This window comes from Triturus cristatus, chromosome 3_1 (genome assembly GCF_964204655.1).
Source record: "Triturus cristatus chromosome 3_1, aTriCri1.1, whole genome shotgun sequence".
NCBI classification, from domain to species: domain Eukaryota; kingdom Metazoa; phylum Chordata; class Amphibia; order Caudata; family Salamandridae; genus Triturus; species Triturus cristatus.
In genome coordinates, this window is record NC_140583.1 from 313,332,796 (window position 1) to 313,404,884 (window position 72,089).

Here is a 72,089-nt window from a genome sequence, read left to right on the forward strand (position 1 = left end):
ATTACGTGATTGATTTGCCCAGAATCACAGGGTGCTGAGCTGAAGCCGAGGGTCGAACTTGCATAACCAGCTCCAAGATCTGCAGCTCTGGCCGTTAGTCCACATCCTCTCCCCTCTCCTCGCATTAATGTCAATTTCTTACCAGTGTCTTGATTACCATGCTTCCAGCTACTTTCTGAATCAGAGGTGAAAGGCACACACTGAAACAATCTCTTATATTATAAGTGTATTTCGTCGACTTTCAATCAGTGTATTTCCTTTGCTTTACCACTGCTGAATAAGCCTCCTGCTATGAACTGACAAGGCCAATAAGCAAAGGTAATTTATCGCAATGGAGACTAAAGCACAGGAAAACCAATCTAGACAAGGCATCTTTATTTTATTGACCATTAAAGGTCATGTGTGTGACCACTAGCCGCTCACGGAGCAGAGCTCGGCATTTACGTTAGCACGCCGCTGCCCGGGTCACGGGAGGTCAAGTACAGGGGAGGCAGCACAGTGTGCCTGCAGCCCTGTAGTAAAACTAGCGGATTTGAGCCTGGAACGCTGAAGCCTCCCAGGTTTCACTTTTATGTGCAAGACCACAAAGGTACGCTGCCAGCAAGAAAGCTGAACTGATTAGCCTTCCTCTTGATCAATGGTATGGCTAATGTTCAGAGCCACCTCCACTGCTGCTTGGGAAATGATAACTGTGGAGCAAAACACGCGCTCATTAAAAAGAAAAGTAAAGGTTAGGACTGTAATGTAATGGAGCTGGCAGGTTCCCAAAACCCACTCTCCACCCGGAGGTAGTAGGGGAAAAATGCAGATTTACCAAACTGGATATATTTTTATTTTAACCGTGAAATTGCTAAATTTCACAGACCACACACACAACCACAACCACAACCACACACACAACCACACACACACACACAACCACACACAACCACACACAACCACACACACAACCACACATACACACACAACCACACACACACAACCACACACAACCACACACACAACCACACAAAACCATACACAACCACATGCACACCCACACATACAACCACACATACAACCACACACACAACCACACACACACAACCACACACCACACACACAACCACACAACCGCCACACAACCACCCACACAACCACACCATACACACCACACACACACACACACAACCACACACACACACCCACAACCGCACCCGCACCCACAACCACACCCACACACACACACACACACACACATACACACAACCACACACACAACCACCACACACACAACCACACACACACACAACCACACACACACACAACCACACACACACAACCACACACCACACACACAACCACACAACCACCACACAACCACCCACACACACACAACCACACACAACCACACACACACAACCACACACACAACCACACACACACACCCACAACCGCACCCGCACCCACAACCACACCCACACCCACACACACACACAACCACCCACACAACCACCACACACAACCACAAAACCGCACACACACACAGCCACACACACACAACCACACGCACAACCACACAACCACCCACACAACCACATGCAACCACACACACAACCACACACAACCACACACACACCCACATACACACCCACAACCGCACCCACAACCACACCCACCCACACACACCCACACACACCCACACAACCACACACACACACACACAACCACACACACACACACACAACCACACATACACAACCACACACACAACCACACCAAGCATTGGCATAGCCAATAGGTCTCGCCTTTGGGACCTTATAAGTGTTTAGCCACGCAACTGTTGATGTGGTTGCACCAAGGATATTGTGCTGCATAACTAAATACTTAGAAGGTCCCAAAAGCGAGACCTATTGGCTATGCCAATGCTTGTTTAAAGTCGTGGGACGTAATTCTCACGAAGAATTGCAGTGAGGGTGCTGGGGGGCAGGGGAGAAAGGGTTTCCTACGAAGAAAATTTTGAAAAAATGGGACGAGATAGTGGATTTTAAAACACAGTTTCGCATTTGATAGGAAATGACATGCACTGAATAAGCATTGATTAAATATTCAGGGGCAGATTTACAAGCCCGTTGCACCGTCGGGGTATCATGTTGCGTGAAGTACCGGCGGCGCAACCTGCTGAGTGATATTTAAAGCACACATAAAGCCAACCTGCGTGACTTTACCTGAGCTTGTAAATATCTCCCCTTTTCAAGCAACACTTTGCGTGTTAGGGGTGTGACATGGGTGTTGCTGTGGATGTTCCCACGCAACACCCATGTCCATTGATGCATTTCCAGATTTACGAATAATCGTAAATCTGGAAATGCATTAGAATGCTACGCCAACCTAGGGGTGACGTAGCGAGGTGCAACGAGGAGAAATGTTTTCATTTCTCCTCTTTTTTTTTCCTTTTGCAATGCGTTCTGCATTTTGAAGCCAGCTTTGGAAGAGGAAATCACCTCAGTTGATTGTTTTTGTGCAGTAAGGTGCACCTTCCTGCACAAAAAGAATCTCCCAACAATGCAGGAATCCTTGCACCATAGTGCAAGGGTACCATCGCCGGTGCATGGCAACAGTTTGTGCACCAGCGCTTGGGGAAGCACAGAGATGCGACATATTGTTGTAAATATGTCGCATACCTGTGCTTTGAAACTAATGCAGCGCGGCGCAGCGCAGCAAAATTACTTGCGCCACAGCGCTGCGTTAGTTTCTTGTAAATTTGCTCCTCAATTCCTTTATCGTGTGCCAGGCCAATTTAACCTGACACTCCCCAAGAGATGACTCAATTTTTTCTATAATGTGCTAACAGTGCCCCCATATGTCAAAAAGCACTTACATTTTCCCAGGTCCAGCATATTGTCGTGGGTGCCCCTTCAGTCTCAAAATAACATACAATATGCCACTGCTAGAATTTTGCCATTAGTGCTGTCCATAAACCATAGGTGACCCCTATTAAAAAAATGATCTCATGTGTTAGGGCTAGCATTTTGTCATGTTTGTTCTCTCCTGTATACCACGGTTATCATCCTTTATGCCAAGAACGACATTCAATGTGCCAGCAGCAGTATTTTGCTATGGGTGCCTCCATGCCAAGTATTTCCTCCAGTATGCCAGCGCTAGCGGTTTCTACAGCTGCCCCTATGCAAAGAAGTACATTCAGGATGCCAGTATCAGCAGTTTGTTATGGATTTCCCTATATGCCCAGTATAACCTCTAGTGTGTCTCCGTTCGCTAGCATTTTGTCATATGTGCCTGTAATGCAAAGAACTGCCTCCAGTATACAAGTGCCAGAATTTTGCCATGGGTACTTCTTCAAGGTAAGAATTACCAACAGTATGCCAGGGTCAAGGGCACACTCGCAAGCATAACACCACATTCTCACTCATGCTCACTTATATTTACTCATTCCCACCCACATACTCACTTATTCAATTCAATTCAATTCAAAAATACTTTATTGCGGTCAATACACCTTTAAAGTGCAAGTGCAATAAACTAACACTTAATAAAAACATTCTCTGGTACATGAACTCGAATCCCCAGAGTCCGAAGTTACAATTACAAATTATTACTATTATCCCACACCCCAATATATGGATACATAGCAGCGCATACAAAAGACCAGATTAATAAAAGATGTACAGTTATTGGGCAGAGATAGAGCTGATACATTTCATAAGAGTAAAATACTAAAAAAGCACTCTATAAAATCAAATATAAAAGGATTGGTTTAAAAATGGTACCAGCCCAGTTAAAAAATAAAAGAGGTTTTTGTCAGCTTTGCCCTGTATAATGATTGATTGCAGGTTGTATCTCATCCAGGGCAGACTCTAGGCTGTACTGATCTTTCATTCTCAAAAACGCAACTGTTAATGAACCTGTTGCTGAGCACCTCTTTATATGGGAGAATTTGTCCCTCCTGTAACTCTGAACCAGTTCCTTTCTGGCAACTGTATCGCAAGCTTCTTCGGGATAGTTCCATAGACTCGCTCTGCCCATGTTAAAAAATGACTACCTAACATATGCTAGCCACTGTAATTTCCCAACACCATGCAGGCCCAAGATCTCCTTTAGCTCGTCCCTATACACAGCCAATTCTGGGGTTACCCATAGTCATGGCCAGAAGATTAGGGGTCTAAGAGAAATTTTGTCAGCAATTCGCCTTACCCCCAGATCCAAGCGAAGCGGTGTGTTGAGAGAGCTGAGGGGAAGACCAAATGGCTGCCCAACAAAAGAGTTCTCAGACTTGATAATGTTTCTCAGAGAACTATACCCCCAAAGTTCAGCATCATACATTACAGTACCCCTTGTTTGCATTTTATAGATTTCCACTATTGGTCCAATAGGTATATAAGAGGTGTTCCTAAATAGCTTGATCAACCCTCATGTGATCTCTGCTACCTTCAAACAAATTTTATTAATTTGGGCCCCCCAGTCCATTTTTTCAGTTAAAGTGACCCCAAGATATTAAAATACAGATACCCTCTCCAGTGGAATACCGTGCAGGCTGGGAATAGGGTGAGTAGTGCTGATTGGGTTAAAGACCATATATTTGGTCTTTAAACAATTAATCTTGAGGCCCCTACTGTCACAGAAGACCTCAAAGTTGTTGAGGATCCTCTATATGCCCATCGGTGACTTTGAGAGCAACAGAGTGGCAAACATCATTGTCGGTATTTTCCTGCTTGCTAACTTGGGTGCATCGTTACCCTTCCCCGCATTCAATGCGTCTATGAGTGCATTTATAAATAGGCAAAAAAGGGTGGGTGCGAGCACACAGCCCTGTCTTACCCCTCTATTTATAGCTATAGGTAAAGTGAGATCACCACGTTTGACGAACCTGATTTGGGCATAGTTGCCTTTGTGCAAACGTCTAAGCATATGACAGAGATAGAATGGCACCCCCAGATCACCTAGAACAGCCCACAGTTTATCTCTTGGATTTTAAATCCACGAAGATCAAATTGAGGCTGCCACCCCCTACAGTCACTGTTTTCCAGTACAAGAGTTGAAGCCTGAATATTTGGTCTATGGTGGACGTATATTTCCTGAAGCCAGCTTGTAATGGGCTCAATATTTAAAATTCGTCCATCCAGGTTTGAAGACAGACCAACAATACCCTGGCAAAGATTTTCTGGCAAACATCAATTAAGCTTATGGGTCTGTAGTTGGAGGGGAGAAGCGGTGAACCCTTTTTATGGACTGGCAGAATGTCCGCGCCTGTCCACGTTGCTGGGATAGCAATTCCCTGCAGTATGGCAAAAAACAGGATCCACAAATAAGGGAACCAGGTGGTTGGCTCAGTGATAAAAGAGGTCCCCTGGAATCTTGTCAAGTCCTGGTGCTTTAGAATGGGTAATTTTACTTAAGGCACTTCTTATTTCTGTGAGAGCTATCTAAGGAGCCTCAGAGCAGATAATCTGCAGTGGAGCGATATCTTTAGCTGTGTTGTTGCCCTCATCCTACGACCTTAAGTACAGGGCCTCAAAATGTTCTTTCCGTTTATCGGCTGCAATGTTTGGTTCAATGGCCTGATTCCCTTCCCTACTACCTATGTTAACTATACATCAGAAAGTCTTCATGTCATGAGCGGATAGGGCCTGCTTCAAGGAAGCCCACTTGTCCAGCTCCCACACCTTTTTAGCTTCGGTGATGCTAGCTTTATATAGGGCCCTTTTTGCTCTAATAATGGGTCTATCCTTATATTTGATTGCCTCTATCAGGGCTAACTTGGCGCTCTGACAACTATCCTTAAACTAAAGGTGTTTGTTTTTTTCGTACCCACTTGAATGTAACGGTGGAAAAAATATACCAGTCATAGTAGATGTCAGCAACTCATGGGTCTCTGCGACTTGCGCAAGGAAGGTAAAAGTACCATCACTAGAAATGGACTGTTCTGCTGCCACTAAGTATTATTGCTGTATAGCTGACCACCGGACTCTTCTTCTGTTATTGGTCAGTACTAATCTATCATCTAGTGATATATTTAAACCAGACACTTCTTCACTTATCGCAGTTCTACCGCAACAATCAGAGCATTATGATCACTATTGTGTCGGGTGGAGACAACAAAGTCCACCATCCGGTGCCACATTCTGATATCAACCAGGATGTAGTCTATGATGGAGGAGTGTCCTGGTCGATTAAAAGTATGTTTCCCTGGTGTATCTAATTTGGTTCGGCCATTACATGCCTTTAGGGAGTGGTTCAAGGTGAAGGATTTAATCTGGAACACCAACAGCGTCCAGGCCCTGGTTGGTGGAATGATTACCTCTGGAACAGCCCGGTGTAGATCTTCTTCACTAGGATTTCCTCAATTAAAATCATCCAGGGGCTCAAACTGGCAATTAACGTCACCATCAATAACCATCTAATGGTTATTGGGAATGGTAGATATAGAAGCAGCCAGTTACTCAAAGGTCGTTGATTTAAGGCTGTTGCTAACAGGCCTGGGGTAGACATTGACCAGTGCAATTTTGACCTTAAATGTAAATGTCAGGAGGATGCACTGGACGTCATTAGAAAAAAACTCCAACTGCTTAACTAAACAGCCCAGATGGGACCCGACCCACATACAAAGACCGCCCGAGGGCCTACCCTTACCCCTGGTGGTAGCGGCTATACTAAAAAATGCAAAACCCAACCACTGTGCTTACTCCCTTTCCCAGGCTTCTTGGAACATATAGATGTCGTATTGGTCCACAGAGGCCCCCCAGTCAGAATTATCCAGTTTATTTCTAAGGGCCGCAACATTCCAGGATAAGACCCTTAACTTTATTAGGTCTGTATGATTAACAGGCATTGGTAACCTAAGATTAACATTGAGTGGCCTGTTTTCTCTCTGTTGGTCCCTTGGTCTAATCGCCAAGAGTTCTGTTAGGGACCTTGATGCTATCAGCTACGAGCACTGGAGGGTTGGAGTCTAGTGAGAATACAATGGCTTTGGCCTGAGGCATGGTTTTTGACGATCCTGTGGTTGGTCTTATAAAAGTGTCATTGAGCGACAGCCCCACAGCAGTTTAGGCTGCACAACTTGCCTGCCTGTCCCAACCTGGAAGGGTTAAGATAGGGCACTCCTTCATACCACCTACCCCTAGCCCAGACTTGGTGCTTGGGTAATAAAATACCCTATTTAAAATGGCCCTCTCCCTGTTTATCTCCTAGCATTTAGTTGCCTGTTCTGGGTACTGCATAGCTTTGAGTCAATCAACCTCTTCAAAGACCCCATATCTATTTGCTGTGGGTATATTATATATAGAGGTCTGGGGGGTTGATACCACTGTCTTGTATGCTGGTGATTCTGCTTCCACAGCCACTGTTCATGACTTATGTGCACACTGGTTGCTGGTACTTGGTGTGGGAAATAGAAGTACCCAAGCACTAGAGACCTAATTCCCTCATCTTGGGCCCGATTCACAGAATTAACTTAAGACAAAATCCTAAACTTACTACTTTTGGTATTCACAGAATGCACTTACTACTTTTGGTATTCACAGAATGCACTTACTACTTTTGGTATTCCCAGAATGGATTTACGACTACTAACTTTACGACGTAAAGTTAGTAGACGTAAATCTATTCTGTGAATAGCAAAAGTAGTAAGTTTATTCTGTGAAACGCAAAAGTAGTAAGTTCATTCTGTGAATACCAGAAGTAGTAAGTGCATTCTGTGAATACCAAAATGGTACTAAGTTTAGGATTTTGTCTTAAGTTTGTTCTGTGAATCGGGACCCTTGACTATAAAGGTTTAAACATAGAAGGCTTTGAACAATCATTGGGTTTTTAAAATTGCAATCCCCTTGGACATCTTTTGGTCTGTTTCCCACTCTACGAGTCATGAGAATCTCTCTAGCATTCTCATAGGAAAATTGCCTCCGCCTTGCCAACCAAAACATGCATTTGTTCTATAATTCAAGATACGTTTCCCTCTGCCCTTGTTTGTGCTCAGGTACACCTACTAAAACAATAACATACGGGGATAAGGAAGGGGGTAGGTTAGTGGAAGGCAGATCACTACTCTCTTCCCTAGCCCCATTACTGGGCTCTTTTCTGGCCCACTCCCCTCTGTGCCTTGGCCCGAGCTGGTTCGCATAATTTTGCTTGGCTACTGTACTAAGATGTACCGTATCTCTACTCCTAAACTCGCATATAGCCCTGTTAAGGTCAGAGGTAGAGATAGAATTTTGGGCACATGGGGGTTCTGACCTGGTTCCGGGTGCTTGGGCATAACATAAGCCTGGCAGCTAACATCTGTTCCTTTCCCTGTGGTTGAGACGGACATTTCCACCAAGGATTCAAATGATTCTGCTAGTTTATCTACCCGTGCTACTAAGGAACTAAGCTCTTCTTTTACAATAGATCTAAATTGAACCTGTAGGTCCACTACCAAGTTCTTTACCCATAGTGGGTAATCCAGAGACACTTGTGCATTGTCTATAATGCACATATTGATATCCGGGTCATCCAGGTTCCCTCCAATATCGGGAGTCCCATCATTGAGCTTCTTTCTTTTTGCCCTCATTCTGCTTGTTTGTTTAGGTTTCCCATTTTTGGCAGGTACAGGGTCAATAACCCCTTTGAGCGAATGGACTGTTGGTAGTTCTCTCACCTTTGTATTGTCGACATCTACCAAGATATGGCACTGCTGCTGTCTTCCCCAGCCCTGCTGTACAAACAGGTTGCCAAGCACCACAGACACATTCCTTTGCCCCATTCTGAAAAGGTGTGCGCATGATATCTTGCACAGATTTTGAACTTGAAGGCTAGCCTTCCAGTACAGAATACTCTGCCTAAACTAACTTTGAAACTTTTCACATGTTGGATGTGTATTGAATAGTTCAGCACAAAAATAATGTGAAAAAAGTGAGTAAAAATTAAAACAATTCACCAACTTAGCTCTTTTCTCAAGAAGGTGCTATTTTTTGGTGCATAACTCGGTGTAACATTTGCAGCAAAAAAAGTGAGGTGTAGCATGGGAGTGCCCATATAACAGACATGGCATGCTCCTGTGACGCAAAATAGTGCAAAGGAGCACGAAGCATTCTTTGTGCTACTTTTTAATTTTGTATTCTGCAGTTTTATTTAGAACGAACTCAACCTGAAGGAATTGGAGCACTTTACATGAGCACCAGTTATATTACACAAGGACACATTCATTTTTGGTTGGCACGGGGAGATACAGGGGCATGTTAACAAGGGCTTTCTCCTTGCTTTTTTGCCTTAAAAAGTCAAAAAAGCGGAGATAAAAATATCGCCCTATTTACAAGAGGGTGCTAACATGCATAGCACCCTTTTTCCCAATTCCTCCCTTTGCATCTCTAATGAGATGCACAGTGGGTGTCACTGGGCGTTTCCCGGATGGACTACCTTGCAAATATCGCTGATGTTCACATCGCGATATTTACAAGGCAGCCCACAGGATTTTAACACACGTTAGATTTTGGCGAAAACGGCAGTTTTCGCTAAAAACGAACGTCTGCTAAAATCCAGACTTACCTATGCTTAACAAAGGGGGTGGATTATGCTGATATGACCACAGGGTCGTATCAGCAAGATTATCGCCGTTTTGCAGGGAACATCACTGGAAAACCAGCGATGTTCCCTGCAAAACGGAGATAACTTAGCTATCTCTGGAATTTTTATCACCCTGGAGAAACGCGTTGTTAATAACGCGCTACCAGGGCGATACATTCCAGAGATAGCCTGCGATAAAAAAATTTGCGCTAAGCACGGCCAGCGATAATTATCGCTGGCCATTGATAATATGCCCCTACGTGATTTGCCCAGAATCATAGGATTTTGAGCAGACGCCGATGCTTGAACCTGGTTTCCCAGCTCCAAACTCCACAACTTTGGGCATTAGACCACATCCTCTTAGGCTTTTAGGCTACTTTCCAGTGTTAAAAAATATTTTGTACTGAAAAGTAAATTTATCAAGATTTTGCCCCAGTTTTCGTCACTTTGTGTGACTGAGCACAAAGTCGTAATAAATCTGTCTTTTAATCTTAGTCATTCTCACTACCTGTCACTCACTTTCACACACACATATATATATACAAGCACACGCTCACACATACATACAATATTGCACACAGACTCTCACCCACATGTACACAATATATATAAAGAAGCAGTTTTTCAGTTAACATAGCTGCCAAGGATGGTCCTGTTCCAGCTCCCGCTGGTCCATTTTTTACTAAGCTAATAGTGAATAAAACACTATTATTCACTATTGGCATAGTAAAAAACATGGTCCAAAAAGTAGGATGGAACCGGACAGCTATAAGGGTGGGGCTCCCCAGTGTTCTTGACACTGGTTTTGCCACCTTTGATGCTGGGGGTCGCAAAAGAAAAGGCCGTTGGCTTTCAACTTATGCTCCTGAGCACTCTTTAGCAAAAATGATTATTCTGGCGACCCCAGGTGACAAAATATGAAAATGTCAAGTATTCTACTTCTTTCCCCTTAACACAGCGGTGCCCAATGTAGGTACATGAGAGCCGGATCCAAGGTGGACTTTCAGGATAACCATAAACCATATAAATGTCTTCCTTTTTGATCTTATGTGGATATTGTTAAAATCTGACATGGATCCTGCATTAAGATGAAGAGGACAAAAACAAGGTGAGTTTGACCATTGTACATATAATTCAAAAGCTAACACGGAGTAACTACTAGTGTCAAAGCACTTGATAAAGTCTTGCCTAGATTTTACAAGATACTCTCTGGAGCATATTCATCAGAGACTATCTGTAGATTAACAATTAACAAATCCAGATTACTTTTAACCACGATTATGCCTCTCAGCAGTTCTCTTAAAACATGAAATAAAGTAGGTGATACTTACAAATCTGTGGCCTAAAGAAGTGCATAGTTTATTGTGAAAGAAGAAGATGGAATGATTGCTTCTAATTCTCCATTGAAATCATTAGCAGTAAATAGTTCATCCCATGTGTGGATCTCACATTCGCCTTTCTTTATAAAGGCCATGTCTTCATGTTTGAAATACAATAAGTTTGCAGCATATAAAAACAGGCTCTACTTGTCTACTGCATTTATTTACTCAAAAAAAGAAAAAGAAACTCATTTATAATATGTAAATGTCTGCAGAGATGTAGTTGACAAGGGGAAAACGTCTTTCACTTACCCATTTATGAAGGGGAAACTAAGGACAATGTAGCCAAACAGGCTGCACCAATGGAAGGCCGAAATGCAGACATTGCAGTTTTAAGGGATCCCAATCCTTCAGCATTCAATTATGCTCTCCAAGTGACAGTTATAAAATACTATTACAGAAAAATATTAACTTTCTTTAGCCCTTTCATTGGGACAAGGGTGGGTTACTTATGATTTCAAAGAAGTGTCAATGGAAGGAGAACTAGCATTACAAGTAAGCAAACATCCCTTCTAACTTGGGGATCTCCATCGAAAACCATAAGCTCTGAATAGAAGAGCAAACCCAGCGCTAAAAAAGCAATGGCAGCAAAGATGAAAAATTGATGAACTACGCAAAGAGTTTTCTCAATGCATGCGCTGTAGAGTCTGAATCAATACAATAGCGTCTTGTAAAAGTATGCCCAGACCTGCCTGATTAGAATATTTCTCAGTAAAGCAGCTGTAATCGCTTCATCTCTCGTAGAGTGAGCTTTGGGTTCGCCAGTGAGGTTCTTATTTCATTTTTTAAATAACATAAGAAGCAAGAGACTATTATTCTCTTGGAGAGAGACTGCTTGGAAGTGGCCAGTCATGTAACAGACCATAGTGCACAAATAATTGATTAGTTTTCCTTATATCTTTTGTTTTGCCCAGCAAAATGTAAGTACTTTAATGATGTCTAACGCTTGGAGAGATATTTCACCTGGGAAAATAGAATTCTGAAAGAAAGTAGGCAAAGCAATAGTTTGGCTTATGTGAAATCCGAGATCACCTTTGGGAGAAATTTCAGATGCGTTGACATGACCACTTTGTTCTTATGCAACACTGTGTAGAATTCAAAGGAGCACAATACCTGAATCTCACTAACCCTGCAAGCAGATGTTATAGATACAAGTAGGCTGAAGGGAAGCTTTGTGAATTGTCTCAAAGTATTTTTTAACACTCTTCAGGTCACAAAATGCAGCCATAGAACTAACTACAAGGAGTCTCCACGCTCCAGTTGAAAAGCATACAGCCCCAGCTTGGAGTGCTTTAAAAATATGGTAATGTCTACTAGGGTCATGTATTAAATGACCCAGGCTTATTGTGCCTTTGTTTTTATATGTTCTAAGGAATTGCAGCACCCCGTAATATAAAAGAAAAAACTAGTGGTGCGCCTGCACATTTTAGAGGCACCAGGAGGATATACATGTTCAAATCTAAACCCCTTGCAGGCCTTTATGGTATGCCCCTTGACGAATGCAGTGAAAGTGAAATGAGCACTTACTCCACTCATTTCACAGGTTTCTTGTCTTTTTTCTTAATGACAAATTTTTATATTTGGTTGCCTCGGCCCTCCTGGGGCACCCTATAACTTGAAAATGTTGGGGACCCCACGGAGATGCCACACCGGCTCCTCTGCCAGGACTCATCCTGAGAGCTAGCAATTCTTTTTCTGTTCATCGGTACCCTGGTCCCACCCTGGGCAGCCACAACATTTCCAGCCCTAGAGGGATGCGTAGAAAGGCCCATGGCTGTGGCGGCCCCGGCAGCTCACCACCTAGTACCCATCCTGTGGACTGGTTTGCTCCTGTCCGGATGGGAATAGCTTTTCTTTCTGCTACCACCAGCTGGAAGCAATCTAGTGCTTTGCCCTTGCCCGGCTGGGTGCAGCTTTACTTTCTGCTCCTGTTGAGTGGGTGCAATCTACAGTGTCTTTGGAGATGGGTCTCCTGGAGACACTGTTCTACATTGGACTCTGGAGGATGGGGTCGCTAGAGCTGTTCTGTGGCTTGAGGAGGGGGGCCTCAAACCTCCTTCCCAAATAGCTCATAGGGGCCTAGGTAATGGAGTCCCTGGGGCCATTCTATGGCTCAGGGAGACTGCCCTATACCCTTGTCCTCAAATAAATTACATTGCCCTGTGGCCTGAGGTCCCTGTGGCCATACACCCCTCCCGAAAACGATTACACTGGCCCGAAGTATTGAGTTTCTGGGGCCTTTAAATGGGTCGAGAGGGAGGGCCAACTCCCCCCACTCCCTGAAAAAAAAACATTGCTCCGACTCCCCCAGAAACCTCAACTTTCACCTTGAAAACCCCAGTGATGATAACACAGGCAACCTCATTGAAAGCATTAAATACATCAGTCTCACCCAGCTAGTCACCGACCCCACAAACATCGCTGGCCACATGCTGGACCCTATCTTCACAGCCAGCAACACAGTCAAGTATAGACATGTCACCGAGCTCTCCTGGACAGACCACTCATCACCACCTGACGGCCCAGCACCTCACACTGCAACTGGAACAAAGAAGCCAAAGCCAATGGACCGACACCTTCAACACCTCCCATCCTGACACCACTACCAACTTTGAACAGGCTGTCAAGAACTTCATCACTTTGATCTTCAATTGCGCAGTCAGAGCCTCACCTATCACACCCACCAAACTTAAAAGATCCATCAAACATGCCAGCTGGTACGCCTTGGTACTGAGAATCAAGAAATGCAACTGCAAGCAACTGGAAAGGAAATGGTGCACCAGCAAGGAGCCCAACGACCGGACCACCTTCAAGCTATCACTCAACCACTACCACCGGCTCCTGAAAGAGATGATAAGAAATTCCCTAGCAGACTGCATCAAAGCTAGCTTCAACCACAGCAATTAACTCTTCAGCATCATCAAGGAGGTCTCCAACCCCTTAACAACGAAAAACATCATCACCCTCTCCCAAGAACTCTGTGACACACTGGCTGACTTCTTCCACAAAAAGTTCTCAGCCTCCACACTCCCACAATCCCAAACCCCGACCGCCGGATCACCGCTTGGGACTAGCTCACCACACAGAGCACCACAGACATTATGCACTCTGTCCACTCTGGAGAACCCATGGATCCCTGTCCCCAAAACATGTTCAACCTCGGCAACTGGACCATCAGCAACAAGCTCACAGCCATCTTGAATACATTCATCACCTTAGCCATCTTTTCAGATGAGTGGAAACACACTGGAGTCAAACCTCTTCTCAAGAAACCATCCACCACCCCAACGAGCTCAAGAAACTGTCCACCAACCCAACGAGCTTAAGAACTACAGGCCCATCTATCTGCTCCCCTTTACCGCCAAAGTCCTCGAAAAGAACAACAATCTTCAGGACGCATCCCAATCTGGATTCAACATGAACCTCAGCACCAAAACCACCCTGATCAAAGCCACTGATGACATCAGAACTCTGCTAGACTGGGGAGAAGTGGCTGCCCTGATCCTCCCAGACCTCTCAGCAGCCTTCGACACTGTGTCCGACCACACCCTGATCAAGAAACTTCATCACATCGGAATGCAGGAGGATGCCCTCAAATGCATTGCATCCTTCCTCAACAGAAGAGTACAGAGAATTTGCCTTCCACCAGTCACCTCAGAGCACAAGAACCTCATATGTGGCGTACCTCAAGGTTCCTCCCTTGTCCTTACTTTTTCAATGCCTACATGAACCCCCTGGTCAACATTGTCAGAAACCATGGACTGAACATTATCTCCTATGGAGATTACACCCAGCTCCTTCCCTCTCTTTCCGAAGACCTTTCCACCACGAGGACCAACACCCACCTGTGCATGACCAGCATCGCCGACTGGATTTTAAAAAAAGTGCCACAGACAAGACAGAAGTTCTGATCTTCGGGAACAACACCTCCTTGTGGAATGACTCCTGGTGGCCTGCTGATGTGGAACCCTCCCCTTCCCCCATGGACCACGCTTTGAACCTCGGCATCATCTTGGACAGCAAACGCACCATGAAGAACCAGATCAACGCAGTCTCCTCCGCCTCCTTCCTCACTCTGCACATGCTCCAAAAGATCTTCAAGTAGCTCCCAATCTCCACCAAACACATCTCACTCAAGCCCTCATCATCAGCTGCTTGGATTACGGCAACTGTCGTTTGCCCAACAGTGTGTGCTCGGATAGCAGGGTATGTGTGCACTGAGTTGTGCTGTGCAGCGTGGCTCCTCGCTGACAAGCTGCAAACCACTGTCCTCCAGGAAGTTGTGTCAGCCTCTAGGTGCTACCTCTTACCTCTTACCTGTGCTCTCCTCCCCAAGATCACACCGCCACAGGCACTCAGGCCACAGGCACTCCCATGCCACGCTGCATGCCACCCACCACGGAGCTTTGACAACATAGCCCGCCGGCTCCCTGATCTGGTCTCCCAAGGCCCCCACATACTCCCAGTCTCCAGCCTACCACTGCCATCTTTGCTGATGTATTGGCGATCTCGCAAGAGGGAAAGTGGAAGTTGATGATGCCTCAGTCGGAACTCGAGAGACACGGGACAGCTCCAGTCCGCACCAGTCTCTGATTTTCGTTCTAGTTAAATTCACAGATAAGATGCATTGGCAAGAGGGAGATAGCATTACATAAGCTCTTAACTTATGATTGTCAGATTTCATTTCACCACCAACGTTTTTAAAGTAGGGGGGAGGTAAGCTCCTCAGCATAGCAGAGTTTTTTTCTGACCTCCGCTCTCCAAGCGAAGTGCGGAGTGGGCCACACTCCAAAAACTCCACTGGTGGAGCAAAGTCCACCGCCCACCTCCCTCTCCCTCGCTCACACCCCTGCATCCGCTGAAGCAACAGTGGAGGACACTCCTTCTCCTACCTTGCTGCCAAGTCCTGGATCAGCCTTCCCCCTCCATCTCTGGACCTCACCCTCCCTCCAGGAATTCAGACGGGGCCTCAAAACCTGGCTATTCAACTGATGCCACCAGGCTCTGAGCACCTGGATACACTTGCGGACAAATGTTCCTCTTGAGAACAATACTCTGACTTTCACTTATGTTTTGTAACGGAGAGTTTTCAAAGGCCCCAATTAATTGAGAGGCTTGTGACATTGGAATAATTAGAAAACATTATCCTGTATTTTAGTTCAGGCTAACAATCGAGTCAAAATTCATTCTCTATTGTAGATTTCTTCCCTCTGATCCCTGTTTGCAATTACAGGGAAATATTTGCATGATTTGAGAAACAAGTGAAGCTGGCATCTAGGGATTATATTTTCAAAATGGTGTGTCTGCAGGTTTTCAGGTAAACAGTCCTGTAATGGAAATTTAAAGAGTTTAGTAGAAAATAAACTCTTTAGTGGCAGAAATGACTTACTGTCTCCAAGGATCAACAAATTCATGATATTAAGAACAAATCCCAGGAATAACTTTAGTCGTCTTAGAACAAAAAGCAGCAATAATAAATAGATCAACTTATAACAGAGTTTTATGGTTATAAGCTGGCAACCATGAAAATTGGCTGTCCTAGAACAAGGGAGAGGGGTTTACCGTGGGATATTTATTATATTGGAAGAAAACCCCAACAATCGAGGAGTCTTTCTTTCTGGTGAAGAATAGTGACATTTAGTGATGTGATAAACAACATTATTATTCGAAAACCTTTGATTTAATATATATATATATATATATATATATATATATATATATATATATATATATATATATATATATATATATATATATATATATATATTCACTGAAAAAACCATAGGTTTCAGGGGCGTTATAGTTCACTAAGATACACTTAATCAGTCAGTTATACAATCAATTTTTCAAAAACAAATCATCCATTTAGACACTTATACACCCATTTATTCTTCCATCGACCTTGAGATATACATATATAAAACATATGTAATTTTCAGAAAAACACACATTCACTGGATGATGTCATCAGTGATGTCCTTTGAGATGTCATGAGTGATGTCATGAGTGATGTCACTGACCATGTCATGAGTGATGTAATATGTGACATCATCAGCAGTGCATTGCGGGCGCGCAATTCATAGTTAGCTGAACTAACTATAACGGGGGAATTTCAATGGTTTTTTACAAGTGAAAAGTCCAGCTAACTATAACGCCCCTGAAACTCATGGTTTTTTCAGTGAATTTTTAAGGTTTTTTAAATGATAATTCCTAACTATAACGTGCCTAAAACCTATCGTTTTTTCAGTGAATTTCAAAGGTTTTTTAAATGCTAATTTCTAACTATGCCTACAGACATAGGACATGTGAAGAAAGAAGTAAAAACGCACAAAAAGAAAAAAAAGAAATGCAGAAAGAAGCAACAGAAGTCCTCAAAGACGAAGAAAAGTGCAGGAAGAAGGATAACAGGCAGAAAGAACAAACAGAAGAGCAGAAAGAAGCCTTGTTGCAAAATCATCCTGTACCCTCAACTTTTTCAGACGGATACTGGTGGTAACTGAGTCTGACTAACCAGTCCTAGAGCAGGTGCTATGTTAAAAGACACTCAGAATACAGTGAAAACACCTACAGACACTAGGGAACACTATACGTTGGGGTCCCCCTGTGATTAGCATGACCTCTTCTGTAAGCCCCTAGTATATAATAGGGCAGGGGATTAAAACTACCTCTTAAAACGCGCCACAGGGCGTGTTTGCACACGTTACCCCCGGCCCCGTCCCCTCCCTTCCCCACTGTGTAAACACTCCCTGTGGCCGTTTTAAGTTGGGAGATTAAGTCCCCTTGAATCCTGCGGGTCCCTAGGGTCCAACTAGACCACTAGGTACCTCCAGTAAGCGCCACAGAGCTGCGTTGCAGAGAGATGTAAAAAGGGGCACGGCCTAGACAACCTCCCTGCAACGCAGCGCAGTGGCGCTTACTGGAAGCATCTGGTGGGCTAGTTGGCCCCCAGGGTCCCTCAGGATCGAAGGGGAATTATTTCCCTAACTTAAAACGCGCCACAGGGCGTGTTTGCACACGTTAGCTCAGGCCCCGTCCCCTCCCTTCACCACTGTGTAAACACGCCCTGTGGCCGTTTTTAGTTGGGAGATTAAGTTCATTTGAATCCTGAGGGTCCCTAGGGTCCAACTAGCCCACTAGGTACCTCCAGTAAGTGCCACAGAGCTGCGTTGCAGAGAGGTGTAAAAAGTGGCACGGCCTGGACCACATCTCTGCAACGCAGCTCAGTGGCGCTTACTGGAAGCACCTGGTGGGCTAGTTAGCCCCCAGGGGCCCTCAGGATTGAAGGGGAATTATTTCCCCAACTTAAAACGCGCCATAGGGCGTGTTTGCACACGTCACCTCAGGCCCCGTCCCCTCCCTTCCCCACTGTGTAAACACGCCCTGTGGCCGTTTTAAGTTGGGAGATTAAGTCCCCTTGAATCCTGAGGGTCCCTAGGGGCAAAATAGCCCACTAGGTACGTCCAGTAAGCGCCATTGCAGAGAGGTGTAAAAAGGGGCACGGCCTGCACCACCTCTCTGCAACGCAGAGCAGTGGCGCTTACTAGAAGCACCTGGTGGGCTAGTTGGCCCCCAGGGTCCCTCAGGATTGAAAGAGAATTATTTCCCCAACTTAAAACACGCCACAGGGCGTGTTTGCACACGTCACCTCAGGCCCCGCCCCCTCCCTTCACCACTGTGTAAATGCGCCCTGTGGCCGTTCTAAGTTGAGAGATTAAGTCCCCTTGAATCCTAAGGGTCCCTATGGTCAACCTAGCCCACTAGGTACCTTCAGTAAGCGCCACAGAGCTGCGGTGCATAGAGGTGTAAAAAGGGGTGTGGCCTCAGAACACCTGTCTGCAATGCAGCTCCCTGGCACATACTGGGGATACCTGTTGGCCCTCAGGGACCCTCAGTATTGAAGGGGAAATAATTCCCCAACTTACAACTGGCCAGGGGGCGTGTTTGCAGAGTGCTGCAAGGAGGGTGTGTGGCCTCCGGCGCGATGCCGGTCTTTTATTTTTTTAAGAAGGAGGGCTGAGTGGCCCCCCTTCTTTTTCTAATTTATTGGCCCTGGGGACCCCATCCCCCAGGGCCTGCACCCTAATTTTTTTTGTTGAAAAAAATATATTTGGAAGGGGGCCGGCCCCGGGTCTCGGCCTTTTTTAAAAGAAAAAATCTTTCGGAGGGGGCTGCGTTGCCATCCTCCTCAGGCCACTTATGGCCCCGGGGACCCCATCCCCCGGGGCCGACCTTTGTTTTTTATAAATTTAAAAAAATATATATTTATAGAAACACCTAGGACATGCTGGACAAACCGTATGTACCTATCACCATGACGATTTGCGTGATATTCATTAAAAGGCGACTATGCATACAATGAATCCACGTGGAATGTATTTACACCGCTACTGAAGCTCTGACATGTCTGACGCCCTACCGTGCCTAATCCCGGCGCCCCCGCCGGTGGGTACTCTCCAAGTAGACACCCTTATCGTTTATTTATACAAACATGGGTAGCTATTGACAGGCACATTTAATACACACGCACACCAAGCCATTCAAAGGGGATTCGACAAAAATTCGACCAAACTATGCAAGAAACCCCCCTCATGGTTAATAAAACACACATCCACCGCCGGATGTGTAATACTTTTTATTTTACTCTCTGGAAAGGAGACGAACCTCACTTGAGAGTCACAGCGTGCTCCTGGCTGAGCCCAATGCTGTGTTACACCCACCAGTGCCCGCCGAGTGCCACACACCTGTGTGTTGTATTCCACACTCTCTAGCCCATGTGCACTGTAACATCACCCCGTGAATATGTCATGCCACACTTGCCTTCGCACGGGTTATATTGCCCCATCTAACGTGCCTTCCTCGATGCCTATGTTATAACGCACAGCGCTATGCCATACATATTACAATCTGGGATCCATATCTTTGTCACAGTGCATATGCAACGTTACACTCCCCAGCACATATTTTATATTACAACTTTAGAGACTAGTTAGGTTACACAACACTGCCCTGTGCATATTACACTCCAAGGCGCATATCGCATAGCACGCGCTAGAGCCTGTGCTATTTCGTGCTCTCCAATGAATCGGTCATTGCGCACAATGTATTGCATATTATATTTCACGCCCCAGTTCATCTTATATCACACTTTTTGGTGCATAGTTTATACCATATACTATATCTAGTCTTCATTTTCAATCGTGCTCTCAGGACTATGTTCTATATAACACTACCCTTTTCACGAGCATTACATTTTGCGATGGGAGGTGGAGGGTCAGGGGGTGTTTCTGCCAAGTGAGTCCGGAGTCACAGTCACAAACGTCCTCTTCTTCCTGAATAAAAGTGAGATTATGCTGCATACTTGTTCATATTTTAAGTAGTTCGCACAGACACACATTTTAAAAACAATAAAGTTCCTAATACCCACCTTCTCTGAACAGTTAGCTTGTTGCCCCATCCACCTCCTCCCTATCCTCTGTTGTCTGAATCCATGGACTAGCCTCCTCCCTCCTGTCATACATGGTCTGATGTGCTGCCACTGCCCTCCATTTAACATGATGTACCAGTCCACCTCTCCTGCCCTCCATTGCCCAATTCTATGGCCCATCATTGACCTCCTGCTTAGCCTCTGTGCTTAGCTTGCTGCCCCTATTCTCCTTCCCCCTACTATCCAATGTCTTTGTGCATGCCCCTGCTCCATCCTTTTTGCCCACCATGTTCCATGGACCTTCCACTCCTATCTACTCTGAGTGTTCTGTTGAGTTGCCACTCCCCTCCCACCTGCCTAGCATTGTCAGATGACTGTAACCTGTCCCTGCCACCTCCACCCTGCCTGTCCACATGCCATACCCCTATCCCCTTCCTCCTGTCCTCCATGGTCCATTTTACTGCCACACCCTTCTGCCCTCCCTGGTCTGTTGTGCTGCAGCTGCTCCATCTGCCTGCCCCGTGCGGTGTGTTGTGAGGCCCCTTCCCCTGAACTCTCTTGTCTGTGCCGAGGTCCTGACCCTCCCTTCTATCCTCCATGGTCCTTTGTGCATGCCCCTGCACCCTCCTTCTTGCCCATCATAGCTATTGTGCTGCCACTAACCCTCCCACTTGCCATGCATGGTCTTCTGTGCTGCCATAGCCCCTCCCACCTTCCCTGTGTGGTCAGCTAGCTGCCCTGACCCTCTCCCGCCTTCCCTCCATGGTCTGTGTGTATGCCATCATAGTCTCACTGTTGCTCTCCATGGTGTGTCTTGTTTCTAGTGCCCATCTTGCCTGACCTCCATGGTCATCTTGCTGCTCCTGCCCTGCCCCCTTGACCCCAGCCCTCTGTTTCCATGTGCAGACCCCTATTCCCTTCCTCCTGGCTTGTCTGTTCCATTGTAATGCCCCTGATCCGTCCCTCCTGCCCTTTATGGTCTGTTATGCTGCAGCTTTCCCTCCTGTCTGTCCATTATGGTCAGCTAGCTACCATTGCCTCTTCCCCCCTGTTCTCTGTTGTCCATGTGCATGGTCCTGTCCCCTCCCTATTGCTTTCTATGGATTGTTGTGCTGCACTCCCGTCCCGCATGCCCTGTGTGGTGTATTGTGCTGCTGCAAATCCTGATGCCTGCCCTGTAGGGTCAGTTTGGTGCACCTCTCCATGTCCCTCCTGTCCTCTGTTATCCGAGTCCATGTCCCTACCCCAATTCCTCCTGCCTACCATGATCCAATGTACCATACTTGCGAACATTTTGAACTTGGTAAGAGGGAGATTTTGACAAAAAACTGGGTATTGATTTTCCCCTTTGAGTTACATTGAAAAAGAGGAGATTGTAGACAGGAGACAGATCAAATAAAACCCACTTGAGCTTAAAAACATTGGACGTTTCCTGGCTGAAACTGGTCTGTTGGCATGTATGGTTGTACTACCACTGCCTCTTCCTTCTGCCCACAATGGTCTATTATATTGCCACAGCCTCTCTTGCCAGTCCCGTATTGTTGGTTTGTTGCCCCTGCCCCCCTTTCCACTGCCCTCCATAGTCTGTTGTGCTGCCACTGCCCTTCCTGCCTGCCCAAATTGTTGCCTCTGCACTCTCCTACCTGCCTTCAATATTCAAAGTCCGTGCCCCTGGCCTCTGCCTCTCAACAGTATCCCAATGAACAACTAGATTGCTAACATTCTATATTTATTACAAATGTGTGGAACGCCTGACGTCATCTTGATGTAATCAAAACTGTAATACCTAGAGCATTTCCTTTAGAAATTACATATATGAGAGGGTCTTATTTGCATCAAAATTATGGTTAGTCCTCTAAAAAACTAAAATGAGGAGTTTATTTTAATAGCGACAAAGAACTTTTAAATTATTTGTAATCTTTATGTTTTTTTATCCAGTTGACCACTTGATTAAATGTTGCACTTAGGGGAGAGGATGTGGTGTTACTTCCAGAGCTGCAGACTTTGCAACTGGGGAACCAGGTTGGAGTTTCTGCTTCAGCTCAACATTCTGTGATTCTGGTCAAATCACTTAATCTCCCCATGTCTACAAGCAAAATGAATTTGATCTTGTGTGATGTAACCAATGCTCATGTAAAGCACTCCAATACCTGACAAGTCTGCACTATATAAAACTGCAAATACACAAACAACGAGGTGCCGATCACGATCCGGTAAAAAATTCCCCCGTGCGACTCGTATCGGGTCTTTTTACCGTACGAATCGTACAAGTGCCGTACGAACTGGCAATCACGATTCGCATGGTAAAAAGTCCATACGAACCGCACCGGGAATCATTCCCCACACGTCCTCGGGTCGGAAAATGTGTCCGACACGTCCTCGGACGATTTACCTTACAAACGTAAAAATCCAAGTCCGACCGAGGAATCACGATCCATCCCGTGCGTCCGAGCCTACAACCGTATGGAAAAAACACCGTCCGCACCGAACACCTATAGCAACCATGGAGACATGTGCCCGCATACGCGCCCAACACTCCCCCCAGCCCCCGTACGTCCGACACGTACCCCCCGTATATGTATACCCCCACCCGTCTAGGTACACCCCAGTACGTTCCAGTCGTACCCCCACCCCAGTACGTGTCGTACCACCGTCAATGTACACCCCCCCACCCCTGTACGTGTCGTACCACCGTCTATGTACACCCCAGTACGTTCCAGTCGCACCCCCACCCCAGTACGTGTCGTACCCCCCGTGTACCTACACCCCAGTACGTTCGAGCCACACCCCCACCCCAGTACGTGTCATAGCCCCGTCTACCTACACCCCAGTACGTTCCAGTCGTACCCCCACCCCAGTACGTGTCGTACCCCCCGTGTACCTACACCCCAGTACGTTCGAGCCACACCCCCACCCCAGTACGTGTCATAGCCCCGTCTACCTACACCCCAGTACGTTCCAGTCGTACCCCCACCCCAGTACGTGTCGTACCCCCCGTGTACCTACACCCCAGTACGTTCGAGCCACACCCCCACCCCAGTACGTGTCATAGCCCCGTCTACCTACACCCCAGTACGTTCCAGTCGTACCCCCACCCCAGTACGTGTCGTACCCCCCGTGTACCTACACCCCAGTACGTTCGAGCCACACCCCCACCCCAGTACGTGTCATAGCCCCGTCTACCCACACCCCAGTACGTTCCAGTAGTACCCCCACCCCAGTACGTGTCGTACCACCGTCAATGTACACCCCCCACCCCTGTACGTGTCGTACCACCGTCTATGTACACCCCCCCACCCCTGTACGTGTCGTACCACCGTCTATGTACACCCCAGTACGTTCCAGTCGTACCCCCACCCCAGTACGTGTCGTACCACCGTCAATGTACACCCCCCCACCCCTGTACGTGTCGTACCACCGTCTATGTACACCCCAGTACGTTCCAGTCGTACCCCCACCCCAGTACGTGTCGTACCACCGTCAATGTACACCCCCCCACCCCTGTACGTGTCGTACCACCGTCAATGTACACCCCCCCACCCCTGTACGTGTCGTACCACCGTCTATGTACACCCCAGTACGTTCCAGTCGTACCCCCACCCCAGTACGTGTCGTACCACCGTCAATGTACACCCCCCCCACCCCTGTACGTGTCGTACCACCGTCAATGTACACCCCCCCACCCCTGTACGTGTCGTACCCCCGTGTACCTACACCCCAGTACGTGCGAGCCACACCCCCACCCCAGGACGTGTCATAGCCCCGTCTACCCACACCCCAGTACGTTCCAGTCGTACCCCCACCCCAGTACGTTCCTGGCGCACCCCCAACACAACCTCCTAAGTACGGAGCGCACCCCATGCCCCAACATCACAACCGCATGTACGAGTCGTACAAAGCCACACACAAGGACCAAATCGTACAACCAAATGGCCCATGTACACACCGTACACACGCTCAAAACGCACGTACACAACAAGGACAAAACAAAACAACTCAACAATACACCATTCGAAAGGCACACAGCCACTAAACATGGCCAACAACCACTAAAATAACACAATCACTGACCTGCAACTGTCAAAAACAAACAGAGGCCCAATACACCACCACTCCTTATAACACACCCACCCAAAATTCAAACACTGCCACACCCACCCATGGACCAATAAAAAGGGCCCACACACACAAACCATGAGCCTTTGCAACAGACCCACTGCTGCCAGACACCACAGAACCAGACTACAAGCGACACCACATCTTACACTTGCACACCTTCACACGACCACCCTCACAAACACCCTCTCATCACATTCACACACAACCATCCACACCCCCCCCCAACATCCACACACCCCCCACACCCACACCATCCCCACCCACACCCCTCACCATGCCCACTACCAAGAATCCAAAGTTCAGTCACCGAGAGTTGGAGGTCCTTGTTGATCAAATCCTCAGAGTCGAGCCACAGATCTTTGGAACATTGGTCAGAAGCACCAGCCAGGCAGCCAAAACAGCCATGTGGCAGACCATCGTCGATGCTGTGAATGCTGTTGCGGACACCAGGAGGACCAAGCAGGATTGCCAGAACAGGTGGTACGATCTGCGGAGGAGGGTCAGAGCCAAGAGACAGGAGGACCACGACCAGGCCAACGCCACCGGAGGAGGGCCCTCCCGCAGACCCGTACAGTACCATCCCTGGGAGGAGAGCGTGATGGCCATACTGCCGGTGGAGGCAGTTGAAGGAGTAGAAGGACTCCGAGACCCGGGTGAGTACACAAACAACGCACCTCACATGGGGGGAACTGCAACCACAACCAAAATTAATAACAGGCACGCAACCACCACAAGCCATCGCATTACTCAACCACACTCCATGAGCAGGCACATGCCACTGCTGCCACCATGCCCCATGCACCCAGCTGGACAATGTCAAGTCACAGGCCACAGAAGACAACAACACATGACACGGTAACCCGGATGTCGGGAGGCTGGGCACCAAGAATCACATAGTGCGACTCCAAAGCAGACAACAATGCCCTCTGCCCATATGGCCTAGGTCACAGCCAGACAAACACTGTGTCCCAACACAGGAATGACTTGCCAGCAAATGGCGGACGCCTTGCATCAACACATGGGGGTGAAGGCACTGTTTTGCACATGCCAGCAGCTAATGAACAGCCAACAGTGTGAAAGAGTGGCAGCACACACCACCACAGCAGCAGCGCACAGACACACAGCAGACAAAATGGGTGCCTGGAGATCAGAAACAAACTCACATCAACAGGCCAAGGGCCACTCAAAGATCTGCTAACAGTGTGTGCCCAGGAAGCTGGGCCAAGGTGACAGAGGGTGACACACGGAGGGAGGGAGAGGGGGACACAGAGGGAGGGAGAGGGGGACTGAGAGGGAGGGAGACGGACAGAGGGAGGAGGCTGACACACAGAGGGAGGGAGAGGGGGACAGAGAGGGAGGGAGAGGGGGACAGAGAGGGAGGGAGACACAGGAAGATGGACAGAGGGAGGAGGCTGACACACAGAGGGAGGGAGAGGGGGACAGAGAGGGAGGGAGAGGGGGACAGAGAGGGAGGGAGACACAGGAAGATGGACAGAGGGAGGAGGCTGACACACAGAGGGAGGGAGAGGGGGACAGAGAGGGAGGGAGAGGGGGACACAGAGGGAGGGAGAGGGGGACAGAGAGGGAGGGAGAGGGGGACACAGAGGGAGGGAGAGGGGGACAGAGAGGGAGGGAGAGGGGGACAGAGAGGGAGGGAGAGGGGGACTGAGAGGGAGGGAGACGGACAGAGGGAGGAGGCTGACACACAGAGGGAGGGAGAGGGGGACAGAGAGGGAGGGAGAGGGGGACAGAGAGGGAGGGAGACACAGGAAGATGGACAGAGGGAGGAGGCTGACACACAGAGGGAGGGAGAGGGGGACAGAGAGGGAGGGAGAGGGGGACAGAGAGGGAGGGAGACACAGGAAGATGGACAGAGGGAGGAGGCTGACACACAGAGGGAGGGAGAGGGGGACAGAGAGGGAGGGAGAGGGGGACAGAGAAGGAGGGAGACACAGGGAGAGCAAATCAGTCCTGTGGTGTGTGGGAATGTCTGCTCATCAGCAGGTGGACTGCGTGCATGTAGACAAGGGTGGCCAGTGCCAGAACCCCCCCTCATCATCATGGCAAAACGCAGGGCCATGTCACAACCTGTACACGAGCACAAGGACAGCCACCTGCATCATATGAGTGTGTGGATCCACTCCATGTGCACATGTACAGTGCTACAAGGAAGGCGCAAATGCATAGCTCGGCACACATGCACACTCCACTGCTGACTGCAGTCACACTTGACGCAGCAAGTAAGACTGTGCCACACATAGTTAAAGGGGCCAAATTGGTGCCCAAGGGACACACACATGCACAAGTGCACTGTGAGTGGAATGCAAGACAGATCCTAATTCCAAGAGGAAATGTGCCAACTTTATAACGGATGAAACATGGATGTTGCATGGATCAAAATTAACATTTTCTCTCTCACACACAGGTCAACGTCGTGCTCCACCCCCCAACACTGGGGGGGAACACTCACAGGACCCGGATCTGCAGGAGACCGATCCCACCGGCAGCGACCACTCTCACCACTCTGCGGACGACCCCGACCGACCTGGCCCCTCTGGTGTCCAACCACCTGCAGCACCTGCGTCAGGTACAACCGTGCCAACCACCACCCCCACTCCTGCCACATCCCAGGAGACACCCAGGATCCCTGCCCCAACACCACAATGCAGCCAGGCTCGCCAGGAGGGACACGGTGTCCCGGGCACCCAGGAGGAGGCAGGCGACAACGCCAATGCCACCCCTCAGGGGTCCCGGAGACCCGATGTGCCCACAAGTGCAGGCCAGGCGCAAGTGGGCAGGGGTGGTGGGAGTGGAGGACGGCGGAGGCGCGAGCCTGACCAGTTGGCTGGGGATCCGGTATTTTCACATGTCCGTAACATCCTGGACTCATACCGGCAGGACACCACGGGCATGGCCCAGGTTGTGTCCGTCCTCGAGGGGATCAAGGTCCAGCAGGCCCAGCAACATGCGGAGCTAATAGCCTGTCTACAGCTACACCAACGGAGGATGGAGGACAGACAGGCTGAGCAAGTGACGGCGTCCCAGGGGATTCACGCTGAACTCCGTCGGATGGCCGACACCATGGCCGACCCTCCCTGTGCCAGAAGGCGGAGAACATCACCACCCACAGGGAGGGATCATGAGGAGGAGGAGGAAACATCCGACGGAGCATCCCAGATGTCGTCACGGCCTGCTGCTGAGGTTCCCCGCAGGAAGCCGGGTCGTCCACGGAAAGGACCGTGAGGGTGGCTGCTACATCACCATCTCCCAGGACACCTGGCCTGGCACCTGGCCCACTGGAGCAACAGCATCACAGCATCAAGAGACATTCTCTGCCACATGGCCCTGCTGGTCACTGGCTGACCAATGTTGACAAAGACTGTGGCATGGACTCTGAGGATTTCCAATGGCAAGGACACCAACTCCCCTACTGAACTTTGGATTCCCTAATCCCGGAAAGCCCCTCACTTTGTCCCCCCCCCCCCCATAATAAATCACACTATTAAGAGTAGATGCCTGCTGGTAGCATTATTACCTAACATGTGTCTTGTACAGTCTAAACATGCCTGAGTCATCTGTTCACTTCAACCATCCACACCCTGGGGCCTGAGTCTGGCACAGGACACATGGGTCACAGTTTATTAGGCAAGACAGACATGGAGCACCATACACACCCGTGATGGTCAGAACCAGCTGAGGGGGTGGCCGAACAACCGTGCTGACAGACACATTGAGTACAGCAACAGTCATGCGCAGAGGTCAGGGATCCTGGCCCGTGTCCTGGGGGGCACCCAGGTACGTGTAGACAGGTGGCAGAACCATGTCCTGCAAGCTTGAGTCCGGTGGATGCAGAGAATGGGGGCCTGGACAACGTTGGATGCATGGGGATGGCACATGTCACACTACCCACACAGTCATGGACATCATGCCCAATACACAGTCTCAGCACACACACACAGCTTGCATCTTGCCACTCGACACATTGACACATAGCCACAATCTGGGAATACCATGCCAGACATGCAGGATGCACCGTGCCAACACACCAGCATTGACTGAGAAGAGGCACCTTGGAGGCATAGGGACACCTTTAATAGTCATGTTTTTGGGATTGCAGAGGCAACTTGAAGTACACATGAACACATCATGTGGAGTAACATGTGGCTCAAACACTGGCACCCCCCTTCTGCAGCACAAATGCGTGATAGCCATGGAACTGGCACACAAGTGTCGGCTAACAGCTAAATACCCACAGCTGCTCACGGAGAGACTGCCATACACCATACATCCGCTGATGTGGAAGTCCCACGCCATGTCAAGACAATGTTAACCGTATGTGTCCGAGGGCAGTGTCACACACATTGATGCCTTCATCACAATCCACTATCCCATCACTGATGACTGACAACCAGGCAGCCCATCTATTCAGGTGTACCCAGCTGCATGTTGTGTCCCATGGGGATGCCACATGTCTGCAGAGGAACCAAACCCCGACCTGACCAGTGTGCACACATCGTGAACAACTGCCACACCCAATACACCCCAGATGCATCCCTTACCCCATGGAGACTTCCAAACGTGTCCGTGCCTGTAACGCTGAGTCAGCCCACGATGCCATGTCCATGAGGAATAGCAGTGCCACAACAATGCAACCAGAAGACGGCATGCGCAGGTACCTGGGGAAGAGAGACACACAAGAAGTCAGCCACAAAGAGCACAGCCACTTGCATGTGCATTGACTCGACACATGTATGGATGAAAAAATGCTAGGTCACAATTATGAGTGGGGAAATACTACCATCACTGCCACCATCACTCCAGTGACACACCCACGCACACCTCTGACTCACGTGCCATACATGCAGGTGGAGACACGCATCACAACACATGCCACACGGGGACCAAGGCGTGCACACTCAGACACTGGTACTCACCACTAAGCAAAGAAGTCGCGTATGAGCCGAGTCCGGATGTCCTCTTGCGGCTCCACATCCTCCACATCACTAGCCCCATTGCCAAGCCCTTCGTCCTCCACGGGTGGATGGTCCTCGTCATGTTGATTCAGGATGAGTGGCACAGCTCTTTCAACTGCCATGTTGTGCAGCATGCAGCAGACCATGAAGATCTTGCAAACCTTTGCCGGGGCATATGGGAGTGCGCCGCCGGTCTTGTGGAGGCACCGGAATCGGCTCTTCAGCATGCCAAACGTCCTCTCTATCACTCGCCTTGTCCGGCCATGGGCGGTGTTGTAGCGGAGCTGGGCCGGCGTGATGGGGTTGCGGAGAGGTGTCAGCAGCCAAGGCATGTTGGGATAGCCAGCGTCCCCTAAATGGAAAGCACATGGATATCGTTAGAACTGGCGAAGCGGTAGTGCTGCTCGGCCAAACAGAATACAGGACAGACAGACTGTACCCACCAACAACACATGCTCGTTCGTTGCGCAGCTGCATCATCATATCAGGCATCCCGCTACGCCTCATGATGTAGGCATCGTGTGCTGATCCTGGGAAACGAGCACAGACATGTGAAATCACCATGTTGGACAGACACACCACAAGGGCATTGATGGAGTGGTAGTGCTTCCGATTGCGGTACGCCACCTCCCGTGCGTGTGGTGGTACCAAACCTACATGTGTCCCATCTATGGACCCAATGACATGGGGCATCCCTCCCAGGGCATAGAAACCACGCTTGACCTCAGTCATCTGTTCAGGGGTTGGGAACTTGATGAAGTCATCCAGGTGAATCAACATGGCCTCCAAGAAATCATGCAGCACACCGCTGAACATGCTCTGGGACATGCCACCAACATGAGCTATGGTATTTTGGAAGGTACCCGTGGCAAGGAAATGTAGGGCAGCCATTACCTTCAGCTGGGGTGTCAGTGCCGTAGGATACCTGTGCTGCGGTTGCAGGTGTGGTGCCAGTCTCGCCGTCAGCTCCAGAATCAACGGTTGGGTGAAGCGGTAGAGCCGGATCCTGTCATTCTCCTGCATGGTGGCCAAGTCTGGAATTCTTCGGGCAACAGGAGGCGCTCTGCAGTAATTTGGAAGTGACAAGGAAGAGTGAGTGCACTACGAGAACAACTCATGTCTACTGAGCACATGTAAATCTGGCAATACACACATGCCACATAGGGAGTCAGGCATGTGCTACATGCCCAGGACACGTATGGATGCAAGGTGACACTCCTTCCAAGACCCAGCTACACACGGTGATTGAGAACCTCCCCATGCCAAGCCATGGAAATAGCTGTGTCCCAGTGCAAGTGCACTGCCCGACGCAAGACAGGAGTGACATACACCCACACATCAGCAGAAGTGTGATGCCGATTGCAGAGACTGGCAGCGGAACACTTGAGCCACAGGTCACATGACATTACACTAGTCCAGCCCACACACCTTGCCATGAAGGTGCACATGTCATGACTCACCACACATTCCTTGTGAGTTTGCTGACATGGCCTTGTCACGCTACTCCGTGTCCCTTGCATACATGTGCACCTCACATCCGAGAACACATGAGGAATGGTGTTGGGAACAGTGTGCAATGACAATCTACACACAGTCACATGTTGGTTGCTGCAACGGCTGCAGGTTTTGAGGGTGCTACAACATCAACCTGATGTAAATCCCGGACACATATATGGCATAGTCACATTGTGCACTGTGGGTAGTGATAAGTCATGTGTCATGACCCCTGTACCTGGCATCATGGGACACTTCCGTGTGTTGGTGTCGGTGCCATGCCAGTGACGCTCACCCCAAGTGCGCAGTCCCACATGCACACATGTCAAAGGAGTCAAGGGCATGCCTGGCACACATTGCACCCTCACACAGTACACATGTACACATCTCATCATACATCTGGTGCCTTCTCCACTCAGGAGGCATGTTCCACATCACAGCCTGTGACACCTGTGCCCCACACATGTGGTAATGCACAGACGATGCCTTGATGTCCATTCCTGGACAAGTATGTCCATCCATGGACAAGTATGTCCGCCCTATTCCTACATGTGTGTCGCCTATCACCACAGTGATGTGTAAAATCCGCCGTACTGCTGCTGAGAGGGCCTGTGCATGTTCCCAAATCACTGTGGGAGTGCTGCCGTATGTGTACCCATCGTGATGGCGAGCGTAGATGCGAGTGTACGGTCCGTGCCACTACGGGTACGCATACGCGTGCAGACCCATAGTGATGGAGAGCGTAAATGTGAGTGTACGGTCCGTACCACTACGAGTACGCATACGCGTGCAGACCCATAGTGATAGAGAGCGTAGATGCGAGTGTACGGCCCTATCACTATGGGTCTGCACGCGTATGCGTACCCGTAGTGGTACGGACCGTACACTCGCATCTACGCTCACTATCACTATGGGTCTGCACGCGTATGCGTACCCGTAGTGGTACGGACCGTACACTCGCATCTACGCTCACTATCACTACGAGTACGCATACGCGTACAGACCCATAGTGATGGAGAGCGTAGATGCGAGTGTACGGTCCGTACCACTACGGGTACGCATACGCGTGCAGACCCATAGTGATGGAGAGGGTAGGCATGCATGTACGGGCCGTTGCCATGCATTTGGGGTGCCCTAGGGCCCCCACACGCACCGTACCTGTGTGTGATGCTCCAAATTACATAGGGGACAAGTATTAAGGCCTACATGCATGCTGGTTGTCATGGAGACCAAGTTCAAAATTCGAAATTGTTCTGGAAGGTGCACAGCAGAAGTCAGTTGGAATTTGTCTACTTTGTTGCAATGTGTTTGTGGGGCTGACATCATGCAGGAGAATGAAACCGATAGAGAACACACAGACTGCTAGGTTTGTAGGGATTGGTGGAAACATAGGATGCAAATGTGAGTGACCAATCTCTCTGTACTCCTGTGCATGAGACTGGGCAGAAGGGCACATATAAGGCAGCCAGGTTCCATGAGGGAGCACTTGCCTGCACATCTTTGCATTCGTCGACCCAGCTGCTGCTACTGATTCTCTGGAACCATGTCAAGGGCTGTGGAGAGGACACAGCCATTCACCCTGGAGGAGAACATGGCTCTGCTGGATGTGATCCTCCCACAGTACCCCATGCTGTATGGGCGACCAGGGTATCAGGTGAGTGCATAGGCCACTGCCACAGACTGTCCCTATGTTGTAACTGTGACTCCTGCCATTGCGTCCAGGTGTAACACACATGCCATGTACTGTCGGGGGGGTCCCAGGGGGGGGGTGCCTGATGTCTCCCAGCAGTGCCCTGAGACAGGAGGGGTGGGGGCCTATCACTCACAGCAGTGCCCTGAGACAGGAGGGGTGGGTACAGAGTGCTCCCAGCAGTGCCCTGAGACAGGAGGGGTGGGTACAGTGTGCTCCCAGCAGTGCCCTGAGACAGGAGGGGTGTGTGCCTATCACTAACAGCAGTGCCCTGAGACAGGAGGGGTGGGTACAGAGTGCTCCCAGCAGTGCCCTGAGACAGGAGGGGTGGGTGCAGTGTGCTCCCAGCAGTGCCCTGAGACAGGAGGGGTGTGTGCCTATCACTAACAGCAGTGCCCTGAGACAGGAGGGGTGGGTGTGATGCACAGTGTGAGCCTTGATCATTGATTGTGACATTGCCATCATTCCACCTGTGTACCCACTGTGGCACGTAGTGCTTTTTCCCCTCACCAGGGGATGATGTCCCTATGACAAAGGTGCAATGCGTTGGCTGCATGACATGCCGTGTTGTAACCAGCTAATTTGTACCCATATGTCTCTCTGTGACATGTGGCTGGTGTATTGATGTGGTGTCACTTGTTCTTCCTCACAGGTAGGCGCCACTGCCAAGGAGCAGATCTGGCTGACCGCCGTCAGTGCCGTGAGGCGTGTGGATGGTCGGAGGCGGAGCCTGCCCCAGGTGAGGAAACGCTGGCAGGATATCCGGTGCTGGACGCGGAGGATTGCACGGCTCCTGCTGGGGGACTCACTTGAGAGCCACAAGAACCGCGGCCGCCGCCGTCTGAGCCACCTCCACAGGCGTGTGCTGCCGGTGGTCTTTCCAGACCTGGAGAGGCGCTTACAGGCGATGCAGCAGCCGGAAGGGGGTAGGTACATGTGTGTTTGTTGTGTGTCACCGGCATTTGTAAGGGCACAGTAGCATGAATTCACTGGCAGGGTTTAAAGGTGCTGTGCAGATCCTGTTTGCCCCAGTATAGCGCTGTGCCCCTGCCACCCTTCCCCTCTTTGCAATGTGTTCCCTGGTCTGTGTGTAGTCACTCCTTCACAGGGTAATGTAGGCTGGCGCTTTGTCCACGGGAACAATGTCTGTAGCATCATGTGTGGGGGTGGTGTGTAACAGGTTGTGGGACATTGCCTGTGCACTGTCAAGTTCACTGCATGTGGGTTCCATATCAGTTGGCACTGATGCTGACTCCAGACATGGGAGTTGGTCTCTCATGTGTCATGCCTTACAGCGCGCATGTCCCATGTAGTGGCCTGTGACATGATGTGCATGAGTGTGCGATACACATAGTGCAGGGATGGTGACGTGTGTTGCAGTCATTACCATTCAGTAGCATGTAGTTGCGTGCCCACTACTGTCCCCTGGGGCACCTTTTCCTCAGTGGTGTATGTGTCATCATAAACGTGGCCACTGTCAGTGTCTACAGCGTAAGTTGTGCTCTCTGCCATTGTCCCCTGTCACCATGTATATAGACGTGCTATTTTGTACAGGTGTCCACTGTGCAGCCTGACCTGATTGTCCTTCCTCATACTCACAGTTGCCAGTGCCTGTGTGTCTTGCTATACTCATCTGAGGATGGGCACTGGTACCACATTATTTGTACAGGCGCACCTTGGCTGTTTGGCGTTCAATCTCGCTTTTTGCCTGCCCCTGTGTGTATCACCCAGACTATGAGATGTTGGTGCCACCTGTGTCTCAACAATTTGCCTCGTGTAGGGTCTTGTTGGGGCGGGCAATGCCTATGTGTTAAATCCTGATTACCACTTGCTGGGTCTGGGCAGTGTGTGATGTGTCTGGACACACACGCAATGTGCAGTGACAGAGTCATGTTGTGCATGTTTTCAGCATTACCTATGCAGCATGTGTCTCAAGTTCATGGATATGGTCCCTGGTCATCGGTATTTTCGCCAACGCTGTGTGGTGCAGATGCAGTGCTGGATTGTCCCCAGGGCCTGGGTGCTATGTCAGACTCCTTTTCCTGTGTTTAGCTATTGTCTCATGCTCTCCATGGTATTTCAGTGGCATGGTGGCTCAACCAACTGTGTGTTTCATGCCCTACATCGGTACCCTGTTCAGTAGATGTTAGGGATCTTCCTTTTCAGGCCATGCAATGTTACCTATGTGGATTGGACTCATGTGACAGATGTGTACAGATGTCTGATTATTTCTGTCTCTCCACCCTGCCCACAGCATCGTCGAGGGACACGGAGGGAGACATGGACACAGACCAGGCGGAGGGACCGAGCACCAGTGCCACCCGTGACATCGGGTCTGGCACATCGAGTGGTACAGAGGCGGAGGAGAGTGTGTCCGAGGACCTGTCGACTGGCACATCAGACTACGAAGCTGACAGGTCCGGGGACGATGTCTCCGAGTGGGCGGAGGCTGCACCAGCAGCTGACAGCGAAACAACACCTCGCACCGCCCCCTCAGTTTCCACCAGCCGCCTCCCACTTGCTCGTGTCCCTTCCCAGCGTGCCCGGTCACAGCATGTCTCCTTCCTGCCAGGCACCGCACCCCCTGCCCCTGTCTCCACTGCTGCCGCCAATGCAGAGTCTGTGGACATCCAGCGGCAACTGCAGGTTGGTCAGGCTGCGATCCTTAATGTCCTCCATGCCCACGGCAAAACCCTCACCAACATCGAGGCTTTCTTGGAGGGCATTCATTCATCGCAGGCTGACCAACGCAACTTGCTGAGGTCCATCGACTCCACACTGACTGCAGCAGTGGGTCTCCTGCAGCGCGACCTCCCCCCACCTACCCCTGCCCCATCCACACTTCCCACTCCCATGCCTGTCACACGTACACCCAGACGTCGGCATGCACCCACATCAACGGACACGGGCACCACACCAGCAGGGAAGGTCCACCGCACTCCTCCTGACACGCACACACAGGGTGAGGTAGGCACACCCACTGGGTCGGGGGGCAAACGTGTGACACGCAGCCATAGTGGGAGTCCGCATTCCACCCAGTCCACTCCCTCCAAATCCCCTCCCCTCAGCTCTCCTGGCCACATCTCCCCCAAGGACACCTTCATGGCCGCTCTGTCCCTGAGCCCCACAGTTACACCACCACGCAAGCGGTCAAGGAGGTCCCCGGTCAGGGTGGTTGAGTCTCCCCCCCCTGTCTCCACCCTCCCCCGGTGGCGCTGCGACCCATCCCTCTGACCCCCCCCCCTCCTTGGGGCCTGAGGTCCCTTCGGGTGCAGGGGACTCCCTGGAGGACCTTGCAAAGGTGTGTAGTGCCATCCTGGCCTCCGCCTTTGGCACTGACCCACCCCCTGTGGTGGAGTCCTCCATCCCTGCACCCACAACGCCGCCCCTTTGCCCTGATGTCCCTGCGGTGCCTGTTGCTTCCCCCCCCCCTGATGCCCTCACCAGTGTGGAAGACGATGCCATTTGACTGTGCAGGCAATGTAGGGGACACGCATCCCACTGTGTCCCCCATCCAGCTGAGAATCATTGACTGCCCTATGGGCTTTGTGAAGATTGAACTGCCTGCGATCCACGGACATTGTGCTCATGCTGAATAAAGCTTAATTTTGTTTTCATTATCACACTACTGCTATGCTGGTATTGGTGTTGGTGGGGCTGCTACATGGTTTTGGGTGGTGTGTAAGGGTTTGGGTGTGTGGGATGTGTAGTAGTGTACTGCTCATTGGTGGGACCCTGTGATCTGTGTGCCATCACAAGGTGTTGGCTAACTTTCTTTGTTCATGTAAGCAGTTACTGCATGGTGCACTTGTCCCAGGGTGTATTCCTTCCTCTGTGTACCCAGCTTTCTTCCCTGCAGGGTGTTCCCAATGTTTAGCGCAGAGCTGTGTCTACATGAGCTGTGTGTGTGACGGAGCCCTTCTACTTTGGCCATGCATGCAGGGCCATGTCTCCACCTGCGACAATCGTGGCATCCTTGGTGATCACTGTACTTGTGTGTGGAGTCTGTTGACATGAGTTCATGGGGACATGTTCCCTTGTAGCCAGTATGCATGTGGATAATTCTGGCCTCACACACATGTGTTACACCCCTCCTGTATCAGGGCACTGCTGGGAGTGATGGGCACCCACCCCTCCTGTCTCAGGGCACTGCTGGGAGGACTCTGCACCCACCCCTCCTGTCTCAGGGCACTGCTGGGAGGACTCCACACCCACCCCTCCTGTCTCAGGGCACTGCTGGGAGGACTCCACACCCACCCCTCCTGTCTCAGGGCACTGCTGGGAGGACTCCACACCCACCCCTCCTGTCTCAGGGCACTGCTGGGTGGACTCTGCACACACACCTCCGATTTCAGGATATGTGCGCTTGGCACATACACGGTGGGGGTACGCACAATGCATTCGAGGTGAGGGTACGAGTCTACTGACACTGGTGTGGTGGGGGTACGCTCCGTACGTCCGCGGGTGTGGGTGCGGGTCGTACTTACACTGTTGGGCTGGGGGGTACGCTCCTTGCATTCGCGGGTGGGGGTACGGGTCGAACTTACACTGTTGGGGTGGGGGTAGGCTCCGTACGTCCGCGGGTGGGGGTACGGGTCGTACTGACACTGTTGGCATGGGGGGTACGCTCCTTGCATTCGCGGGTGGGGGTACGGGTCGTACTTACACTGTTGGGCTGGGGGGTACGCTCCTTGCATTTGCGGGTGGGGGTACGGGTCGAACTTACACTGTTGGGGTGGGGGTACGCTCCGTACGTCCGCGGGTGGGGGTACGGGTCGTACTTACACTGTTGGGCTGGGGGGTACGCTCCTTGCATTTGCGGGTGGGGGTACGGGTCGTACTTACACTGTTGGGCTGGGGGGTACGCTCCTTGCATTCGTGGGTGGGGGTTCGAGTCGTACTTACACTGTTGGCATGGGGGGTACGCTGCATGCATACGCGGGTGAGGGTACGGGTCGAACTTACACTGTTGGGGTGGGGGTACGCTCCATGCATACGCGGGTGGGGGTACGGGTCGTACTTACACTGTTGGGCTGGGGGGTACGCTCCTTGCATTCGTGGGTGGGGGTACGGGTCGTACTTACACTGTTGGGCTGGGGGGTACGCTCCTTGCATTCGCGGGTGGGGGTACGGGTCGTACTTACACTGTTGGGCTGGGGGGTACGCTCCTTGCATTTGCGGGTGGGGGTACGGGTCGTACTTACACTGTTGGGCTGGGGGTACGCTCCTTGCATTCGTGGGTGGGGGTACGGGTCGTACTTACACTGTTGGGCTGGGGGGTACGCTCCTTGCATTCGTGGGTGGGGGTTCGAGTCGTACTTACACTGTTGGCATGGGGGGTACGCTGCATGCATATGCGGGTGAGGGTACGGGTCGAACTTACACTGTTGGGGTGGGGGTACGCTCCATGCATACGCGGGTGGGGGTACGGGTCGTACTTACACTGTTGGGCTGGGGGGTACGCTCCTTGCATACACGGGTGGGGGTACGGGTCGTACTTACACTGTTGGGCTGGGGGGTACGCTCCTTGCATTCGTGGGTGGGGGTACGGGTCGTACTTACACTGTTGGGCTGGGGGGTACGCTCCTTGCATTCGCGGGTGGGGGTACGGGTCGTACGTACACTGTTGGGCTGGGGGGTACGCTCCTTGCATTCGCGGGTGGGGGTACGGGTCGTACTTACACTGTTGGGCTGGGGGGTACGCTCCTTGCATTTGCGGGTGGGGGTACGGGTCGTACTTACACTGTTGGGCTGGGGGGTACGCTCCTTGCATTCGTGGGTGGGGGTTCGAGTCGTACTTACACTGTTGGCATGGGGGGTACGCTGCATGCATACGCGGGTGAGGGTACGGGTCGAACTTACACTGTTGGGGTGGGGGTACGCTCCATGCATACGCGGGTGGGGGTACGGGTCGTACTTGCACTGTTGGGCTGGGGGGTACGCTCCTTGCATACGGGGTGGGGGTAGGGTCCGTACATATCCGTCCCCACGCTATGTGATGTTTGTGCGGCCCGTACCCAGGCCTTTGCCACGTGGGTGCGATCCGTCCCGCCATTGTTGGGGTGACGTGTGTGGGCGTGGTCCGACTGGTACCCACGCTCTTCAGGCGTGGGTACGGGACGTACCTGTCTGGTTGTGTTGCCGGTTCGCGTGGTGACGGACTTCCGTTGTGGCGGTCGCTGGCTTATCAGGACACGCCCCCACCCCCTCGTGGTGACCAGGGCATGGGAGTCAGGTATGTCCAGGCCATGTGTGGTGTGTGACTTATGTGGTTGTTTTGTGGCCTGCCCTGGTCGTGCCACCCCCACCCCACCCCACTTTCCCCCCTCCCTTAGTTATTCTGACCTTCTGCGGCGTCTGCGTCGTAACCTGTAGAGGAGGTGTACTGCTATGAGGGCAGGGATGACTCGTAGGTTCGGGTCCATGTCTGTCCGTCGCGTACTGGTCCTCCTTGTTCGCGTCGTCGTCTGTCCGTCGCGTACTGGTGGTCCTTGTTCGCGTCGTCCTGATTTCCCGGCAGTTTTTGGCTGCCGCAAAATATTCACCGTGCGGGGTGACGTCGGTGCGAATCGTGATTCCTGGGTCGTGAATGGCTGGCTGCGAGCGTCCCGACGTCAGGTCGGCGCTTTCCCGGATCGCATTGGTAGGTGTTTTTTGTTCGGTCGGGCTTTTTTACGAATCGTACGGTAATGGTGTACCCGTGCGAATCGTAATTCCTTGTTTGTAAAAATTGTCGACCGGGTACGCGTCGGGCGGAGATTATGCTCCGTCCGACGGTTCGTACCCGGTTTTTGCCGGATCGTGATAGGCACCCAAGTGTTTTGCACACTTCGGTCATTGGCCTACATGTGGGCTACATCTGGGTGATATTTGTGCTGCATTTGGGCTCTTTTGTCTCTGGTGGCCATCTTGGGAGATTTATTTGTTATGAAGTTTCCTAATTTCCTCATTTACTGCAGTCTCCTCAGTAGGAAATGCTTTCAGTTTTTTACTTTGATTCCATCAAGAAGGTATTCAGATATGTAACACATTTGCCATACATTCTGAATGTTAGCACTCTAGTTGCTCATTAGATCACTGTAGTAAAGCTACTGCTCACCACGGAAGTCTGCTGCTGGTATTAAAAGTGCATGTTTCAGTCTGCATATCAGAATTTTTTAATGAAATAGAAGAGGATTTGAGAAGTCACTCAAAATGTACCCTAATTTTTCTTTCTTCAGCACTAATCATAATTTCTATGGCAAAATGAACCCCCTCATTGTGTTCCTTTTTAAATTAAATGTTTTAAGTGTTACCAGTTTATTCCAATCAAGATGGCTTCAGGTGTGCCATACTTTTGTCATAAGTAAGACAGTAAGCGCTCTAGTTGTTCTTAAGAACACTCTGGGACATTCTGTCATTGGGCTATACTTGGGCTACATCTGGGTGATATTTGTGCTACATTTTGGCTCTTTTGTCTCTGGTGGCCATCTTGGGAGATTTATTTGTTATGAAGTTTCCTAATTTCCTCATTTACTGCAGTCTCCTCAGTAGGAAATACTTTCAGTTTTTTACTTTGGTTCCATCAATAAGACATTCAGATGTGTCACACATTTGCCATACATTCTGAATGTTAGCACTCTAGTTGCTCATTAGATCACTGTAGTAAAACTACTGCTCACCAGGGAAGTCTGCTGCTGGTATTCAAAGTGCATGTTTCAGTCTGCATGTCAGAATTTTTTTAGGAAATAGAAGAGGATTTGAGAAGTTAAAATGTGCCCTAATATTTCTTCCTGCAGCACTAATCATAATTTCTATGGCAAAATGAACCCCCTCATTTTGTTCCTTTGTAAATTAAATGTTTTAAGTGTTGCCACTTTATTCCAATCAAGATGGCTTCAGGTGTGCCATACTTTTGTCATAAGTTAGCGCTCTAGTTGTTCGTTAGAACACTATGGGACATTCTGTCATTGGGCTATACTTGGGCTACATCTGGGTGATATTTGTGCAACATTTGGGCTCTTTTGTCTCTGGTCGCCATTTTAGGAGACTTATTAGTTATGAAGTTTCCTAATTTCCTCATTTACTACAGTCTTCTCAGTAGGAAATACTTTCAGTTTTTTACTTTGATTCCATCAAGAAGGCATTCAGATGTGTCACACATTTGCCATAAATTCAGAATGTTAGCACTCTAGTTGCTTATAGTTGCTATAGTTTTCTCTCAAACATGATTCATGATATCACAGCAGAAGGCTTTTTCACATGGTAAAATCACCTTAGAACACACCACAATTCCTAAAATGAGTATGGTACCACCAACAAATGATTTATAATGTAACTAAAGTCTTAAAACCTTCTAATAACTGCAATGCTTTTTAATGAGGTGCGATCATGTATATTGGTCCCAATTTGGCTGCCAACACTTCTTGGATGAAGTACTGACAGCCAATCAGATCTCACGATGAGATGTGTGGTTAGGCTCCGCCCAGATATATCTATCTTTTTTACTCTAATTTTCTCAGGAACTACTGAACGGATTAACACCATTTAATTAAAAGGCACGAGTCTGGACTGAGGACTACCTCTTTGCCAAAATTTGGTGTAATTCCGTTCAGCAGTTCGGGCTGTAGCTGCGTCAACAGGTCCTATGGGAAAATGCATGGGGAAAACGTGTTTTGGGACACCCATTTTTTCTCGGCCCCCGCTTGACGAATCACTGTGAAATTTTCAGGATAGGAGCGGACCGGAGCTGGCCAAAAGTTTGGAAAATTTCGCGAAGATTTGTCAATCGGCGCCAACGTTATTCCAAATAGAGTGTTGCGGATTTCCTATGGAAAATAGGTCCTAACTATAACTACCTACTGGCGACTACCAGTAGGTAATATATATATATATATATATATATATATATATATATATATATATATATATATATATATATATATATATATATATATATATATATATATATATATATATATATATATATATCACTGAAAAAACCATAGGTTTCACACAAGTTATAGTTAGCTGTACATTTCACTCGTAAAAAACCAATGAAATTCCCCCGTTATAGTTAGTGCAGGCAACTATAACTCACGCGACCGCAATCCTCTGCTGATGCTAATACTGTATTTAGACACTTATTTGCCCATGTCTTCTTCCATTAAATTTTAGCTATACATATATTACAAATATTTTTTTTTCATAAAGACACATATGTCATCAGCAGAGAATTGCGGTCGCGTGAGTTATAGTTGCCTGCACTAACTATAACGGGGGAATTTCATTGGTTTTTACGAGTGAAATGTACAGCTAACTATAACTTGTGTGAAACCTATGGTTTTTTCAGTGAATTTGCAAGGTTTTTTAAATGCTAATTCCTAACTATAACGTGTGTGAAACCTATGGTTTTTTCAGTGAATTTGTACGGTTTTTTAAATGCTAAGTTACTTTATGCCATTCGTGGCGTGCGCGCCCAGTTAACGCAGTTCGTTCCGTGCGCGCACAGTGAGCACGCGGTGCGCTTCGCGCACCGCGCGCCCACTTTACGCAGTTAGTGCTGTGCACGCACGGTGGTCACGCGGTGCGCTGCGCGCACCGCGTGCCCACGTTACGCGGGATGGGCCATGTACGCACGATGCGCTTCGCGCACCGTGCGCACATGGGGGACATATTATGTGCTTCGTTGTGAAAGGTATTCATTTTTAGTTTCCTTGAAAAATATATGCCATGCACAAATGGTGCACTTCGGGCACCATTTGCACACGGGGTGGGGAAAGTGAGGATAATTTTTTTTTTTTTATATAATTTTAATAGTACGCGTACGGTAAGCGTAATCGGCGATTTTACGCAGTTAGTGCCGTGCACGCACGGTGGTCACGCGGTGCGCTGCACGCACCGCGTGCCCACGTTACGCGGGATGGGCCATGTACGCACGTTGCGCTTCTCGCACCCTGCGCACATGGGGGACATATTATGTGCTTCGTTGTAAAAGGTATTCAATTTTAGTTTAATTGAATATTATATGCCATGCACAAATGGTGCCCTTCAAGCACCATTTGCACACGGGGTGGGGAAAGTGTGGATAATTTTTTTTTAAAAATAATTTTAACCGTACGCGTACGGTAAGCGTAATCGGCGATTTTTCAAAAAAAATTAAAATAGTTTTTTTGGCCTTGGGGGTTTTTGGGGGACACCTATATCGATGCTGGGTGGTTAAGAACTGAGGGGCAGATTTATGACGACTGGCGCATCCCTGCATATCAGCAGGGATGCGCCAGTTATGATGCGGCACTGCTGCGCCACCATGGATGCGCCGCATTTATAATGCGGCGCACCATGGGGCAAAAACGGCACAGATGCGTGACGCATCTGTGCCGAAAAGTGGCGCATTGCTGGAGTTGCGTCGCAAGCGCGACGCAGCTCCAGCAATGATCTGGGGGGCCCTATCTGTACAATGCTGCGTCAATCCTTACGCCTGCTTCAAGCAGGTGCAGGGTTTTGACGCAGCATGGGCCTAAAAGTGACTGAGTGAAATCTTGTAGATTTCACTCAGCCACTTTTAGGAGGCGTTCCTGCGCCAGAACGCCCCCACCTGCCCTGGAAAGCCTACATGTGGCGCAGGGCTTTACAACGTGACGCATCTGGGAGATGCGTCACGTTTGTAAATGCCCCGCACCATGGCGCAGGATTTGCGCCGCTGCTGCGTCACAAAAGTGACGCAACGGCGGCGCAAAAGTGCCGCAAGTGCAACATAAATCTGCCCCTAAATATACTACCCCTTTAGATGTTTTTTGACTTTGTTTATGCTGCCCTCCTCAGAGTGCGAGAGAGAAAATGGCGGCCGCCGCTTCCTGGTTTCGACCGATTCGAATGTTTACTTAGATCGAACAGCCAATCAGAATCGCGCTCGCGCACGTCACCGTACGCGTACGGTAAGCGCACCGTAAGCGCACCGTAAGCTGGCTCAGATATATATATTGATTTAAAGACTATTTTCTCAGAATCTACTGAACAGATTTACACAAAACCTACAAAAGGCACTTCCTTGACCTGTAGACTACCTCTCTGCCAAATTTCAAGGAACTCTGTTCAGCCGTTCGGTCCTATGGAAAAATGCATGGGAAAAACGCATTTTGGGACCCCCCTTTTATCTCAGCCCCTGCTTGACGAATCCCCCCGAGACTTTCAGGGTAGGAGCGGAGCGCAGCGCCCCACCTATTTTGAACATTTCGCGAGGATTCGTCTACCGGCGCCAAAGTTATTCAAAATAGAATGTTGCGGTTTTCCTATGGAAACAGGGTCCTAACTATAACTACCTACTGGCGACCGCCAGTAGGTAATATATATATATATATATACATATATATATATATCCACTACCAAGGCTCACTAAGAATAGAAGCAAGTCGGACACAGCTCCGGAATGAAACATCAGCATTTAATAGAGCTTAGCAGCGCTTGCATGCAGTCCGTGAAACGCTATGGCAGACGCGTTTCTGGCCGGAATGGCCGTCTTCAGTGCCGGTCTCAACGGCTGACAGCTTTATCATTGAGTGAGAGTCCACTCCTTTAAAACAGTCTCTCAGCTCCTCCTTCATGTCCAGGTGGAAATCATTAGTGCTGCTGGATTCAGGTGAGCTGCATGCTGGAACTCGTAGTGCAGCGTGGTGCCTAAAACAGTGGTGTAGGCTCCCAAACAATCAAGTGATGCCCAAAATTCATTGCGCTGTAATACATGTTACCGCAGCCTTCCTGATAAAGTTAGTACTGCTCTCGCTGATGTCGTAATCCTTATCAGGCAGCTCTCGCCGCCTCCTCTCTCCCCTCGCGTTCATCACAGCCATGGTGGCAGTAGTTTCTGCTTGGGGGGGCGCCGCGTTTACACTCCTCGTGTTGCACCAAATTGTTGCTGAAGACGCGGTGCTCCTGACCGAGAGGGCGTGTCCTTGTGCCGGACTCAGCAAGCCGGCTATACATCCACTACCAAGGCTCACTAAGAATAGAAGCAAGTCGGACACAGCTCCGGAATGAAACATCAGCATTTAATAGAGCTTAGCAGCGCTTGCATGCAGTCCGTGAAACGCTATGGCAGACGCGTTTCTGGCCGGAATGGCCGTCTTCAGTGCCGGTCTCAACGGCTGACAGCTTTATCATTGAGTGAGAGTCCACTCCTTTAAAACAGTCTCTCAGCTCCTCCTTCATGTCCAGGTGGAAATCATTAGTGCTGCTGGATTCAGGTGAGCTGCATGCTGGAACTCGTAGTGCAGCGTGGTGCCTAAAACAGTGGTGTAGGCTCCCAAACAATCAAGTGATGCCCAAAATTCATTGCGCTGTAATACATGTTACCGCAGCCTTCCTGATAAAGTTAGTACTGCTCTCGCTGATGTCGTAATCCTTATCAGGCAGCTCTCGCCGCCTCCTCTCTCCCCTCGCGTTCATCACAGCCATGGTGGCAGTAGTTTCTGCTTGGGGGGGGCGCCGCGTTTACACTCCTCGTGTTGCACCAAATTGTTGCTGAAGACGCGGTGCTCCTGACCGAGAGGGCGTGTCCTTGTGCCGGACTCAGCAAGCCGGCTATACATCCACTACCAAGGCTCACTAAGAATAGAAGCAAGTCGGACACAGCTCCGGAATGAAACATCAGCATTTAATAGAGCTTAGCAGCGCTTGCATGCAGTCCGTGAAACGCTATGGCAGACGCGTTTCTGGCCGGAATGGCCGTCTTCAGTGCCGGTCTCAACGGCTGACAGCTTTATCATTGAGTGAGAGTCCACTCCTTTAAAACAGTCTCTCAGCTCCTCCTTCATGTCCAGGTGGGGATATGTATATATATAAAACCTTCATAACTTTGGCGCTGTTTCACACATCTTAACAAAATTTCCAAAATTATTATGACACTCAGCTGCTTTGTTGAAAGGTTCGAGGTGATGCGTCAAGTAGGGGCCATGAGAAAGGAGGGTCCCAAAACATGTTTTCTCCAAGCAATTTCCCATAACGATTTTGAAGACGACAACAGCCCAAATCACTAGACGGAGTTACACCCAATTTGGCAGCAAGTGTGCTTTCTGTTATTTTGTGTAAATCCGTTCAGCAGTTTTCGAGATACTAACTGAAAACCAAATTTGTATATCTATGGACACAGATCCTCCACAGAAACACCCGCAGTGAATCCGCAGCTCTGCCATTTTATATCTTGAAAAAGTGTCCCCCGGGCTTAACATTTCTGTGCAAAGTGAATTAAGGGGTCAGGGTAGAGGTACCTTGATACCATGAGTGTGTTAGAGAGGTCACAGAGGGACCCAAAAAGAACCCATAAGACTAAGAAATTGCCTTATGAGTTTTTTTCTCTACATGGGAATCCGTGAATCCCCTGCGGTGCCCAGTGTGACCCATGTAGGTCCCTTGTGGAACCGCAAATCCAGTGCAGCTCATCAGAGGCCCTGCCCCATTTCTCAACCACTCTGCAAACACGCCTCCTGGAGGGCTACTTTTTGGGGGATGAAGTCTCCTTGGATGCTGAGGGTTGTTGGGGGCTAAGAACCCCTCCTGTTACCACCAGTAAGTCCCACCCAGCAGGATTGCTAAGAGCTCGTGGAGGCCTCACCCTCTTTGTCCAGCACTCTGCAAACGAACATCCTGGCACACTACTTATTGGGGGATTAAGCCCCCTTGGATGCTGAGGGTCCTTGGGGGACATGAACACTTCTTCTTACCACCAGTAAGTCCCACACAGCAGGATTACTGAGAGCTTGTCAGATCCCCCACCCCCTTTGTCCACCCCTTTGCAAATGCACCACCTGGCGCACTACTCATTGGGGGATGAAGTCTCTTTGGATGCTGAGGGTCATTAGGGGCCAAGAACCCCTCCTTTTACCACCAGTAAGTCCCACACAGGGGGATTTGTTACGAGCTCCTTGGAGGCCCCGGCCCCTTTATCCACGTTCTGCAAACGTGCCTCCTGGAGCACTACTTGTTGGGGAATGAAGTCCCCTTAGATACTGAGGATTGTTGGGGGCCAAGAACTCCTTCTGTTAACACCAGTAAGTCCCATACAGTGGGATTGCTGAGAGCTCATCAGAGGACGTGTCCCGTTCTCTACCCACTGTACAGACCCATACAGCTACTCACACATCCACTCACAGACCCACATACCTACTCACAAACCCACTCACTGACCTATACAGCCACTCAAACACCCACACTGAAAGGATACAGGTTACAGTTTGGAAATAAAGTGTAAAAATCCTTTGAAATTCACTGAAAAAAGCAAAGGTTACAGGGGCGTTATAGTTAGGAAATAAATTGTTAAAAACCTTACAAATTCACTGATACACAGGTACTCACTCACTCATAGAGCCACACACACAACCCCTCACTCACCCACATAGCCACTCACAGAGCTACTCACTCACTCATATACCTACTAACAGAGCTACTCACTCACCTATATAGCCACTCACACATACATTCACTCTTTCACAAAACCACTTACAGAACCTTTTACACATTGAAACAAGCACTAACACACCAAGTCATTCACTTATTTAGCCAGTCATACAGACACTGACTGAACAATACAGCTACTCACACACCCACTCACTTGTCCATATAACCACTCAAACAGCTATTCACTCATCCATACACCCACATACACGTCCACTCACTCACCCTTAGAGATACTCACACAGTCACTCAGTCACTGATACAGCAACTCACAAAACTACTCATCTACCCACACAGCCACTCACACAGCCACCCACTTACCCATACAGCCACTCCCACATTCACCCACCCATATAGCTACTCACACAGCCACTCACTGACCAATACAGCCCCTCACAGTCACTCACTCACCCATACAGCCACTCACACACCAACGTATTCACCCATACAGCCACTCACACAACCATACAGCCACTTACACAGCCACTCCCACATTGATATTTCTGGTCCTGGGAAGAACTGGCTTGACAGTTCGGGCTGGACCATTCCCAGGAGGAACAAGGTCAAGACTGATTTGCAAATGGCTGGATCTCCACATCAATTGGTTGAAAATCCTGGCGGATTCATTTGCGAATTGTAGCCTCTCCCCGGAGAAGTCAGATTGTACGCAATTCTTCTTCGTATGGACAATATCGGGGAGGTGCGCTTTGTGAACAAGTTAGGAGGGACACAATCCAGCCTTCTAGTGGAGATAGCCAAGGATTTTGGGTATTTGTGTCTCCAAAATTGGATTTCGGTGGTAGCGGAGTATCTCCCGGGCCAAAGCAATACCATTTAGTTCTGGCAGGAGCAACATCATTGGGACTTCAGCGACTGGAGACTCCACCCAAAAGTATTCCATGCACTTGACTGCCTTTGGGGACCCTGTTTTGTGGATCTATTTGCATCTCACCTAAACCGGCAGCTTTTTCAGTTGGCGTCCAGACCCAAAGCCCAAGCCACAAATGTATTTCTTCAGGACTGGTCTCCTTTTCTGGGCTATGCCTTTCCCCCACTCATAATGATCCCAGGGCTTTGACCCAGTTGAGACGCCAAAGACCGGAGCTCATCTTAGTCACTCCGCTTTGGAGAGCAAATGCATGGTTTCTGGTAATTCTGGAGATGACCTGTGCCTGTCCGATTCTGATTCTTTTCTGTTGTAACCCCCTTCTAGATCTAGTGCGCCTTCCTAATACATTAATCCTGTCACAACACCTCTCTACAGTAGTATTGAGAGTTTCTGGGAAAGATGGAGTCTCCCAGGAGGCTAATGCTTTCATCGATCAAGCCTGGTCATCAAGCACACACAAGCAATTTGCGTCTGCTTGGAGACACACTTAGACATCCGTTCTCCCCGCATTTTCTGCCATTAAGACTGTTTGTACTACGGTCGAGATCTGTATCGCTCCCCTGCATTCCCGATTTTTCGGCTCTACTAACCACAGTTTTGAGCAGTTCCTTCTTTCTAACATAGGTCCCTTTCCACCTTTAGCTTGTCTGATTCAATCTTTTTACGCCCTGAAGGAGGTTGTACCCGAATTTAAGGGTTGTTCACCAAAATGCGCGTCGGCGCTTTGAATGAGGCCCCCTCTTTTCTGTATTTTTCAAACATTACATTGTTTAAAGTACAACAAAATATCTACAATATTGTATAAAGTTGAATTTCTGTTTATTGATTATTAAAAATCGATTTCACATTATAAGGGGCCCCAATGAATATTCTGCTTGTCTCCTGTATAAATGTGACATATAAATTGATTGTGCTGTTTGATAGTGGATCGAGTTTGAGTGAGTAATGCGAATGAATGATTGTTTATGGGACCTTCTTGAGATTTTGATTATCCTTTTTGTATAAATGAAATTCCTTTTTCATTTTAATGTACTATTATCTATTAATTGTCTGTTCACGTTCTTGTGGAACTGTTCTTTTCTCATAAGAAAAAATATGAAAAATAAAGTAAATCAAATATGAACAGTTTCCTTATGATGTTTTAGGTGTATTTTATCCTTGGTCCTGTCAGAGTGTCAATATTTGAATACATGATATATAGTACACATTGAAATATATAGGTAGAGAAAGTCCTCTTTTTGTGTGAATTTGAATTTCCCCTGATTCTCTACCTACATTAGCTTGCCAGGGCTTCCCCTTTGTCTTATTGGTTGTGGCTTGTGCCGTGAACAGGGTGCTGTGGAGACATTTCCTTGTGGTCCATTATGCAGCTGTAGTGTAGATTATGTACTAGACATTTAACCAACGAAGTAGCACTTACTAATTAGCCAATACAAAGTACCCCAGTTGGGTTAACTTTTGTGCAAAACTGTGCACTCTTGTTGGATAAAGGGGCAGGTGAGATTCCATTCTGGCCCAGTCACTCACACAGCTACTGACAGACCCACACAGCCACTCACTCATAGAAATTCAGCAGTTATAGTCACCTAAGCAAACTACAACTTACATCACCCTCAATATACTGCTTATGACCTCATTCATGACATGGCCACCAGTCCTGCGAGCCTCCTGGGAGAGCGTGAAATAAAAATGGAGCCCTGGATTGGTCGAGCGGCCCATTCTTCCCATGAGCCTTCAGGCTCTTGTGGGAGTGAGAGGCTCCCATGAATCTCACAAGAGTGATCGCTCTGATTTGCTGGCTTTTGGAATGTTAGAAATGAAATGGCCGCCATTACTGTTTACTGTGAAAAATCACTGGTGTTGTTGAAATGAAGTAAAAAAGCTATATAAAGGGGCAGCAGAAAGGCATGCTGTCCCTCTAGATTTAGAGAGGAGGTGTCTGAGGGATAACTACTGAGAAGATAATAAATGTGTATTACTTTTAACTAATTTTTACAATCTCGAGGGGCTCTCGCAGGATTGTGAAAAGTAAAAAGAAGTAGATGAGTTCTCAATACACACCATTAGTAGGAATGCAAACTGTTGTGCTTATTTTTTAGAGAAAGTGTGGAAGTGATAAATACTGTGATGAGTAGATGGTTAAATCATTTTTTTTAAATGTTACGACCTCGCAAGACTCTTGCAGGATTGTGAAAAGTAGGAAGGCGTAGGTGATATTTGAATACACTCTGCTATACACATTTGTTACTGTATGAAGGAGTCTTACTGGAATTAGTGTTTATCAGACTCTACTATTTATGCTCATTGGTTTGAGAAACATTGTCAGTTAACAAAGAGTTAAGGCTCATCTAAACACCCTCATATGCACACCCATCATCTGAGATGGAGGTCTGAAAGTAGAGCCCAGTCCCTCCCTACACCCTACTACACACACCTATAATTACAGAGAGAATTCTCAGCAGAGAGGTCAGTCCCTCCACACACCCTACTAAGCACATCTGTCATCTGAGAGAGAGGACTGAAAGGAGTGGGGAGTCACTCCCCACACCAGTCATCTGAGAGAGGTCTGAAAGGTGAGGTAAGTCTCTCTCCACACCCTGCTATGCACGCCCAGCATTACAGAGAGAGGTCTCACCAGAGAGGCCTGTCCCTCCCCACACCCTACTATGCACATCTGTCACCTGAGAGAGAGGTCTAAAAGGAGAGGCCAGTTCCTCCACATACCCCACTACACACACCAGTCATCTGAGATGGAGGTCTAAAAGGAGAGGGCAGTCCCTCTCCACACCCTACTACGCACAATCAATATCTGATAGAGAGGTCTGAAAGGATAGTGCAGTCCTTCCTCACATCCTACTACACACACCCGTCATCTGAGAGAGAGAGATCTGAAAGAAGAGGTAAGTCAGTGACCACACCCTACTATGCTTTCACATCATTACAGAGAGCGATCCCACCAGAGAGGCCAGTCCTTCCCCACTACATACTACACACACCTATCATTACGGAAAGAAGTCTCAGCAGAGAGGCCAGTACCTCCACACACCCTACTATGCACACCCATCATCTAAGAGAGAAGTCTGAAAGAAGAGGCCAGTCCCTCCCCACACCCCACTAGGAACACCTTTCATTACAGAAAGAAGTCTCAGCAGAGAGGCCAGTACCTCCACACACCCTACTTCGCACACCCATCATCTAAGAGAGAGGTCTGAAAGAAAAGGCCAGTCCCTCCCCACACGCCACTAGGAACACCCATTATTACAGAGAGAGGCCTCAGCAGAAAGGCCAGTCCCTCCACACACCGTACTATGCACACCCGTGATCTGAGAGAGAGGTCTGAAAGGAGAGGCCAGTCCCTCCCCACGCCCCACTAACCTCACACATTATTACAGAGAGAGGTCTCAGCGAAGAGGCCAGTACATCCATACACCCTACTACACACATCCTTCATCTAAGATATAGTTCTGAAAGGTGAGCCCAGTCCATCCCCACACCTTGCTACACACACTTATTATTACAGAGAGAGGTCTTAGCAGAGAGGCCAGTCCCTCCACACACTTACTACGAACACCTGTCATCTGAGAGAGAGAGAGGTCTAAAAGCCATACCCTTATATGCACACCCGTTATCTGAGAGAGAGGTCTGAAAGGAGAGGACAGTCCCTTTCCTCACCCTACTACGTGCACCCATCATTACAGAGAGAGTCTGAGCAGAGACGCCAGTCCCTCTATACACCCTACTATGCAGACCCGTCATTTCGAGGGTAATACGACCTCAAAAAATATTCCTGGTGACATGCCTTGATATCAGAGTTAAAAAAACTGAGCAAATAAACAATTTCTATTGAATATTTATCTGTTTACTACTCAGACACATTTTACAAATAGTTTGCAAACTTTGAGCCTTATCCTGTTTTGTTACAATAAAAAAACATTATTTTACCACAATAATGTAAAAACACAAGATAGTCATTCTACCACACATACACTCACAAAAAGAAAAAAACTTACTTAAAAAAAAAAACTAGAAATTCACTGAAGAAACCAAAGGTTTAAGGAAAGTTAGAGTTAGGTGTAATAAAAATATCTGTTATCATTTAAAAAAAAACTTTTGAAATTCGCTGAAAAAAACAAAGATTAAAGTAATGTTATAGTGAGGTGGATTTGTCAGTGTTAACATTAAAGTTTTGAACTACAATATAATGCTTGTTTTCAATATCTAGGTGAGTTATTTGTGTGCTGGCAGTAGTAATGGGTGATTTTATCCTGAGCTACATGTAAGTGCTGTCAGGCTTCTAAAGTTATACCAATTTATAGATCAATATGTGAAAAAGTGAAGTTTCAATCAATCAATCAATCAGGGAATTGTAAGCATGCTACTAACCGGTGAGGGTCTCAAGGCGCTGCGGGGGAGGGGGCGTGCAGATCCGTTCAGCTGAAGAGCCAGGTCTTGAGGGCCTTCCTGAAGGTGTTCAGGTTGGGGGCGAGTCGGATATTTGCTGGTAGCTCGTTCCAGGTTCTGGCTGCAATGTGGGAGAACGATCTTCCGCCTGCTCTGGCTCTGTGGATGTGAGGGGTTTCAGCCAGTGCGAGGTTGGAAGACTGGAGGTTTCTTTTGGGTATGTGGAAGTTTATTCTGTCGATGAGGTATTTGGGTCCGTTGTTGTGTAGGCATTTGTAGGCAAGGGTGAGGATCTTGAAGGTGATTCTTTTCTCCACGGGGAGTCATTGGAGTCTCTGTAGGTGTTGGCTGATGTGTTCGTTATGGGGAATGTCGAGGACGAGTCTGGCTGCGGTGTTCTGTATGGTCTGGAGTTTGCGGAGAAGGGCCTTGTTGATGCTGGCGTAGAGTGCGTTTCCATAGTCCAGTCTGCTGGTGATGAGCGAGTGGGTGACTGTATTCCTAGACTCCGGGGGAATCCATTTGAAGGTCCTTTGGAGGATGCGGAGGGTGTTGAAACAGCTGGAGGTGACAGCGTTGACTTGTCTGTTCATGGTGAGCGATGAGTCGAGTATGATGCCGAGGGTTTTTGCCGTGGTCTGAGGGGGTAGGTGGGCTCCCGAGGGCCGCAGGCCACCAGGTGTCGTCCCATGCTGAGGGGGTGGTTCCGAGGATGAGGACTTCTGTCTTCTCAGCGTTGAGTTTTAGGCAGCTGTTGGTCATCCAGACAGCGACGTCTTGCATTCCTTTTTAGAAGTTTAGTTTATCGGTGGTGGGGTCTTTGGTGAGGGAGAGGGTGAGCTGGGTGTCGTCGGCGTAGGATACGATGTTGGGGCCGTGTTGTCGGACGATGACTGCTAGGGGCCCATGTAGATGTTGAAGAGGGTCGGGCTCAGCGATTACCCCTGGGGAACCCCGAATTTGATCTCCGTGGGGGTGGAGAGGAAGGGTGGTAGGATGATCCTTTGGCTTCTTCCAGTGAGGAACGATCGGACCTAGTCCAGGGTAGCCCCCTGTATGCCGGCTTCGTGTAGTCTGGTGACTAGAGTGCGGTGAGAGACAGTGTCAAAAGCGGCGGATAGGTCGAGGAGGATGAGGGCTGCTGAGTGGCCTTGGTCAAGGAGGGTGCAGATGTTGTCTGTGGCGACAAGAAGGACGGTTCGGTGCTGTGGTTGCTCCAGAATCCGAATAGGATGGGTCTGGGATGGTGTTTTCTTTGATGAACCGAGTCAGTTCATTGTTGACAGCTTTCTCTGCTACTTTGGCTGTGAAGAGGAGCAGCGAGATGGACCGGTAGTTCTTGAGGTCAGTGGGGTCAGCCGTGGGCTTCTTGAGCAGGGGCCTGATTTCTGCGCGCTTCCAGCTGTCTGGGAAGGTGCCTGTTGTGAAGGTGGTGTTGATGGTCCGTTGTATTCCAGGCGCAATGGTAGATGTGCGGGGGTCAGGGGTTGGTGGGGGCTCCTGAGTGGATGCTTTTCATGGTTGTGGTGGTGTCCTCGGTTGTGATTGGAGTCCAGTCGGTGATGGTGGGCTGGGTGGTATCTCTGGGGGGCAGGCAGCTGGCAGTGGCGTGTTGCATGCTGTCGACGAAGTTGTTGTAGAGTTTTCTGAACTTGAGGTGGAAGTAGCTCCCAAGCTTGTCGTAGAGGTCTTGGGATGGGGTGATGGCTGTGGCTTCGTTGCGTGGATTGGTGAATTCCTGGATCACAATGAAGAGTTCCTTCGAGTTGGTGGCGTTGGTGAGGATTTTGCTGTGGATGAAGTTCCTTTTGGTTGTTCTGATTTGGTTGTGGTAGTTTGTCATGGCGTTCTTGTAGGTGGAGTAGTTGTCGGTTGTCTTGGTGTTTCTCCAGGTCTTCTCCAGGCATCTGCAGGTGCGTCTTGGAGATCTGTGGTGAACCAGGCGGCTTTCCTGGGGCGTTGTTCGCCGGGGTTCCATAGCGGGGCAAGTTCGTCTGCACAGTTGGAGATCCAGGTGTGGAGTTCCTTGGCTGCGGTGTTTGCGTTGGGTGTCCAGGCAGGGTTTTCTCAGGCAAGGGTGGAGCTCAGTTGCTCGTCGGTGACCTTGCTCCAGTTCCTTCGAGGTAGGCGGGGAGAGGTTTTGGTGACTTAGGTTTTTCGGCGGTGAAGTGAACACAGTGGTGGTCGGTCCATGGAGGTTGCGTTGTGTGGTTGAAGCGGACGCTGTTGCCTGAAGTGAAGATGGGATCGAAGGTGTGTCCTGCTTTGTGTGTGGGTGTGGTGACGAGTTGGTTGAGTCCGATGTTGGTGAGGTTGTCGCAGAGGGTCGCAGAGTTGGGGTCGCTTGGGTTGTCTAGGTGGAAGTTGAGGTCTCCGATGAGTATGTAGGTCATTGGTGCGATGGCGTGGGGTGAGATGAAGTCAGTGATTGTGGTGGTCAAGGGTGTCCGGGGGCTGGTGGGTCTGTAGATGAGGTTTCCTCGGAGTGTAGTGTTGGGGCTGGTCCGGATCTGGAAGTGCAGGTGTTCGGCGGTGGGAAAGGTTTCGCTGGAGGTGGTGAGTCGGAGGGTGTTCTTGTGGACGATGGCGAGGCCTCCTCCTGGGTGGTTGGTACGGTCCTTCCTCTGGATCTTGTATCCATCCAAGATGGCGGTGTTGATGTCGGGGGCGGAGGCGGCGTTGGTCCAGGTCTCCGTGAAGAAGGCTATGTCGGGCAAGAGAGAGTCGAGTAGGTTCCAGATTTCCGTGGCGTGTTTGTGTACGGAGCACACGTTGAGGAGGATGCACCTTAGCGTGTCGTTGGTGGCAGTGTCTGCGGTTACGGGAGTAGGGGTGGAGGAGAACATCTAGCGGTAGTGGCGGCAGGAGAACTGTCCACGGGTCGAGGTCAGGGATGCCAGTTGGCAGTCTCTGAGTCTTCCGGGGTTGCGTGCGAGGAGGGCAGCATTATTATACCGGTGGGAGATCGTGGATCCAGGGTTCCTGGCGCTGGCCACTTTTGGGACGCTGATGGGCGCAGACGAGCTTTTGGTTTAAGTTTGGTTGAAGTCATCAGTTTTGTCCTCAATGATGTCATTTGAGATGGCATAAGAGATGTCATAAATAATGTCATAGAACACGTCATGAGTGATGTCATATGTGAGGTCATAAGAAGTGCTTGGCGTTGGTGCAAGTTAGAGTTAGTGCTGCTATAACTGGTGAATTTCTGTGTTTTTTTTAGTTCTAAACGTTTATGTTCACACTGACAAATTCACCTAACTATATCGTTACTTTAATTTTTGTTTTTTTCAGTTAATATATATAGTCAGTATACATATATACAGCCCAAACCAGTTAAAATCACAAAAGCTCTTAACTGCAAGACCGAATATACGATATATGTCCTGGAGTGCTCCAGTGGCCTGCGTTACGTAGGGAGCACGAAATTGCAGGTTGACAAACTAGTGCTCCAGCACATTAGAGCCATCAATAACAGTGATGCCGCTTACCCGGTGGCAAGGCACTTTAGGGAATGTCATGAGAATAATTTGTCTCATCTCAAATATTTTAGATACGGTTTTTCCACTGAGAAGGGGTGGCAACTGGGATCAACTATTGAGACGAATGGAAACAAGATATATCCTAGAACTAGACAGTAAGGCACCCCAGGGGTGAAATGCGAGTGAGGACTTTTTTACCTGTCTTTAAGAGTGAGCTACCACTTGCAGATAGTACAGTTCAGATGCACTGCCGCCTCCTGATAAAGAAGATAATAGAACTGAAGATTTTAAAACCATGTGAAAAAAAAAAAAATGAATTTGACTTTTTTTTATATTTACATATCCTTTCACGGCTGTGATTTGGTGTAATATAAATGAAAGCGTAATTTGCACATAACACAACGCACTTTCTTTTCCCACAAGAGGATTATAGGGCCCACTGGGGCGGATAATTTAGAATTTTCTTTGCATGATATATGTCCTTTACGGTGCAGTAACCGGGCCATTAACATCCTAAGTTGTTAGCAGTATCAATCGGTATTTAGGCCTGAATTGAGCTGCGAACGATGGAGCTATGTATGTAACAACTTTAAGCCATGTACTCTGATAGTCAGGATTAGATATGCAATTATGCTGCTAATTCTATTGGATAAACTGGTTTTACTGTTATAATATTTTAGCGTATGGTTTTAGCATTTTGTATCAGATTTTACTAACGCTATAATTTTTTACTCATGAATATTTATTTATTTACTGGGTTTAGCGCTCTTTGCACTATGATACTTATCATTGTACTGTATTGCATTAAAGTTTGCACTAGCATTGAGATATATTGCACTTGTAGGACAACATGTTGTTTATTTTCATGAATTCTTGTGGGAGTGTTTTAACACATACTTTTGAGCACTAGCACTTTAAAAAGGTGAAAAAACTCTCCGTTGGTGTATCATGTGATCAAGGCTTCTGCGAGGCTGAAACGCGTAATGGCGATGGTGCAGGGCGTTTGAAAATAAACTTCGAATGTGCACTGAATTTCGGGTCTATCTCCGTCTTTGGAAAAGCTGTTGGTGACGGAGGAATGAAGATATATATATATATATATATTCACTGAAAAAAACAATATATATATATAAATTTACTGAAAAAACAAAGATCATAGGGACGTTATAGTTAGGCTCAGATTTCACTCATACAAAACCATTAAAATTCAGCAGGTATAAGTTACCTGAGCTAACTATAACTTACGCCCCCGCAATGCACTGCTCATGAACTCACATATTACATCACGCATGACATGGTCAGTGACATCACTGATGACAATATTGATGACATCTCAAATGACAGCACTGATGACATCATCCAGTTAGTGTGTTTGGAAAACGGTTCTGAGACTTAAAGATATAAACTAAGCTACTGCATAAGTTTAATTACTTTTCTTTATAATACTAATGAGTGATCAGGGTTGAATCCATCATCGTTCTTTAGCTCACTTCGCCATTCCAGTTCAGACCCAGCCAAATGAAAATCAGCCCAAGCTGGCAGGTCTGGTCCTCCCTCGACCAGAAACAATGATCCTGGGATCAGTTTCGGGGTTGCACCCCTCATCAGCCAGGCTAGCTTGAATCTGGTGGCGAAGCGATCATGGGACCCGTGGTAGCTATTGTAGCCATTGACATTGAAAAGGCCTTCAGTTTTCAAACGGGAACTGTCTTTACATAGTCCTGTGAACAATGGGATTGGGAGCTTGGTTTCAACCCTGAGTGTCAATCCCACTGTCAGAGTGAAAACAGGCGTAGTTATCTCTGCAGTCATCCAGGTTGCAAGGCGGACCCAACGGGTTCTCCTTCTATCTCTACTCTTGTTTACCATTGCAATGGAACTGTTTGCAAATATTATCTGCCAGGGCACAGTGTCTGCAGGTATTAAAGACAGAGATGTAACTCACTACATGCCAACAGTGCGAACTCTACCCAAACATATTGGAACGCTCTACATGAACACCAATTACATGGCATTACACAAGAACACATTCATTCATTTCAGTTTTTCAGAGGCATTGGGGGTCTAAGGGATTTGCCCAGAATCACAGGATGTTGATCCAACATTGATGCTCGTACATGGTTCCCTAGTTCCATAGTCGGCAGCTCTAGCCATTATGCCACATGTTACCCCTTGTTACTGAAATTGGGAAAGTGGAGGAAGGGTAAACAATCAAACTGTTTTTGGAACAGAATACTTTTTAGGTCTCGCTGAGACAGCGCAAGCTGTCTCTTTGAGACATTTTGTATGTGGGATTTTCAAAGTGCTGCTGGCTGGCCTAATGCTTGCGCGCAGCCGGCCGCCAGCAGCACTTTGAAAACTCGTGCGTCATCGCGATCGCGATAACTTTCGCTTTCAGAGCGATCGTGATCACGATGACGCACGCGCACACACAACTCCCGCTTCTCCCCCTCCCCCACCACATATTGCATCTCCGGCCCCTCGCGCGCGGCCAATGCGTGTTCTCTGTGTGGCTTATCTCTTTTCTGTTCATGGCCAAGGTGCTGGAATTTCTACCGGTTAGGAATGTGCCATTATAAAAAGGGTATACTAACAGCCTAACATTTCTTTAAAATGGCACACTCTTAATGCAAAGTTTTCATTGCATTTAATTTAGGAATCCTCCTTATTTACCCTCATTTAATTTTTTTCAGCTCCTTCCAGCGCCTGGAAAAGTCCATGTGAAGGAAGGAAGCGCCTTCTGTTAGTGTGAATCTTGCTCTCGCGCCCTCGGTGCCTGCTCTCCGTCGCCTCCTCCCCCACAAGCATCTCCGTGCCGGGCTGCAGTTAATGTTCAAGCCCCGCTCCCCCAGCACAGACTGCAAGGTGCGCTTCCACACGGCAGACTTTAAATATCTTTTTAATGACTTGAATATGTCCCGGGATAGTGCACTCCTCTCGGGGCATGACGGTGTCACGACTGCCCTCGTGCAATGTGCCCCCCCACACACGCACATATATTGTCACTCAGGCGGACACACACTCACGCACAATCCACACTCTCACACTGATGCTCAACAACACGTAGACACATGCAGAGACATGCAGATGGACGAGCTGACACGCACAGGCACACACACTGACACGCATGTACGCAAATGCGCAGACAGACATACACACACAGGAACACACATGGAGAAACCCGCACAGAGACATGTGCACAAACACACAGGCGCATATACACAAGTATGTACACACATATATCCGTACGCACACAAGTGCATACACAAACATAAGATAATTCACGGTGCATTCGTAGGTGGCTGGTGGGGTGGACGGCACAAATCAAAATACATGTTCGCAGGGCAGCAGAGGTGGTAGTAATACCATTTCGAGTCACCAGTTATTCATATTTTGTTGTTACGCACGGTAAGATTAAGTGATTAGTGCAGAATCACAGGATGTTCTGCCTGTGCCGAGACTCGAGCCTGGTTCCCCAGTTACAAAGCTGGTAGCTCTGGCCATAGTGCCACATTTTACACGCCTTCTGTTCTAAGAACAGCTGTCTCTCTTCTTCCCCCACATAATGCACTTATGCTTGGTGTTAAAAACAAGGACTTATTGGCTGTTTTGCCTCTTAAGTAATTTATTTTTTATTTTGCCGTTGCATCTCACACGCCTGAGACATGGTGAGTTTATCTCGTCATTGTCCATTTGCTACTTATTAATTTAACACAGCCGCAGGGTCCGCAGAACATAGTCAAAAATCCAAAATAGGCCCAAACAGTACATCTAATTAATCGCTCCCACCGCCATTGTGGCTCTCCTGTTCTCAATCACTCTTTTTTTTCACATTCTCTTCCTGTACACTCTCTCAGGCCTGCTTTCCACCACAGCCTTATTTAAGCTGACATTCCCTATTTTCGCCCAACCCTCTTTCTCTCTCTCTCTCCTTCACCATGTTCACCCCTCGCCCATATCTGTCTCCCAGTCCATGCCCGCTTTGTTCCCCTTATGCTCCCTTCGGCACCATTCATTAACCCGGTTTTCGTAGAGAGTGATTAACTGAATGGGTAGAGTTCAAAACAGACCACTCCAGGGGAAGTGGAGGGAGCGGGGACAGTTTATGGCAAAGCAGTTTATTTTCACTGATATTCACACCACTGATAACAGAGCATGCTTGGGACTGTGTCTACTAGGATGTTGTTAGCTTAGTTAATATAAGCTGAAGCAGGTGAGCGGTTCGCCGGTGAGCGGTTCACCTTTCCTCAATCCTTATCGCAGTCTAAAACAAGCATTGGCATAGCCTATAGGTCTCGCCTTTGGGACCTTATAAGTGTTTAGCCATGCAACAGTTGATGTTGTTGCACCAAGGATATTGTGCTGGATAACTAAGCACTTATAAGGTCCCAAAGGCGAGACCTATTGGCTATGCCAATGCTTGTTTGTTCTTGCTGTGAAGGAAGGTTCTGTTATGGGAGACCTTGCAACTTCTCTATTGCTGTATATTGTACAGGTTTGATCCATGGACGTAATTTATAGAGGATCTCTATTGTTTCAATTGAGGTGATATAGAAATGTCCCACACACAAAAGTGAGAAAGTATAATCTCCTTTTTCACTTGGTAAAAAAATCCACCTTTAGGAATTTTTGACATGCCTTTTTTCAGAACAGAACACTATTTTGTTCTTGTTATATATTGTTTGAGGGATGTGTGCTGGATCGGGTTAATCCCTCACAGCCCCCATGATCTAGTTTCCTCCCCTCACAACCCCATTTACTATGATAAAAACGCCTGTGACCACACATCTGTCAACCTACTACCATATACTGTATTGTACCATACATGAGAGAAGGCAGGCTAGATGGGCATGGGGGTTCTTAAAAAAACAGATGTAAGAGCCCAAACCTTTAGCTAGCAGTCCTCACCAATGCTGCAGAATGCCACAAATTAGCCTAGTTTTGAATCCACCTTATGGCCCTTTGTTGGGATTCAAACCTGGGTGATGGAAGGTTCAAGGTCTGGGAATTCTGGTGAGGGTGGTTGAAAGATTAGGCACCGGACGATATGCTGGTGGTTACTCACAGTGACTTACACTAATAAAACAGCGACTTACCTCTACAAACGGCATCATTGCTTCCTTTTATAGGATCCTGGACCCGTTCAACCACCAGCTTGCCATGTCTGTTGGTGTGGAAGCTAGTTCATTCCACAGGTGTCTCCGACTGATCTTCCCCCACATCAATCTCTGTGTGTGCGGTCTGCAAGTCATAGACTCCTCAGTGCCTGTCTGTTTGCATTGTCCTGAAAAAGGAAATTCTTATTTTAAAGATTGTATGGTGGTAGGCATGGCATCACATGGGCTGCCTGGCCTGTGTGTGTTTGCGGCTATCCTATATAGCGTGACGCATTCTTGTCATTGGCCATCTTAGGCCCAGTTCCATACAACCTGTATGTGCCTTACGTGATATGGCACATTGTAGAAGTCCACTTTGGATTGGGTTTATAGTTTGATTCGTCTGAACTTTTCTGGGTTCCATTTTAGTTTGGGCAATTTATTGATTCACTGTGCTTCCACTAAATTCTTTTATTCAATGTTTTCTGTAGAACAGTTTGTGCTGAGAAAAATAGAAAAGTACCCAAAGGGGAAAACCTAATTGTGAAAACCTAAACTATGCCGGAGTACATTTAACGGCAATTAAACTCCAAAACCTCTTTATAGAAATCCTAAATAGAAAGTCGCAGTTTTAGGTTTCCAGTGACAATATTGTGGCCATAGAAGGTATCAGTGATCCTCCTCCTTTTCTGGCAACATTCGGTGTACCTTTTTTTAAGTGGATTCAGTGGAAAGAAGCATTTGAACATATTTAGATGCCATTGAGGGGGACAACTTCACCAATTAAAACATAAAAGCTTTACTGATACACAGCAAAAAGTCAATTGAATCACGAGGGCACATCTAGTGCAAGGACAGCAGTTGAAATAGTGGACAATTTTGCTTCAGTCACTAATCTGCTTGATAAAAGTGTTTCTCCAGACAGGAATGTAGTGCTCTAAAGACATAAATGTTTAAAAGAGCACAACACAGAGAATCAATTGATGACTTTGTCTCTGCATTAAGACAATTAGTTGAAACGTGAGACTACCGGAAATTCAAAGACAAGATAATTCATGATCAATTGATTGAAAGAACTTGTAACAAATAGATTAAAAAAAGATTGCTTTCCGCAGAGGACCTTAATTTGTAGACAGTAATCATCATTGCAAGAGCGATTGAAAACTCTGACACTTGTTTCAAGGAACTATCTGCTCCTGTGGATACTGGAACAACTAAGGTGGTGAACATACTTCAAGCAAAGGATGAACGCAAGGATGTAAATAAAACTAAACGTCAGCGGGAAGGCAAAAAGCACAAGATTCATGAACTCACTGTGGGCCCGATTCACAAAAGTAATCTGAGACAAAATCCTAAATTTACTAATTTTGGTATTTACAGAAGGCATTTAGTAGTAGTAACGTTAGGATTCCTAACTTTACAAAAGTAATCTGAGACAAAATCCTAACTTTATGACTTTCGGTATTCACAAAAGAGATTTAGTAGTAGTAAAGTACTTTACTACTACTAAATGCCTTCTGTGAATACCAAAAGTAGTAAGTTTAGGATTTTGTCTCAGATTAGTTCTGTGAATCGGCCCCTGTATCTTTTAAAAGTGGAAGTCACACTCATGTGGCAGCAGCCCAGCATTGTACTGCATTGTCTCAAATGCGTTTTAAGTGTAATCACAAAGGTCATTGTTCGAGGGTCTGACATAGTGCAAGCACAGCTGTGGCATCTCAAGTGGAAGAATGTGTGGAATTCAATGATGACAATGACATAGTACTGACTGTGACCAAGGATGAAGCACCTGTGGGGTTGCAGAGTGCACAGATTGTAGTAATGATGTTGCAGTGTGGAAATCTTTTAGAAGAAAGCTGCCATTTTGAAATGCTATGATTAATTGTGTGAACATGCAGATGACCAAGATCACATTTCACTTTGATCAGCCCTGCAATCTATAGGAAATTAAAACCACAAGAACTTAAAACTGCCAGCATAAAATTGCATGCTTACGGAGGGAAAAAGATTTAGATTAAAGTACCACTTGATGCTTCATTTTTGAATTTGGAGGGAAAACTGTTTTAGGAGTAGTAGATATGGCTAAAAAAGGTCTGAACCTATATGGTTGGCATGACCAAGGAGAGTTGGAAATTATTTTGCATCCAAATCATCCTGATTGTTTTATTATCAGGTCCACACTTATGCTTGCATGAATGAGTGGGTCCCTGATGAACCAGTGGATGAGTGGATTTCCACTGGTATTTGCCGAACAGCTAGGAAAATTGAAAGGATTTCAGGAAAAATAGTGTAAAAATCGGGTTTCACACCCAAATCACATAAAGTTTGTGGAGTACGCATATCTTTGAGAAGAGATTTTCACAGAGAATTAGAAAGATTGTGTGAGCTGGATGTCATACAACCTATTGAGAGTTTGGAGTGGCTTGCCCCTGTTGTTTTGGCATGTAAGAGTGACAGTTCTCTGCATTTGTAAATGTAAATGTTGTAGACTTGTAAAGCGCACAGCTGCCCCAGCAATGGGGCGTCCCGGCGCTGTAGACCGCTGGGGAACCCGTCCTGGCTATCCCTGTGAGATGGTCCCTTTCTGGGTATCTCCAAGGTGAACCAGGCATCCCTGGCGTCTGTGGGGGCCGTTGTAGAGATGAGGCAAAATTAATGCCCAGAGTTGCCGAGTGTGTTCCTGGTTAGAGTAGGTACCGAGGCGAGAATTATCGAGTCCGTTTTGACCCTGGTCCACGACCCTGCCGCGTCGGGAATTGAACCCTGGTCCCTGGCCGATTCTCTGCTTACGGGTCTGCCGCCTCTAACCAGTGAGCCACACCTCTCCACATTTGTGTGTAAATATGTGAGACAGTATCCAAAATATATGGGTAGATAGAGAACCCCTCTCCAATATTAATGAGATGTTAAGCACTTCAATGTTTACCACTTAAGACATGTCAGCTGCATATCATCAAGTGGTCTTGTGTGAAAAATCGAGACATCCTACTTCATTTGTAACTCCTGAGGAAGTATTTCATTGCAAGCGCTAGCTGTTAGGTTTGGCATCTGCTTCATCAGTATTTCAAAGGCTTATGAGGGAGATTTTCGAGGGTTGGGCTGCTTTTTGTTATTTTTAGGATGATATACTGGTTTATGGTAACGACACAGGACTAAACAAAGCATTGCACATTTTGCCAGATAAAGGTTTAACTCTATGAAGTGATAAATGTAAATTTTAGGAATCTGAAGTAGGTTATTTGGGACATCAAATATTCAGAAGTCAAATTAGTCCCAAGGTGAAGTTGTTGAAAGCAATTGAGGAAGCCCTTGTTCCCACTAACCAAGATTTGCTACGGCCGCCATTTGTGCTTCCTTCGTCACACCTCATAATTTCTCGATATTAACTGACTCTTACTTCGAGATTTAGCCTGATTCTAGATCACTGGGTGTCTGCCTTACTGTTGCTCTGTTAGTGCTACAAAAGACTTTGATTATTTTCATCGAATTCATGCAATCAATGGCACTCTCTCTCAAAATGTTTTGTAGCCTTCTTTCTGTGTTTTAGCTTTCCCTCTACTTAGGGGCAGTTGGCTTATCTATTTTGGAAAGAACAAAGATGTTTTTGTGCCCTTACTCTTCAGATTATCTCATTTTTATGGAAAAAATATCTGCATTATAAATTTGAAGAGCTGAGGTACCCTCACAATGTAACCTTTTTCACTTTTTCTCACATTCATAGTGATTTTGTTGACTAAGAGGGTGAAGCCTGTGATTACCATTTTGAACTAAAACTTCCTTCTCCTCACAGTGCACCTGACTTTGCTGTATTGATTTTGAAATCTCAAAATTAAGCATTGTTTACTATACTTCCTTTGTCTTTTTATGGGGAGACTGAGAAACCTTAAGCTTTCTACTTCCTCCAAACTTACTGTACACCCGGACTCTGACTCTACTCTCAACGAAATGGAGGGCACTTCTCCTCAGAAACCTGATCACATGACAGGCACCATTCCAAAAACACAACTTTGAAGCAAACTGCCTGCGATTTCCACTAAATGACAGAAAAAAGACCCTCCTTCTCCTGTGAGCTCATCTTCAGCCTCCATGGATATAACCCTTGAAGAGATTTGTGCTTTGAAACCCTTCATGGAGGAAACTAATAAAACTTTGCAGCATTTGGATGAAAAGTGGTCTTCGTTGGAATCGCGCATGCTTGTTGCGGAACAAAGAACAGATTCTCTTCAAGTCTCATGTTCTCGCATTTCAATTCAAGGGGTCTGAAATATCTCTACTTAAGATGCAATCTGAAGATTTAGAAAATCGAAATAGCAGAAACAACCTTCGTATTTATGGTCTTCCTAAAAATATTGAGGGTTCCAATCCAACCGTTTTCTTTCAAAGATTTTTGTTAAGCTCTTGGACTTATCTGCTACTTCTCCTACAACACTTCATGGAGTCATCACGTTTTTCTTGCAATATACAGACCTTCTACAATTCCTGTCTGCTGTTAAGCCCAAAACACACATTTTTTGGGAAGGTTCAACGTCTATTTTTCTCTCAGGATGTGGCTAAAGTTATAGCTGATTGTATGAAAAGATTTCTTGATCTTCGTCCTCAACTGCGTTCTATATATATAAGGAAAAGACTACCACATTCTATGAGCCAGCCGCATTGCAGGAATTCCTTCGTAAACATGGAGCTGTTGCCATATATACCTCGAAATGTACTTGATTTATTATTTTGCTTCCCCATGTCTGACTGACTGGTTCTTGTCTTTGTAATTTCTTGATTGTTTTCTCTTATATTCTTGTAATATTCAATGTATTAATTGTTTCACATATTCTCTCTATTTCTCTCTTTTCGAATGTATCTTCTCATTTATAATGTTTTTCTTCCCTTCTTATACAGATGTAGTTTTCCCCATCATTCGCTTCCTTTTTGGTCTCCCCTATGTGTTGATGTCTTATCCATGGTTCCTCTGGGGTTTGGTGGAGTTCTGGTGCTGTCGTCGTCATCCTCTGGTGTGGCCATCCCCCTTTGCGTCTTCTGTTTGTAGGTATGTTTTTCAATCATCATTTGTATGACCTGTACTGTCTTTTTTTCTCTATCTTATTGCTCTTTCAACGGTATTCTCTTGTATGGTCTCTTCTTGTCATTTTCTTTTGTATTTTATCTACTTTACTCTTTCCTCCCTTATATCATCTTTACTAAAACAAATACTATATTTCTTCTACTTTTCCTCCTCATTTTTATCTTATTCTAACTTTGGTCTTGCTCTTGTAAGCATATTGCTTGTTCATGCTTTTGTAATTAAGTTACATTTTCGGTTCCTACCGGGAACATTAAAGGTTTAAGCAACCCTATAAAAAGGCAATGGGTGCTCTCTCATCTAGCGAAATTAAAAACTGACATTGCTTTACTTCAAGAATCCCATATTTCTGAGGATGAAGCTTCCAAGCTGAAAAGATGTTGGGTGGGTCATGTGTTTACTTCTCCAGCTTTGGGTAAGAAAAATGTGGTTGTGATTTTATATCATAAAAAAAATACATGTTTCCCTTGTTCAACAGGAACCAGATACTGAAGGTCATTGGGTTATTGTTAAACTCCTCATAGATAAGATCCCTTTAGTTATTTTTAATGTATATGGCCCTACTTCTGTCGATAAGGTTTTCTGGACTAATGTGTCTGACAAATTGCTTCTGTATGATGATGATTATATTATATATGGTGGTGATTGTAATCAAATTCATGAACCCATATTAGATAGACATTCTAGAGTTAAGTTTGTTCCCTCTAAAATGCACTCACAATTTACATCCACAATACGTTGCAATTCGTTGGTTGATATTTGGCGGCTTTGCCCCCTGACCTTCGAGAATATCGTTTTTACCCAGTCTCACATCACTCACAGTCCCGTATTGATTACCTTTCCCTCAGTAAGTCTCTGGCCCAACATGCCATTCAATCTGAAATTGGTTCAATTTTAATCTCAGATCACGCTCCTGTACATGTAGATATCAATCTTATCCCTTTTTCTCCCCTCCCAGAAAGATGGCGTTTTAACAATTCCCTACTTCTATATCCTAATTTCTGTCATCAATTTAATTCCTTTGCCTCCGAATTCTTCTGTATTAACACATCCCCGGAATCTCCCTTTGTTATGATATGGGATTCCTTTAAAGCTGCTGCCAGGGGTTTTATTATAAATTTTGTATCACAAAAGAAAAAATCCCAAGAAGCCCAATCCACTCAATTGCTTAATGAAATTAAACAGTTAGAAAATATCTATTATCAATTTAATAATGAGTCTTCTTTGAAAAATCTTATTGATACCAAACTTACTTTTAATAGATTATCTACAGATGCTGCCTCCAAATACTTATTGAAATGTAATTCTCGCTACTATGGGGGTCAAACCAAATGGGGAAATTACTGTCTAACTACCTAAAAATTAGAAAAGAAAGAACAAGAATAGAATCTTTATAGGGTCCTACTGGTACTCCTATTTTTAAAGATAATGATATTTTAAATGAACTTGTTACTTTTTATAAGAACATATATACACCTGACTCCCCACCAGAACAGTCTGATCTTTCTTCCTATTTTAAATCTACAGCCACAGAGTCATAAATAGTGACAACCTCAAGCAAGTGAACCTCACTCAGACACCTACATCACACACGCCTTTACGTCTAAAATGTGCACTACTCAATTGTAGATCAGCAAACAAACATGCCTCAGATATTTTCGATCTCATCCAAAACAATGAACGAGATATCATCATCCTCATGGGAACATGGCTAAATCCTTCCTCCACCCCCATCTTAGACCTCCTAGTGCCTCCTAGTCATGACATAATCCGTCTAGACAGATACACGAAACAGGGCGGTGGACTAGTGTATACACCGGAACACATTATCTGTCTCCCACATGGAGACCTCCTCTTCATGCTTAGTTGAATACCTTTGCCTCAACATCTCTAGTAATCACCTCCCTGTTTGCAAACTCCATACTTTCTACCACCCTCCCGGAGATAAAGTCCTCTTCATCGAAAAACTTATGGATATTATCTCTTCCAATGATGACCCCTCAGTATCCCAAATCTACTTAGGTGACTTCGACCTTCACTGGTCTAAATCTACTGACCAAGCGGTTGTTGGACTTGGCCCTTTTTGCAGGGTCATCCCTGAACTTTTTGCCTTCCTCCTATATTTTTTATGACCTGGTGTTGGCTGTTTTATGACTCTGGGCACTGTACCACTGCTGATCAGTGCTAAAGTGCATATGCTCTCCCTATTGTAAATTGATGTATGGATTAGTGATTCCGTGATTGGCCGGTTTGGTTTACCTGTCAGACCCTAGTACAGTGCACCAGGAGTGCCCAGGGCTGGTAATCCAAATGCTGGTGGGCTTGCAGCACTAGTAATGCCACCCACAGACGCAGCCTGTTAAAATGTGTCTAAGGCTTGCCATTGCAGAGCCTGTGTGCAGTCAGGTACTGCCATGCTGACTGGGCAAGTGCACCAACTTGCCAGTCCCTAAACCTTCCCTTTTCTTCATATCAGACACCCTTATGGTAGGCTCCAGGGCAGGGTGCATTGTAAGTATAAGGTAGGACAAGCCCTGATGTGTGCGGCATGTCCTAATAGTGAATTACAGCCATTTTCCTTTTTCACTATTGCAAGGCTACCTGTTCCCCAGAGGCCAGAATGGGCAGTTTGATTATTACATTTTATAATCCTAACTGACTCAGGAAACATGGGAGAAATTCAAGTTTAGTATGCCTGAACTAAAATACATATTTTAGTGAAGTTGGTTTTAACAGTCTGTGTTTGAAAATACCACTTTTAGAAAGTAAGTATTTTCTTGTCTATCCTTTCAGGCCTGCCTCTGCTAGGTTGTGTATTCCTTGTCTGGAGTTTGAGTGACAGGGGATGGGGAAATTCCCGGAGGCAGGGTGAGTCAGCACAGGGCTGAATAGGGCTATCTACATGTAGAGTGGTGGGAGGAGTTGCACCTGGGACCTGACTAGGGCTGTGCTATCCCATCCACAATGCTGGCTCCACCTCCTGTGGTGCGTCTGATGGCCCTGGCCTACACTGTCAAAGGAAAGAAGGAGTCTTGTCAACAAAGTGCTCCAGGACTGACCAGAACTGGTTTGGACTAGGCAAAGGCCTCTCTGCCTCCAGAGAACAAAGACAAATTGAGTATAAATATTGGGACCCAAACCCAAGAACTTTAGATCACTTTGGGAAATGAGAAGAAACCTTTGCTGAGGAGGGGAACTAGAAGAAACTGAGGAGAGACTATCCCTAAGCTGAAGTGCTGCTTGGGGGATTAAAACAGTAAAAAAGGGGGTGGTGATGGACGGAGCATCAGAACCAATCAAACACTCACACCCAGTCAACAGATCTGGGTTTGATCCATCACCGTTCTTTAGCCCACTCTGCCACCCCAGTTCAGATATGGCCATATGCAAATCAGTCTGACCCTGTGCCTCATGGGAACAGTCCAGCCCGAACTGCCAAGCCATGCCTTCCCTGGACCGGAAACAAGCTTCCTAGGACCGGTTTCTGGCATTTCAGCCGTCTTCAGCCAGGCTTGCTTGAATCCAGTGGCAAAGTGAGCAAGGGACTCAAAGGGACTTTGTGTGCACTTTATTCAACTTGTGAAGGATCTCCAAGGGCTTGGAAAAGAGCATGCCTCCTGCTGAAGTCTCAGGGACAACAGACCACCCACCAGGTCCCCAAGAGTTCTTTGGAAGTGCCTGCTGTATTGCGAGGATTTCTGAGGGTCTGCGTGTCACAATGAGCTGGAAGCGCTACTCACGAGCAAGAAGCGTGTCGCCGCACTGCCGCTGTCGCTTCACAACGAGAAAGCGCCTCGCATCGCCGGAGAAGAGGATCGACGTCGCATCAGAACCCTTTTTAACTAAGATCAGAGGGGATGATCGTATTCCAGGATTTCAATTTGGTCCACATCAGGTTAAAATGGCAGTTTACACCACCGACATTCTTTTATACTGTTCAAATCCTGAAACTTCTCTTCCCCCTTTTCTTCAACAGGAAAACTCTTTTTCTCAGCTCTTAGGCTACCGTCTTAACACCGTCAAATGTGAAATTTTACCATTAAATGTTTCATTTCAAAAACATCTCTTTGACCATTCTGGTTTTTTATGGCAATCATCTAAAATAAAATATTTCGGCTTGTGGTTCGCCCCCTTAATTCCTGAAACAATAAAGTTAAACTTTGATTATATCACTAAAAACTGAATGACACTATTACACTTTGGCACCCCGTTTTCCTATCTTGGTGGGGTCCTTTAGACTCGATTAAAATGATGCTTTCTCCTCTTATTTAATATACCATCTCCATGATCCCCTTACACATTCCAGGATACTACTTTAGGAAAATTGAATGTACTTTGACAAAATTCTATGGAAAGGTAAACTCCCTCACATAGCTCAGTCTTCTTTAAAAAAGATAGACCTAGCGGAGGTCTTAGGTTTCCTGATTTTAAAGCATATCATTCCGCTCTTTCCCTAAGACAAGCTTTTCGTTGGCTCTTTACAGAGCTTCCTATCTATCCTCCATTATGGATAAAAATTGAGACATTTATTTTTGTCCATTTCGAATTTTGAGAGGTCCTCGCTGTTACCACCAATATAACATCTTTACGTTCCCCTGTCATTTCCCTTTTCCATAAACTCTCGGTTCCCCTTTTAGCATCATCATATCCATCATCTAGCTCCTACCATCAACAACCCATTTAATAAATCATTACAAATTCATAATTGATCTATATACTCGAAAACTTGGCATTCTAAAGGTTTATGTTAGATATCTCAGCTTATACTTAATGATCAACCCCTCTTTTTTTCTGATCTCCAAACCAAATTTTCTCTACCAACGTCTTCTAGATTGCAATATAATCTCTTATGTCCTTCCCTTATTCAATACCTCATAAATTTACCAAGAACTACTAGCTTCCTGTAAATTACAAAAACCTTTTGTCAATACTTGACGCTTTCCCCACTGCTTCCAATATATACAAATTGTTACAATTTACCCCGGACAGACATAAATCTAAGATTGAATTGGCTTGGGAAAAGGATTATCACAAGATTGGCCAATCATTTTATGGGACAAATTATGGTCTAAACTTCACAAAACATCTCGTGCTGCAAATACCACACAAACCCTTTATTTCATTTATCAACGACAATCCTAGCATCTTTTTCATCAGATGTGTCCTCTACTTGTTGGTTTTCTGTCGATTTAAAACACATGTTGTTTGAATGTCCTCCTATACACCAATTTTGGCAGTTGGTTTGATCCCAAATTAAGATAATTTTCAAAATTCAGAACCTTTTTTCTCTCACAAATATATCCCTAGGCACATTATCACCCCAATGGCCTCAATCACAACAGAGTTTTAAACTCTTAGATTTATTGCTAGCAAATGCCTTTCATTCAATAACCTCAAAATCAGGCAGATAAAGTCACTTTTAGATCCTGGTGGAACGCTGTTTGCTTTCATCACCGAATAGACACTAATTATGTTTCCACTATATCTCTAGCAATTAAAAGAGAGCTTTTATGGCTTCTATTAACAACATATTTATCTCTGTCTGCCTCTTCTAATGTTAAAACTACCAACGTTTCAGATGATGTACGGACACCACCTTAAGCGCTCCCTTTGCCGCTCTACTCCTAGATGATTAGAAGATTATTCACACCCATACGTTTGTTTCACTTTTTTTTAACTCAGTTATTGTTATGCTTAAAATCTTGCATCATTACTCTCAATTGTTATATATTAATTGCATATTGCTTCCCTTCCCTTGGCTCTTCCCTTCATTGTTTATATTATGTATATTTCTTTTTTGTAAACAGCTTTTTTACTACATATCTTTATGTTAAATAGGATTTGTTTTAGTCATTGTATTGCTGTTATTTTTCTTGTTATTCTTTAATAAACTCAAACTTTAAAAAAAAAGTATGGGCATGTCGTGCGCCTCTGTTCCCGCCCACTTTGACCATTGCTGCAAAATGAGGAAATAGCAGTCTTATGGTAGACATTTTGTTATTGTGGCATCCATAAATCATTTGAGGCTAAAACCACAGATGTATTGTAGAGGTAAGTTCAAACCAAAGAGGCACTTCCATGCAGTTTGCAGTTTAGTGCTGAAAAAAACA